Source organism: Vulpes lagopus, chromosome 5 (assembly GCF_018345385.1).
Source record: "Vulpes lagopus strain Blue_001 chromosome 5, ASM1834538v1, whole genome shotgun sequence".
Classification (NCBI taxonomy): domain Eukaryota; kingdom Metazoa; phylum Chordata; class Mammalia; order Carnivora; family Canidae; genus Vulpes; species Vulpes lagopus.
Window position 1 is genome coordinate 11,963,141 of NC_054828.1, and position 55,942 is coordinate 12,019,082.

Consider the following 55,942-nt stretch of genomic DNA (forward strand, 5'->3'; position numbering starts at 1 on the left):
CAACCACCAGTGTGTCTTCTCTGTGTTTAAGAGTCTGACTTAAATAAAAACTTGAAACATTAAAAAAGAGTCTGGAGTTCATTTTTGTTTCTTTTTTCTTTGTTCATTTGTATTGTTTCTTAAATTCCACAGATGAGTGGAATCATATGGCATTCATCTTTCTCTAACTGACTTACTTAACATCATATCCTCTAGATCTGTGCATGTTGCCGGATGTCGGTGCTCACCATTTTAACAATTTTTTTTAATTAAAAAAAATTTGTTTAAAGATCCATTCCTCCATTTGAGAGAAAGAAACAGAGCATTAGCAGAGGGAAGGGCAGAGGGAGAGAATCTCCAAGCTGACTCTTCTCTGAACACAAGGCAGAGGGCGATTGCACAACTCTAAGATCGTGACCTGAGTCGAAACCAAGAGTTATTTGGCCACTTAACCTGCTGAGCCACCCAGGCACCCCACCATTTTAACCAATTTTAAGTGTCCGGTTCAGTGCATTAGGCATATTCACACTGTTCTGTGACCATCACCACTGTCCACTTACAGAACTTTTTTGATCTTCCCAAAATGAAACTCCATCCCCACTCAACATTAGGCCCCTGTCCCCTGGTCACCCCCTGGCAACCACTGCTGTGCTGTCTTTAGGAGTTTAATTACTTTAGGGTGCCAGGTACCTCGTATGAGTAGAATCATCCAGTATTTGTACTTTGGTGACTGGCTTTTTCCCTCCAATTTTTTTATGGTGGTAAAATATGCACACCACCGCATTCCCATCATAGCCATTGTTCAGCATACACGTCAGTAGTGTTCTTTTTAAAAGTTTATTTATTAATGAGACACACAGAGGCAGAGACACAGGCAGAGGGAGAAGCAGGCTCCCTGCGGGGAGCCCGATGCAGGACTCGATCCCAGAACGCCGGGGTACACCCTGAGCCAAAGGCAGACGCTCAACCACTGAACCCCCAGGCGCCCAACACTTCAGTAACATTAAATACTTTCACAATGTTTTGTGGCCAGCACCACCATCATTGTTATTCTTTGGTTTTGGGTATTTTAAGTATAAAATTACTTTTAGTAATGTCCACAGCCACCATGGTGCTCGAATTCATGACCCTGAGACCAAGAGTCGCCAGCTCCATGGACTGAGCTGGCCAGGTGCCTCCCTTTTTTGTAAGGGAGCATAACCGTGATTTAGGTTTTCATTGCTGTTGGATCCCCTTGAAAGAGAGCCATCTCCATAAACACTGTGCTAGGGAAGGAGCCGAGCTGCCCACCTCCCACCCACCCATCATGCTCCTTTGTTTTAGACATAGTGGCTAAGGGACGCCTGTGTGACTCAGCTGTTGGGCATCTGCCTTCCCAGTGGGAAGGAGGCCTCGCTGGCTGTTTCTGTTTCTTAGAAACACTAGCTTTCCTGGAAGAGAGAAAGAGAAAGAGATCTTACATCAAGTGGAAATAGGTGGAGAGAAAACAGCCTTTTTTTTTTTTTTTTTTTTTTTGAGAAAACAGCCTTACCCTCATTCCTCTCCCACAAGGTCTGCACCCGAGCAAACAGCACTCAGCCACCAAGGATGGGCCTGCTGTGGTGTCCCTGACATCAGGGACAAGTCTAGAGACACCAGGTTAGATCCACGGTGGTGGCACGAAGACCGGGACCTGGCGGCCAAGCCGGGGAGCTAAACCCTCCCCCAGGGCCCATGGGAGCACAGTAAGGGACCGTGGACTTTGCCAGGCCGGTGCGGAGGGCTTCTCAGAGGCGGCGATGCTAGATTTGGGCTTTGATGTATGGCAGAAGCAGGTGCTCCTGCAGCGGGATCTGGGTACCAGGTGCCTAGGAGCCACATGGGTGAGGCCTTTAGTGGCTGTGAAGTGGTAGGTGTGCAGGGAGCATCTGGTAAGTTGGGGCAGGAAGGAGAATAAGGCGGGCGTGGGGGGGAGTGGGGTGGGAGGACAAGGAGGAGGGGGCTGGGCAGGAAGCCACAGGGTGGAGGGGGACGCTTGTGGTGTGGGGGGTGTGGGGTGTCAGGGGCGCGGTTGCTCCTGAGGCGGCCGGGGACTGCCCAGGGAGGGTGGGCTCCGGATGAGCCTGGGTGTCATTGGTTCACCACGAGCAGTGGGGGTTTCCGTTTCCCTTCGGGGCCCTGATCTCTTTGGGCCCAGCTGTGTGGTTCCCGCAAGACGCCCAGCGGCGACCGGGTCCCCACGGCTGAGAGCAGCTGGACGTGGTGGGCTGAGTGTGAGGAAGAGCCCTTGGTAAGCTGGGGGCTGGGGCCCGGCCCGGCGGCTCACCCTCCAAGCCACTCTATAAGGAAAGGATCCCTGTGACCTGGAGCTCCAGCCCAGGCCCTAAGCTAAGCAGGGACACATCCCGGATTGGAACCCGGGTTCGTTCCTCTGATAGGTTCCCCCCTCCTCCTGAGCCCCCAAACAGTGGAGAGGGAGGGGGACAGTGCTCAGCCCAGGTTCCAGAGGGTTCCAGACAGCCAGCCAGGCTGAGAGGGCAGAAGCAGGTCGGGGAGCTCATGCCTTTGGGGAATTGGGAGGAAGCAGAGGTGGAGGAGGGGAGGGGAGTCAGAGCCTCTGGGGCGCCCCCAGGGTGCTGCTGCCAGGCTGACCAGCAAAGGAGTTCTGTGGGGTGCAAAGGCTCTGGTGGGTTGTCTTGAGGTACCAGGATTTGGTCCTTGTGTTGCCCACATTGTCTCTGAAGGCCTGCTCAGGGCCAAGACCTGCAGGGAACCTGAGGGGGAGTGACTGCCCACGGTGGGGTGACTGTGACCTGGGGACAGAGCAGGGGGGTGGCCGGGCTTTGCTCCCCCCGTTCCCCGAATGGGCCCTCTCTTCCGTGTTCTGTGGGGCAGGAAGAGAGGAGAGGCCTGTGTGTCCCCATCAGAAAGAGGGGGGCGGAGCCTGGTTGGCTCAGATCATGATCCTAGGGTCCTTGCATGGAGCCCCACATCCTCCCTGCTCAGGGGGGAGCCTGCTTCTCCTTCTCCCTCTGTCACTAGCCCTGCTGCTTGCTCGCTGTCCTCTCTCTCAAATCATTAATAACTTCTTAAAAAAAAAAAAAAAGAGCCAGAGGGGCACCTGTGTGGCTCAGTGGTTGAGTGTCTGCCTTAGGCTCAGGTCGTGGTCCTGGGGTCCTGGGAAGGAGCCCCTCATCTTCTCCCTCTGCCTATGTCTCTGCCTCTCTGTGTCACTCATGAATAGATACTAAAAGTGAAAGAGAAGAAAGAAGAAAGAAAGAAAGAAAGAAAGAAAGAAAGAAAGAAAGAAAGAAAGAAAGAAAGAAAGAAAGAAAGAAAGAAAGAAAGAAAGAAAGAAAGAAAGAAAGAAAGAAGAAAGAAAGAAAGAAAGAAAGAAGAAAGAAAGAAAGAAAGAAAGAAAGAAAGAAAGAAAGAAAGAAAGAAAGAAAGAAAGGTGGAGGCGGGTGTTAAGGGTCTGTGGTCGCAGCAGAGGCCGGTGGACTTCATAATCTGAAAACGCCAAAGTGTAGACCTGTGGGCACCACTCTAAGGGTGTGAGCTTAGATCTGTGTGTCTCCGCCGGCAGAGACAAACCTAGAGGCCTTTGGATGGTTAAAGTCACTTTCCTCCTCAGAGCCCTGCATCGGAAGCCCTGGTGTTCCTGTGCACCCGCCCGCCCTAGGAGACTGTGTGACCCTGGGTGAGTCCCTTCCCTGGAGATTCTTTGTTCACGTCTCTTCAAAACTTGGCTTCAGTTTCTTCACGCTGATTCATAGGATCTGTCGTGTTTGGGGCCCGCTCAGCTCTTCTCTGCTCTCAGATCCTGGCTAGTACCTCCTGGCCTCTCGCTGTGCTGACTTTGTTCATGGTGCCCTTTGCAATTTTAAATTTTTAACAGGTCAGATCACTGAAACTTTCCCTTTATTGCATCCGAGATTTCCATCCTGACTAGGAACGATTCCCCAACTCAACATTATTTTTTTTTCTTTTAATATTTCTTCAGGACATTTGTAGCGTTTTCTCTCTAGCTTATATTCAGGGGAACCCGGAGGGTCAGTCAGTGGGGGAAACCGGCAGGGGAGGAGGAGGTCGGGCTCCTGAGCCTCTCAGCGCAGAGAGGGGGGCTCCAAACCCTGACCTGGTGAGGGAGGTGGGGGACGGAATCCCGGGGCGGAAGGAGCCACCTAAGCCAAGGCGTGGAGGCTGAGGTGTGATCAGAAGCAAGGCCGGGGCAGGTCGAGCCTGCGACTCTTGATCTCAGGGTGGTGAGTTCAAACCCCCCATTGGGCTTGCAGCCTCCTTAAAATAAAAATTAAAAAAGAAAAATAGAAGCCGGAAGGAAGGGTGCGTGGGGTGCCTGGACGGAGGCGATGTGCAGGTGGGGAGCAGAGAGGAACACAGGGGTGTGCGGGTGGGGGCCTGGGGCCAGGCCAAAGGGTGTGAGGCTGATTCTGGCTCCTCCTCCCTTTCCTGCCCAGGAGCAGGGGCCGAAGCCACTTGCAGGGTGATGCTGTGTGAGGATCTCGGTCCTGCTGCCTTGGAGCTTAGACAGAGCCGGTGGGGCCGGGAGGGCCCCTGTCCTGTCCAGGCCGTGCAGTCGGGTTCCCTCCTTCTCCTCCTGACGGCCTTGCCGGGAACTGAGCTATCCGCAGGCTGGCCGAGGACCCCGGGTACCAAGCAAGCAGGAGGGAGCATAGTCTGGCCTCCAAGGCCAGCTGAGGCCCAGGCCGAGGGCAGGGCCAGGCCGAGAATAGCAGAAGACAGGACGGATGGACCTCTGGCAAATGTCTGGTGTCACCCCGGGTTCTCCTCCTTCTTCTCTTGGTCCTTGGGCTTCATGGTATCATTTGGCTGCCTTGCCCCTCCCCCGTCTCCAGGGTCAAGGGACCCCCCCTAACCTGAGGTCCCCTTGTATCTTGTTGGCCGAGGCTGGGCCGGACAGCCAGCCCTTGCTGCAAAGACAACCAGTAAACTCGTCCCTGATGTCCAGGCCCAGAGGGGCAGCAGGCGGAGGGGGTGGTCAGTGGCCTTGGAGGAGTGTGGAGGTGTGTGGGACCTGGTGGGCAGGACACAGCAAGGTCAGGAGAACCAATGCGTTGTGAAGGCCAGAGCTGAGAGCAAAGAGCTGGCCATGCATGGGTGGCAGGATGCGAGCAGAGCCACAGTGGCTTGGAGACAGAGAGAGGGACCTGCTGGGAGCTGTGTGCCCCCATCGCTGGGCCTGCCCTGATCACCCAACAGCTGTGTTTCTGCTTTGCTCCTGTCCTGACACAGCGTCCACCATGGCCTTCTGGTCAGTGCCCCTCAGCCTGAAGCCACCAGGGCCACTCCTGGAGAGTACAGATTCCCTCTCTACTAACTGACTTGTTTTTACCCATATGCCCACCCACCTTCCCAATGAAACGCAGGTGCTTTTAATTTTTTGCTTTTTCTTTACGTGGTTCATCAAGATCTTTAAGTGATATTCTTACACTGGAAACAGAATAGGTGCAAGAGTCGGCTCTGGGAGACAGGAAGTCTGGATTTGAGTCCCAGCTCTGGCACTAGCCGGCTGCTTGGATAAATTATTTAACCTTTCAGAGCTTCGGTTCCTTTTCTTACAGAGTCATGGTGAGAACTAGTATATGAGTTAATTCACACAGAGCGTTTAGAACAGTGCCTGGTGCAATGCAGGTAGTCCTCAACCACTAGAGCTAATCTCTTTCCCTTGATTTTTAAATTGTGATTTTTAAATTGTGATTTTTAAATTGTGATATTTAAAAGTTCTTTCTTACCAGGACAGAGAAGAGTTTCACTTATTTTTATACTTTCTTTTACACACTTTTCCACCTTCTTCTAATAATATAACCCTAATATTATATCCTCTATTAGAAACCTTTCTAGTAAAAAAAAAAAAAAAGGAAAGAAAAACAAAGAAAAAAAAAAGAAACCCTTCTAGTGGTCGCAATTTAATTACACCTTTGTTTCTTTTTCCTTTTTTTCTTATGTCTTTATTTCTTAGCCTCTCAATTGCACTCAGGATTTTTGGACTCCACACTCTGTGAAATGAGGATATTAATCCTTCTCCTCTCTTCATGCTTCACCTCTCAGCTTCTGCTATTGTACTTTAGGTGCATGTTGATTGGCAACGGGGGCATTTAGTTCTCTTATTTAATAGTCTCTTGTGTTCTTAAAGTGAAAAAGCAAACAAGATTGTTCACATCTTTGTGTTGTTTTCAGTATTGTTTACTGTAGAGGTAACTTGTGAAATACAGTTGCACATGCTTCCTTGCACAGCTTTAGTTTTTCGTAATTTTCTAGTTGCCTTTGTTTTTGCACCTTGCCATGTTGCGTTCAACATTTCCTCAATTTCTTTACAACTGTGCATTATGTGAGGTATTAGATCAAGTCCCCTTACCCCACAGAACTATTCACTTCTTATTCCATCCTGGGCTGGTGGTTCCCTAGGCTTGCTGCATGCCCCGCTGTATTCCTTGGATTCCTTTCTCCCTATGTTCTGTTTCCTGTTTCCTGGATCCCTCACATCTTTCCATCTTGGTTATTACTGTCAACTTCCCCCATAAGCACACAAACTTTTTTTTTTCCTGCAGCTCTTCCTTAAGTGATTTTCTAAGAAAAGACTGCGAAAGGTAACTTGTCATTTCCCGTTTAGTTCCATTTATTTTTTCACATTTTCATTTCACTTTCTGGAAGTTTTCCTTAGCTTTTGCAACCTTTTCTTAGACTTCTTTAGTTTGTTGGTCACTTTTTAATACCCAAGATCTCTTTTTTGGTCCCATTAATTTTTTTTTGCCCTTTTCAGTGCATCTTGTTCTCATTTTATGAAGAAAACACCTTTCTGATCTCCCTGAGGACACTGATTCAAGGTTTAAAATTTATTTTATTTTATTTTATTTATTTATTCATGAAATTATATTGATATTACAAAATTCTTTTGATGTCATTTTTTAAATGTTTTACTTAGTCCAGCTTATTTTTGGTTGTTGTTGTTGTTGAAGTAAGGAGCCCTGCCTGTCCTAGATAGTGGATCAGTATTAGCTATTATCAATTAGGAAACACACATGTTCTTGACCTCAAGGAATTTCCAGAACATGTCTTCCCATCTTTTCTTCTGTGTTTGGTTTTATTGCTTCCGTAGCTTCTCAGATGGCAGTCTCCTTGTCTGATTATCTTCTCCTTGTGCCCCAACAGGAGGACAGGACTCTGACTTGGCTTGGGAGTGAGTTGGAGTGAGGTGAGGAACCTTCCTTAAGTAGCAGCCAGCCGAGGCCAGTGGACAAACACATGGGGTTAAGTCCATTTTGGCATTTGTGGCCATCCCAGCGGGAACCACCAGAGGCCTGGACCCTGGCTGCTCCCTGTTGCCACAGCTGGCTCACATTTGACCCCACCATTTGTTCTCTCTTCCCCAAGGCTGAAGCAACACCTCCTTCCAGCTGAGACACAGACAAGACTGTAGGGAAACTCCTCAGATCCCACTGCTGGCACCATGACCTCGGAAGGCCGTGAACTCTCCCCAGGTAGTCACCTTCTACTTTCTGGATGATGCCTGGTATTGTGAGGATGCCTCCAGCTGAGTTAACCTACAGAGGAGTCAGTCCCTTGAGAGTGTCATCGAGCCCCCAAGAGGGGTCAAGGGGAGTCCCCACCACAGGGTCTGTAGGGACACTTCCCTCCTGCCTTCTCAGGGTCTTGGCTGAGATGATCACTTTCTCTCCTTCCCCCTGCTGTCCTTCCAATGACCCAGAAGTAAGGCAAGGACAGCCCAAAGACCTAGGGGACAGCAGAAAGAGAAAGAGGGGGTCCTGAGGTAGGGTGCAAGGGGAGGTAGACCGGCAACCTTGGAGGCCTCTCCTGCCCTCTTGCCCTGGTCAAGCCTCCGGCTTGGCTCAGGATGACTGGGGGCTTTGCAACAGAGGCCATTCCCTCCAACTCTTACCCTGCTGCCAGCCTGACTGCTCTGTGAGGGTCAGTGGGACACCGACCAGGCCCCCAGTCGGGTCTTTGCCACAACCCACCTGTGTGACCTGGGTGCCTTACTTTACCTTATCTATAAATGTGGATGTTTCCTTATGTTGTTATGAGGATCAATATACTGTGTTTATGTGGTTTGGGCCAGTACCTGCTACACTGGATGTCCTCCCTAAGTATTGTTACTCTCCTCTTGACCTGGAACCTGTTACTTACCTCCTCTCTCCCAGCATTCCCCACCCTGACAGCTATATTAGGGCACTTGCCCTGTGTCCCAACTAAGCATCTGCTTATCAGTATTGAAAGCAGAGCAGGAACTGATTCTTTGATCTCAGTACCCCTGCCTAGGCCAGTTCTCAGCTCTTCCCTCCTTTATCCATAAATACATAGCTTTGAAGCTGTGGTTTCCCTCCAGCTACGCCCTGGTTTTCTCTCTCTCTTAGTGTAACAGGAAAAAGAAAAAAACTAAACAACCCTTCATTCTTTCTTTCCATCTAGAGAACGAAAGTTTTCTTGAGGATGCTATTGCGTATTTCCAGAACACCGTGAGCCCAGAAGTACTGCATCACCTATTGAACGACCATGAAGCCTGGGAGAGATTTGTGGCTGTGGCTGTGGCCTCATTGCCCAGGTAACACCTCAGGGATGCCCCACAATGGTCACCCCCATCTCTGATTGGCAGGATCCTGGGGTGGAGGTTGAGTATGTTCCCTCTCAACAATCCATAAGGAATATGTCTTCCATGATATTCACTGGCAGTGAATGGCCTCGGATTGAGAAGGGAAACCTGTAGAGGGCAGGTTATGTGACCTTGGACCTTAACATAAAGTAGAACTTTCTCTGCCTTGGTCTCTTCAACTGTTCAATTTTATCCTGAAGAAACTAAGATAATGCATGTAAATTACTTAGCATAGTGACTGACACATAGTAGGTACTCAATTAATGTTAACTTTTCAGAGGATTACTGGGAGAAGTCAGGGGCCATGGGTCTTCTTCCATGAGATGAGGGCTAAACAGGACTTCCTCTGGGACAATTCAGAAGAATACTGACACATCAGTCTGTGGAGAAACTGGAATTGGACTGAACTGGGTTGGATCCTGATTTTATCTTTGCCCAGTCCTGGGGGTCTCTGGGTCTGTATGTCTTGGAGTCTCAGATTTGCCATTTATTCAATGGAAGCTAGAATTGAATCTGATAAGATTGTGGTAAAGGTCTCAGTGTGAATTGCAAGGTCAAAGGTGAGGATCCAAAGGCAGTCATCCCGTCCAAAAGCCCAGGAGGCTTGGATCAGTACCTGCCATCCTGGTGGTCAGGATGGACAAGGGGTTCTAGGTTGGAGGACCAGGTAGGATTGGGCAGCAGAGCGGGGCCTGGGTGAAGCTCTAGGGCACAAAACTTGAGGAGGCCCTGGACCTAGCAGAGATGTTGTGAGAGGGAGAGGGGACATTTTTCCTCTTGCTTCTTTGATCTCCTCCCCCCAGGCATCCGGGGCTATAGGAAGGTGTTTCCTCTATGCTTTGCCTGGGAGTTTGGGAGTATTGACTACCAGTTGGAAGCTCTTGTCGTCTACATAGAGCAAGGCCAGGCCAGTGGGAGTTAGCGTGGTTATGTGACAGCTTCCAGCTCCAGAGGGGCATTTGCCAATTCTGTCCTCATTAAGGGATTCTGAGACTCAGAAGTGCCCACCAAAGAGGAAAGTACTTCCTCCACCAGCTTGCCCAAAGGCAGGTCTTTTCTGGCTTAGTGCTTCAGATAGAAGGTTCTCAAGATCTCTTTGTCAAGTTGCACATGGTCTTGGTGGACATGCATGCGAAGCTGTCACCAGCTAAGATGTGAATTAGGTTGGTGTCACCTATGAGGTCGGGTGTGCTGGGTGCTGGGTCGAGGGTCAGTGATGTGCACTGGAGAGACTGAGGGAACCAGGGAGCAGGTGTGCTGCTTCTCAGTCAGTTGGGGCAGTGGCTGGGCTCCAGCAGAGGACATCATGCTTGGGATGACAGAGCAGGTGCCAAGCAAAATGATCATTAAGATCCCTTCTTGCTCTGAGGGGTTGTTTTTTTTTTTTTTTCTTTAATTCCAAGTTCCCACAGTGAGCTACACTGTAAAGTCTGAGAGCACTCTCCCTACAATTGCCCTTACTTTTGGCACCAACTGGTAATTGTGGCAGTGGGGTTCCCCAAACCACCCGAGATTGGATGAGTCTCTGGAAGCACTTGTAGAGCTCACTGAGACCTGTCACTCTTGGTAATGCTGTGTCACAGGGCAGGTTACAGGTTACCTTCAGCCAAGGAAAGAGACACTTGGGGCAGAGGCCTGGAGGGTTTCCAGTGCAAAGCTTCAATTGTCCTCAGGATGCATTACTGTCCTGTATTCAGTGTGTAACAATAGCATGTGGAGCATTGCCCAGCAGGGAAGCTCTCGGTGTGAAAGTAAACAATTATCATGACACTTATTAAAATGGCAAAGAAGACTTAATTCATGTTGTAGGTGTCCAGAGAGTGTTTGTCATAGAGCAGTAAGATCTGGCTTAACTAGGACTACAGCAAGATAGTTAGGGATTTAGTCAAGGAGCAGGTTGGGGCCTGGGGATGAATAATCACTAAGAGGAGACATGAAGGTGGGGGGATTCTTACTAACCTGATCCAACAGGGTTCTTGCAAAGACTGGGCACTCCAGGCTGTTAAGGACAGAGCACAGAAGACCAACGGCAAGGCCTGGTCAGGCAGAGGGTTCAGAAGAGCCTGAGTAATGTTTGGTCATGGAGAGAGTCTTTTTCAACCCGAGGCTCAGGGTATAGACTTTTATTGGGGCTCAGTCCCGTGCTCCCTGCATGGCCACCTGGTGATCTCCAGCTCCACTTAGAGGTCATACTAACACTTTTAGTTTCTAGTTCTTCCATAGATCAGAACTGACAGCACATGACCCAACGCCCTCATCATACATCGTCTTGTCAGGCTGTCCAGTAGCCTGAGGCCCAGGCATCATCATTCTAGCAGCCTTGACATCCTAGGTAGGGCCTAGAGCTCACCTCCAGTGCCAAAGGCAAAGGGCAGGCCTCTGTGGGTAAGGTTAATCCTTCAGTACACACGAAGAGCCTCCCAACAAAGGTTTTTCTGCTCCCACCCCACTTCCCTGTGTTCATCTACTGAGTTCCCAGTCTACAAACACTGTGGCACTGACCGGCTTACCTGACCTTGACTCTAGAGGCATCTTCCTCAAATACCCACCGCGTAAGAGCATCTTCAGATGACATGGACTTATTTTTCCCCGACCTGACTGTGTCTTACGGAACATGAGCAATGGGAAGAATGTGTTTAACACTGCAGAAACAGTTCATTACATTTGTAAAATTCTTTTCCGTTCGATTTCTAGTAAACATTTTCTGTGGTTTACGTAGGATAAATCAAATCAAGCCCATTTGACAGATCAGTCTTTCTTACTCACTAGACCTTCGCTGTTTCAGGGAGGAGGCTGACACACAACATGAAGGTTTGAATGACCTGACAGGACACATGCATATGGAAGACGAAGACCTGGCTAGGGAGACTTTTTTGAATGTGTTTCCCCAGTTGAAAGTGGAGCTTGAGAACCGCATAAGAAAGCTCCGTGAGCTTGCAGATGAGGTTGACAAGGTCCATAAGCGCTGCACCATCTCCAACATGGTAGCGAGCTCCACCGGTGCTGCGTCTGGCCTCCTGGGCGTCCTTGGTCTGGGTCTGGCACCTGTAACAGCAGGGTTCAGTCTGACACTCTTGACAACTGGATCGGTGCTGGGAGTCGCAGCTACTGTGACTCACGTGTCCACCAGCCTTGTGGAATACTCAAACACATCGTCTGCAAGAGCTGAAGCCAGTGACCTGGTGTCTGGTATTGATCAAGGGGACAGAGTTGGATTGGGTCTGCAGAACACCATGCTCAAAATTCTTTCTTTAGGATCTCTCATTAAAAATCTGCAAAAAATTGCAAAGAATAATAGTGCCAAGAAGGTAGCCAAAGTCCAACCTCACCTGGTAGACAAGGCCAGGCGCCTCATGACAGGTAGGAGTGTCTCAGTTCGAAGTGGCAGTCTGGTGCAGAAAGCTTTTGGAGGTACTGCTCTGGCAATGACCAAAGGAATCCGGTTTCTGGGCATGGCTAGCTCAGGTGTGTTCCTTCTGATGGATGTGGCCAGCCTTGTAAAAGAGTCAAGGCACTTGCATGAAGGGGCAAGGGCAGAGTCAGCTGAAGTGCTGAGGCAGCACGCCCAGGAGCTGGAGAGAAAGTTGGAATTGCTCACACGGCTCTATGAGAGTCTCATGTAGGGCTGACTCCATGACCTCCAAGCAGGGACGGAGCAGGGGTGAGTGTGGGACAAAGACATAGAGGGACTTTATTATAAGGTGAGGGGGGCAAAATAACGTTTTGGGGGGGCATTCCAGAGTTTAGCATTAGATTAGTTGGGCCCAGTGACGGCGGGGTTTATTCAGTTTTTTTTTTGAGGGGGGGGTCCCAGGGAGGAAGGGACATGGGGCTGGAATGAGGAGACAGGGATGGAGAGAGTGAGGGGAATATACCAAAGAGGACACGGGGGACGTGGGGAAAGAGGGGCGCGCAGGAACAAGCAGCGAGGCCAGGAATACTCAAGCGAGAATGGTTGGAATATGCGAGAAGTGCTCCTCTGCCGACCCTCCCCGTGGTGACGCGCTGGCAGGAGTGGACCCCTTCCTACAAATCCAAAACCATGATGAGATTCTACTCCCCCTGGTCAGAATGGCCTGAACAAATCAGGACACAACAGATGCTGACAAGGATGTAGAGAATGGGAAACCCTCTGATGCTGCTGGTGGCAATGCAAGCTGGGGCAGCTGCTCTGGAAAACAATGTGGAGGTTCCTCAAAAAGTTAAAAATAGAACTACCTTATGACCCAGTAATTGCAGTGCTAGGTATTAATCCAGATGATACAAACACAGTGATTCAAAGGGCATGTGCACCCTGATATTTATTTATTTTATTTTTCAAAGATGTTACTTATTGGAGAGAGGCCATGGGGAGGGTGGGGAGGAGCTGAGAGAGGGGGCCAAGTGGACTCCTCCATGAGCAGGAAATCCAGCTCAGGGCTCAATCCCAGGACCCTGAGATTATGACCTGAGCTGAAGGCAGATGTTTAACTGACTGAGCCACCCAGGCTTCCACCCCAATATTCATAGCAGCAATGTCCACAATAGTCCAACACTGAAAAGAGGCCAGGGGTCTATCAACAGATGAGTGGATAAACACAATGGAATACTACTCAGCCATCAAAAAAGAATGAAATCTTACCATTTCAATAACATGGATGGAACTAGATGGTATTGTGCTAAGTGAAATAAGTTAATCAGAGAAAGACAAATACTACATGATTTCACTCATAAGTAGAATTTAAGATAGAAAACAGGTGAACATAGGGAAAGGGAAAGAAAAATAAGAGGAAAACAAGGAGGAGACACACCATGAGAGACCCTTAACTCTGGGAAACAAACTGAGAGTCTCTGGAGGGGAGGTGGGGGGAGGGGGAGTAACTGAGTAATGGGCATTAAGGAGGGCACGTGATGGAATGAGCACTGGGTATTATATGCCCCTGATGAGTCATGAAACTCTACCCCTGAGACAAATAATGTACTATATGCTAACTAAATTGAATTTAAATAAAAAATTATATATATAAAAAAGAATGGACTCTTTCCTGCCTCAACTCACCTTTGTCTTCCAGTCGACTGACCTTCATTAGATGATGACTTCCTCATGATGGTGGTGGTGGGGACGATGGCAGAAGGGTGGGGGAACATTTGGCAAGTTGCTGGTGCTTTTGGGGGCCAGGTGCACTGAGAGACCAATGAAATTCTAAAGGTGGTGTTGGAACCGTGGTGATCTGGGAAAAAAAAAAGCATGGGTCGGGGGGGTTAGAAAAGAGAGAGCAGATGTCAGCAGCGGGTCAAGGAACCTTGTGGTAGGTCGAGGTCAACTTGGGGCCAAGAGACACGGTGTCTCATCCTGAAGGAGGTTTTTTTTTTTTTTTAAAAATTTTTTTTTTATTTACTTATGATGGTCACAGAGAGAGGGAGAGAGAGAGGCAGAGACATAGGCAGAGGGAGAAGCAGGCTCCATGCACCGGGAGCCTGATGTGGGATTCGATCCCGTGTCTCCAGGATCGCGCCCTGGGCCAAAGGCAGGCGCTAAACCTCTGCGCTACCCAGGGATCCCCTGAAGGAGGTTCTTATAAAGGATTTTTAGGACGAATACAGGTATGCGATATCTTTAAGATCATAAAACTGAATGGGTAAGAATTTCCAGAACTAACTAAAAAGCTGCATTCGAATTAAACAAGAACTAGGAACATGGGACTAAATGAACTAAGTAGAAGAGTGTGGTTTTGTGACTTCTGTTTGAAACACTGCTAGTTCGCTCATGTTTGTGCTTCCAGAATAAGGAAACTTTCTCTTAAGTAAGATACCTATGACTTACAGAAATTTGATAAAGCATTCACTTATGAACAAATTGAAGCATTTAACTTTTCTGTCGACCTAAACCCTCTGATATTCAAAAGGTCTCAGTGAGTATTCTTTCTTCCATGACAATCATGGTCATTTGCATAAGTTCAATAAGAATCTGTTCTCTCTGTAATAGGAGAGCATTGGAAACATTGGTTATTTTACCAAGGCTTTAACTGGAATGTCATATTTGAGAGAGACGTGCATAAAACCACAAAGCCCCTTGGAACAGTTGGCCTGATACCTGTTACAGAGTTCCCAGCAGCGTCACCAGGTGAGTAAAGAATGTCGTCATCTCCTGGCAGGTACAAGAACCTCAGGATAGCTGGGGACCTGATGAAGAGCAATCTGCCCACATCTACAGGTATTGCAGGCATGCTGGAGGCGAGTGCTTGACTTGGCTCTGCCTGGAGAGGCTACTAAAAGTTCAAGCTAGAGATTCCTTATAAAATGTTCCAGAAAAACAGGTTTAATGGTCTATACAATCAATCGTTGTTCTTGCTGAGCTTATGCAAATAATGATTCCAAGTTTGTTAAAACTGGACTTGTTTTTCAAATAAATGAGTCGTGATTTGGCTACCTCTAGAAATTAGGGTAAATTCCGAGAGAAAAATGATGTTTCGATAACCCACCTTTGTGGATGTTAAATTCTACTTCTAAATGTCTTTTAATGTTGTTTGCCTAAGCCTGACAACTTGAGGTAAACTTCAGAGAAATTGCCACAGAAGCTCATAGAGACAATCTTCATGCTTTTTATTCCGTGGGAATAACAGGACCCCATGGGTATATGATCATTTAAACAACTGGAAAATAGGATTGGGTCCCCAACGACTGTATAACTCAACTAGCACCTTGACCAATTTTGTGTGGCTGGGATGACAAAATCCCTCCCTAAAAGCCAGAGCATACCCAAACTGTGGGGCTAAGTGTGGGTTTGTGGAGATAACGGATGACCCCACTTTGTGATTGGATTGGATGATGCACTTGGGGATGCCCATATCCCTTGAGACCAGCCTTCTCCCATTTGCCTTTCATTCCTTATATTAGTATCTTGTGAAAGTTGGATCTCACATAAAAGAGGGCTTCTTGATGGTATTACCCCTTAATCACGTTTATCCTAGAACCACCTCTGTTGATGTATAATTGCAAACAAAGATTTTAGCCAAGCATACAACAGGTCTCCTGGTAAAAGGAGCCTCAGAGGTCACTATGGGACAGTCCCTGAGTGGAATGACTTCACATTGGTTCCAGAGTGTCATAGAGACCAAAGGCTACCAATAGATGATGAGAGGCTGACTTCTTGAATACCAGGCTGTGCTTATAGTCATACCTGAAATAGCACTTGACACGTGTCAAACGTATGCTAAACCAGCTACCTTATGCCTGGCCCTGACTATCATAGTTCCAGAGAGCACAACTATTCAGAAGTTAGTAACCTTGTGTATTTTAGTCAACCAGAGTTTAAAGATTCCCCAACAAAGATTCTCCAACAGATAACAGTCGGTTTCCTGGTGGCAATAGTTTTGTGGAAAATGGAGTGAGAATAGCTGGGTATGTTATAGTGCTCACTCATGCTTTGTAATTGCCAAAGTCTTAAAAATTAATATCTGTACTGACTCCAAATATGCTTTCCTAGTCCTACATGCTCATGGAGCCGTTTGGAAGAAAAGGGGATTATTATCAAGCCATTATCCCCAAACAAATAAGGACTTGAAATTATTACTCTTCTTAAGGCTGTACTCCTACCTAAGGAAGTACCTGTAATTCACCTCAAAGGATATCCAAAGGAATGAGATTCTAAAGGGAATAATTCACTGTGCAGCCAAGCAGACAGCACAAAATAAACAACATTAGGTCTTTTACCACTCTTACCTCCAATAAAGTCTGTAAGTCCAGGCTATTCAGACCAGGAAATGCACAGGACTGAGTTGGTAATAATAAAGAAAAATCATTATACCCAAATATAACCAAGGAAGGTAATACAGGGTTTATACCAGGCTACTGATTTGGGTTAAAAAAAAGACCTTGGAGGCAACAAAAAAACTAAGAGAAATTGTTCCTGGATCTGGACTCCCTTGGTCCTTACAAAGTGACAGCAGACCTCTTTTATTACTTCAATTCAAAAGGTGGCCCTCCAAGCCTGAATCGCCCTTGATATCTTGACTGCAGTTAAAGGGAGGCCCAGAATTAGATGATTGTCTCCTAATGGGACCCAATGTCCTTGTGGCCCTAACTTGTGTCCATGGCTTTCCCCCATGGCTGGATAGGCCACTGTACTCGGGGTTTTGCCTGGATGCACAGATGCATTATTAAAACCATTACCAAGCCAGTCGACCTTCCAAATTTAAGACAATGGTGGACACATTCTGCGTCTCATTGGTATAACCACCTCGCATCCAACTTTGTTGCCTCTTTGGGACTGGACAGTGGTGTATGGCACACAGAAGCTCTTAGTAAGTTCATGGTCAAAGCCCTAAGTGATACTCAAAAGAGCATTTCTCCACTAAATACTGAGGTAACACAAATGCATAAAGCAGTTTTACAAAATAGAGCAGCACTACATGTTTAACTGGGTGCTCTGTGCTATCATAAAAACAAAACGCTCTGGGTATGTTCCAGATTACCACATATCTGGGTTTCTAAGCTACGTGTATACTCAAATTGGTGCTTTAAAGGATTCCTGTTTCCTTTAATGATTGGTTAAACACATAGACTAGAGAAGGACTTTTGTCAACTATCAGAGGAGTCTTCTTTGGCCTTCTTTTTCTTTGTGTTATACTAATCATGTTTTGCTGTTTTCTCCCACATCTCTCCACGTGGTGCCAAGACACCTTCGCTGCCATAATTTCAAGCCAACGGGTGATCCTTTCCACTCAGAAAGATCCACACATGTGGATTCACACATGGATTCAGCTGCCTCTGTCTTCTGTAACCCTAGTATCTATAAGAGCCCCAACTGAGCACGGTCGACCCATAGGTGGGGCCATGTCTGTGCCTCTTCTTTTTTTTTTTTAATTTTTAATTTATTTATGATAGTCACACACAAAGAGAGAGAGAGAGAGAGAGAGAGAGAGAGAGAGAGGCAGAGACACAGGCAGAGGGAGAAGCAGGCTCCATGCACCGGGAGCCCAACATGGGATTGGATCCCGGGTCTCCAGGATCGCACCCTGGGCAAAGGCAGGCGCTAAACCGCTGCGCCACTCAGGGATCCCATCTGTGCCTCTTCTAATCAGAGGAAGAAGTTAGGGAAGATGACCCTTCCACTCTCAGCAACATTAAAGATTTAAGAGTCACAAGTGTTCAGGGGGGAATGATGTGGGAATAAAGGCAGCAGAGGAATTATGAAATGTGCTTATGCCCTACAGCCCACTGACAAGTCCTTGAAACAGGCAGAGTGACCTTCCTCTAGGGACACAAGTACCTCAATATCGACATTTTGCTAAGGGCAAAAGGCAATCCTAGCCTGATCCCCAGGATCCTGTGAGTCTACTTTAACATACAAAAATTTCTTTAGAAATTTGCTTTATCTCTACCCTCAAGATACTCATTGGCAATCATCCCCCAAGCATATAACCCACCGATATACATCTGAAGGTCTCATGACTAAGGGTTTATTAGACAGTAAAAAATGACCTTCTCCCAACAGTCACTAGCCCCGTCAAGGTCCTAGAAACCTTGGTTCCCGGATTCCTTAGATATTCAAACTCTCCCTAACCCCCTCTCAACTTGAAAGTCTATAAGGGGCCATTCCTCATGACCTTAGGGCAGGTCTTCCTGCCCACCGGTCCTGTCCCTGTTCTTTAATAAAACCACCTTTTGGGATCCCTGGGTGGCGCAGCGGTTTGGCGCCTGCCTTTGGCCCAGGGCACGAGCCGGGAGACCCTGGATCGAATCCCACGTTGGGTTCCCGGTGCATTGAGCCTGCTTCTCCCTCTGCCTGTGTCTCTGCCTCTCTCTCTCTCTCTCTCTCTGTGTGACTATCATAAATTAAAAAAAAAAAAAAAAATTAAAAAAAACCCACCTTTTTGCACCAAAGACATCTGATGAATTCTTTCTTGAACATGGCCCTGAACCCTAACGTCTTTTTCTACATCACCTCACGCTGGACCCTCTGTTCTCACATCATGGGGCAGGAAGAGAAGAGGTCGGACTGAGTGTCCCCATCAGAAGGAAGAGAAGGGCCAGGGTAAGAAAGGCTGAGTCATCATAGTGAGGCGGTCTGGGCTTCATAGTCTAAAAACACCAAACTGTAGACTCATGGGGATGACGATAAGGGTGTGAGCTTAGATCTCTGTGTTTACACGTTTGGATGTAACAGCAGAGAAAAACCTAGAAGCCTTTGGATGGTTAAAGTCACATTTCTAGCCAAATACCTGCATCAGAAGGCCTGGTCTTCGCGTCTGCCCTGCCCACCCCCGGAGACTGTGTGACCCTGGGTGAGTCCCTTCCCTGGAGATTCTTTGTTTACGTCTCTTAAAATCTTGGTTTCAGTCTTTTCAATTTGATTCATAGGATCCGTCATGTTTGGTGCCCGCTCAGCTTTTGTCTCTTCTTAGAGCACCTCAGAGTTCAGGGAGGAGAACACACAAGAGAAGGACTGCAGTCAGGAGAGCACACATTCAAGGGGAGCCCAGAGAGTCAGTCGGGGGGTGCAGGGAGGAGGAGTTTGGGCCCAGGACCTCTAAGCACAGGTAAACTTTGACCAGGTGAGGAAGGGGGGGAAGGCATCCTGGCAGGGGAAGGAGCAGGTGATGGTTTCTTCCACTTTAAAGTGGGAGCCACAAGAGCACCCACCTTATGGAGCGCATGTGGCTATTCAGTGAGGGATCGCATAAGGAGCCCTGCCTGTCCTAGATAGTGGATCAGTATTAGCTATTATCAATTAGGAAACACACATGTTCTTGACCTCAAGGAATTTCCAGAACATGTCTTCCCATCTTTTCTTCTGTGTTTGGTTTTATTGCTTCCGTAGCTTCTCAGATGGCAGTCTCCTTGTCTGATTATCTTCTCCTTGTGCCCCAACAGGAGGACAGGACTCTGACTTGGCTTGGGAGTGAGTTGGAGTGAGGTGAGGAACCTTCCTTAAGTAGCAGCCAGCCGAGGCCAGTGGACAAACACATGGGGTTAAGTCCATTTTGGCATTTGTGGCCATCCCAGCGGGAACCACCAGAGGCCTGGACCCTGGCTGCTCCCTGTTGCCACAGCTGGCTCACATTTGTTCTCTCTTCCCCAAGGCTGAATCTCTTCCGCAATACTTCCTTCCAGCTGAGACACAGACAAGACTGTAGGGAAACTCCTCAGATCCCACTGCTGGCACCATGACCTCAGAAGGCCGTGAACTCTCCCCAGGTAGTCACCTTCTACTTTCTGGATGATGCCTGGTATTGCGGGGATGCCTCCAGCTGAGTTAACCTACAGAGGAGTCAGTCCCTTGAGAGTGTCATCGAGCCCCCAAGAGGGGTCAAGGGGAGTCCCCACCACAGGGTCTGTAGGGACACTTCCCTCCTGCCTTCTCAGAGTCATGACCTAGATGCCCATTTCCTCCCTCCCCTTGCTATCCTTCAAATGACCCAGAATTGAGGCCAGGATAGCACACAGGATGCGGAGGAGTGGGCGGGGGGGGGGGGGGGGGGGGGGAGGGGACAGCAGAGAAGAAAGGAGGGAGAATGGGTCCTGAAGCAGGGTGGGAGGGGAGGTAGACCAGCAAACTTGGAGGCCTCTCCTGCCCTCTTGCCCTGGTCAAGCCTCCAGCATGGCTCAGGATGAATGGGGGCTTTGCAACAGAGGCCATTCCCTCCAACTCTTACCCTGCTGCCAGCCTGACTGCTCTGTGAGGGTCAGTGGGGCACCGACCAGGCCCCCAGTCGGGTCTTTGCCACAACCCACCTGTATGACCTGGGTGCCTTACTTTACCTTATCTATAAATGTGGATGTTTCCTTATGTTGTTATGAGGATCAATATACTGTGTTTATGTGGTTCGGGCCAGTACCTGCTACACTGGATGTCCTCCCTAAGTATTGTTACTCTCCTCTTGACCTGGAACCTGTTACTTACCTCCTCTCTCCCAGCATTCCCCACCCTGACAGCTATATTAGGGCACTTGCCCTGTGTCCCTACCATAAGCACCTGTTTATCTGATATGAAAGTGGAGCAGGAAATGATTCTATTGATCTCAATACCTCTCCCTACACCAGCTCTCTCTTATCCCTCTTCCGCCAATCAGTTCATAAATACTCAGATTTAACACTGTGGGTTCCTCCAGCCAAGTCCAAGTTTCCTGTCTCCCTTAGTGAAACAGGAAAAAGAAAAAAACTATACGACCTTTCTTTTTTTTTTTCTATCCGTCTAGAGAGCAAAATTTTTATTGAGGATGCTATTGAGTATTTCCAGGACAGGGTGAGTCAAGAGGTACTGCACTTCTTGCTGATTAACCATGAAACCTGGGAGAAATTTGTGGCTGAGACCTCATTGTCCAGGTAACCCCCTACCCCCCCAGGAATGTCCCAGGATGGACACCCCAATCTCTGCACAGCAGTATCCTGGGGTTGGGGTTGAGTATGTTCCTTCTCAACATTCCATAGGGAAACATCTTCAATGACATTGGCTGAGGGCAGGTTGTACGACCTTGGGCCTTAACCTAAAGCAGGCCTAGCTCTTCCTTGATCTCTTCATCTGTTCAATTTTATCACAAGGAAACTAAGATAATGCAGGTAAAATGCTGAACATAGTGACTGATGCATAGTAGGTGCTCAATTGATGTTAACTTTTTAGAAGATTGCTGGGAAGAGACAGGGCCATGGGTCTTCTTCCTGGAGATGAGGGCTAAGCAGGAATTGCTCTGGGACATGCCAGAAACACTGACAGATCAGTCTGTGCCCTGTGGCTTCAGACTAGAGCCTTTCTCCACCCCCACCCCCACCTCCCAGTCAAAGGATTTATATGAACATGCAGGATCCTGCTGGCCCACAAGATGAAGAGGCTTGGGTTGAATTGGACTGAGATAGGTTGGATCCTGACTCTATCTCTGCCCAGTCCTAGTGGGTTCTCTGGGTCTGTATGTCTTGGAGTCTCAGATTTATTATTTGTTTAATGGAAGCTCAAATTGAATCTGATAAGATTGTGGTAAAGGTCTCAGTGTGAATTGCAAGGTCAAAGTTGAGGATCCGGGCAGCCTGGGTGGCTCAACGGTTTAGTGCTGCCTTCAGCCCAGGGTGTGATCCTGGAGTCCCAGGATCAAGTCCCACATCCGGCTCCCTGCATGGAGCCTGCTTCTCCCTCTGCTTGTGTCTTTGCCCGCCTCTCTCTCTCTTTCTCTCATAAATAAATAAATAAATAAATAAAATCTTAAAAAAAAAAAAAGAAAGAAAAACAAAGTTGAGGATCCAAGAGATGTCATCCCATCTGATGGCCCAGGAGGCTTGGACCAGGGCAGAGCTGGCTGTCAGGATGGACAAGGGGTATCTAGGTTGGAGGACCAAGTAGGGTTGGGCAGCAGGGCTGGGACTGGGTGAAGCTCTAGAGGACAAAACTCCAGGAGGCCTTGGACCAAACAGAGCTGTTGTGAGAGGGAGAAGGGACATTTCTCTTCTCTCTTCTTTGATCTCCTCCCTCCAGGCATCTGATGCCATAAGAAGGTGTTTCCTCTATGCCTTGCCTGGGAGTTGGGAGTATTGACTACCATTTGGAAGTGTCTTGTCCTCTACATAGAGCAGGGCCAGGCCAGTGGGAGTCAGTGTGGCTATGTGACAACTTCCAGCACCTGAGGGGCATTTGCCAATTCTGTCCTCATTGAGTACACCAAAGTGCCCACCAAAGAGGAAACTCAGAAGTGCCCACCAAAGAGGAAAGTACTTCCTCCACCAGCTTGCCCAAAGGTAGGTCTTTTCTGGCTTAGTGCTTCAGATAGAAGGTTCTCAAGCTCTCTTGTATCTTTAAGAGATTTTGTCAAGTTGCACATGGTCTTGGTGGACATGCATGCGAATCTGTCACCAGCTGGGGTGTGAATTAGGTTGGTGACACCTGTGAGGTCGGGGGGGTGCTGGGTCAGAGGTCTGTGATGTGAGCTGGAGAGTCTGAGGGGAACCAGGGTAGCGGGTGTGCTGCCTCTCAGTCAGTTGGGGCAGTGGCTGGGCCCCAGCAGAGGACATCATGCTTTTCAGAGACAGCAAGTGCACAACAAAATGATCATTAAGGTCCCATCTTGCTCTGAGCGTTTGTTGGTTTTCTCTCGTGAATTCCAAGTACCCACAGTGAGCTACACTGTGAATTCTGAGAGATTTCCCTAAGATTGCTCTTACTTTGAAACCAACTGGTAACTGGGGAGTGGGGTTCCCCACCACCTGAGATTGAATGATTCTTTGGGAGCACTCGTAGAGCTCACTGAGAGCTGTTACTCTCGGTAATGCTGTGTCACAGGGCAGGGTATGGGTTACCATCAACCGAAGAAAGAGACACTTGGGGCAGTGTCCTGGAGGATGTCAATGCAAAGCTTCGATTGTCTGCAGGAAGCATTACTGTCCAGTATTCAGTGTGTGACAATAGCCCATGAAGCATTGCCCACCAGCGAAGCTCAAGGTATGAAAGTAAACCATATCATGACACTTATTAACATGATAAAGAAGACTTAATTCAGTTGCAGGCATTGAGAATGTAGCAGGGGAGAGAGATCGGCTCACCTTGGAATACAATGAAGACACCTAGGGATTTATAGCCAAGGAAAAGTTCAGGGGCAGGGCATGAGCAATCACTAAGAGAAGACATGAAGGTAGGGGATTCTTTCTAACCTGATCCAACAGGGTTGTTGCTAAAACTGGGCACTACAGGCTGTCAAGGACAGAGCACAGATGACCAAGGTCAAAGCCTAGTTAAGAAGAGGGCTCAGAAGAGCCCAAATAATGTTTGGTCAGGGAAAGAGTCTTTTTCATCCTGAGCCTCAGTATACAGAGTTTGGAGGTCTCAACTAATATCTTTATCTTCTAGTTCTTCCATAGGTCATGACCCTGCACATGACCCAAAAGCCCCCATCATACATTTTCTTGTCAGGCTGTCCAGAAGCCTAAGGCCCAGGCCAAGCAAGACAGTCCTATCATCACTCTAGAACCCTTGACACCCTAGGTGCGGCCTAGAGCTCACCTCCCAGTGCCAAAGGCAAAGGGCTGGGTCTGAGACTAAGGTTAATCCTTCAGTACATATGAAGATTTTCACAACAAAGATTTTTCTGCTCCCACCCCACTTCCCTATGTTCATCTACAGAGTTCCCAGTCTACAAACACTGACACTAGCTGTACTGACCTTTCCTTTTTTTTTTTTTTTTTTAAATTTTTTTATTATTATTTATTTATGATAGTCACAGAGAGAGAGAGAGAGAGGCAGAGACACAGGCAGAGGGAGAAGCAGGCTCCATGCACCGGGAGCCCGATGTGGGATTCGATCCCGGGTCTCCAGGATCGCGCCCTGGGCCAAAGGCAGGCGCCAAACCGCTGCACCACCCAGGGATCCCTATACTGACCTTTCCTTGATGAGGAGCTATCTTCCTCAAATACCCAACACTCAAGAGCATTAACATGACTTGGACACCTTTTCTCCCTATTGACTGTGTACTATGGAACACTGCTCATGTTTAATGCATTTAAGAAGTTGCATTCAAGAAAAATTCTTTACATTTGTAAAATTCTATTCCATTTGATTTCTAGTGAAAGTTCTGTGGTTTATGTAGGACAGATGGAATCAAGCCCCTTTGACAGATCAGCTTTTCTTAATCACCTGACTTTTGCTGTTACAGGGAAGAGGCCAATGCGCTACGTGAAGGTCTGAATGACCTGGAAGGAGACATGGATATTGAAGATGAAGGCCAGGCTAGGGAGAAGTTTTTGAATGTGTTTCCCCAGGTTGAAAGTGGAGCTTGAGGGGTACATAAGAAGGCTCCATGAGTGTGCAGATGAGGTTGACCAAGTCCACGAGGGCTGCACCATCACCAATATAGCAGCCAGCTCCACTGGTGCTACGACTGGCCCTCTGGGCATTCATGGTCTGGGTCTGGTCAGGAAGTTGAAGTTGTCATAGGGAGGTCTCAGTCCGGAAGCCTTGGTAGCTGGAGTGGGGCTGGGAGCAGCATCTGCTGCTACCCAGGTGACCACCAGCATCGTGGAAGGCTCACATGAGTCGCCTGCAACTGCCGAGGCCACTCTTGATAAAGAGGAGGTAGTTGCAAAGGTTCTGCATGAAAACTGGTCCAGTATTTCTTCCTTAGCTGTTGATAGCATGAAAGTCCTGGCTCGCGCTGCAAGAGATGTTCGTAACCTCAGGCCAGGACGCTTCAGGAGTCAACCGGTAGTCAGCACCGCAGGCCTCCTGACAGCCTTAGGTATAGGTTGGGCGCAGGTGAAGAGAGTTGTTAGAGGCACTCTTCGGGCAATAGTCAGAGGAGCCCAAGCCATAGGTATGGCCAGCCTTGGTCTCTTCGTTTTGATGGAAGTGGTCAGCCTTGTGTTCAAGTCAGGGAATTTGCATGAGGAAGCAAAGACATGGTCAGCTGAAAGTATGAGGGAGGAGGCCCAGGAGCTGGCTAGAAAGTTGGAATTGCTCATAAAGATCTATGAGAGTCTGAAGTAGGGCCAGACTCCATGACTCCGAGCAGAGAGGGAGCAGGGGTGTGTGTGGGACAATGACGTGGAGGCTCTTTATTAGAGGGGAAAGGGGGGTAAAATAAAGTTTGGGGGTGGGGTGTTAAGGAGCTTAGCATTTGGCTAGTTGGGCCCAGTGAGGGTGGGGTTACTGTAGCAGCAGGGGTTCCTGGGGAGGAAGGCACATGGGACTGGAATGAGGAGAGAGGGACGGAGAGAGGGGAATGGACCAAAGAGGACACGGGGGATGTGGGGAAAGAGGGGCACGCAGGAACACGCAGCGAGGCCAGGAATACTCAAGCGAGAATGGTTGGAATCTGCGAGAAGTGCTCCTCTGCCGACCCTCCCCAGGAACGGACTCTTTCCCGCCTCAGTCGACTGACCTTCGTTAGGCGGCGACCTCCTCACGATGGTGGCAGTGGGGACGATGGTGGTGGTGGGGACGATGGCAGAAGGGCGGGGAACGTTTGGCTTGTTGCCCGGGCTCTTCGGGGCCGGGTGCGCTGAGACACCAATGAAGTTCCAATGAAATTCTCAAGGTGGTGATTGGAGTCCTGGTGATGTGGGGGGGAAAAAGAAAGAAAGAGAAGAGCGTGGGGTGGGGGGGACAGAAAAGAGAGAGCAGGTGTCAGGATATCCAGGAACCTTGTGGTAGGTGGAGGTCAACCAGCTTGGGGCCGAGACCCCGGGTGTCTGAGCCTCAGTGCCTCCCCGCTGGGGGTGGGGGCCGAGTGCTGGGGACCGGGCGGCCTCCCCACCTCGGCCTCCCCAGACTGCTTGGGGACAGGAGCATGCACCTGCACTCGCCTGGGCTCTGGAGGCCTGACCAGGGCTCCCCCACAGGGCTCCCCCCCCCAATCTGGTTATTTTCCCAAGACCCCGGCACCCTGCGGGCCCCACTGGGACACCCTGGGAAGCTTGCACCTGGCTGGTGTCGGGTTGAGCACAGGCGTGTCCCTCAGCCTGTGTCCAGAACCTGGGACTGAAGGGACACATGGCTGTCTTTTCCTGGTGGGCAGGAGGCCCGAGCCTTGTGGGCCGCAGACTTCATCCTCACTCCCTTCCTCCTGGATTGCCAAGCACCACAGGGTCACATGAGTCTCTCTTCCCTCTTTCCTTCCCAGACTCCACCCACCTGACTTTCTCTGGGTCGGTCATCCTGCCCTGTGTCTGGTCTGTCCCCAAAAGGAGGCCTGGTGAGGGGGCTCCTGGCCACCCTTGTGTGGCTGGTTGGATAAACAGTTGTCCTATGGCTTCACCGGCCAAGCCCAGCCTTTAGATCTCGGGGGAAGGCAAGAAAAGCCTCACCTAGTTTTCTTTTCTTTTTCTTTTTTTCTTTTTTTTTTTTTTTTTTAAGATTTTATGTATTTACTAGAGAGAGAGAGAGAGAGAGAGACAGGCAGAGGGAGAAGCAGGTTCCACGCAGGGAGCCCGACGTGGGACTCGATCCCAGGACTCCAGGATCACGCCCCAGGCTGCAGGCGGCGCTAAACTGCTGAGCCACTAGGGCTGCCCCTCACCTAGTTTTGTGGTCCAATTGTCACCTAGGATTCATGACCACGGATTTTCTGCCCTGGGATTAAAGAGAAGGATGCATGGGAGATGTCCCCGTCGTAAAGAATCTAACCCTTAATTTCTTTCCGCGTGCCTGTTGCTCTTCTGTGTCTGGGGAGCACAACAGGAAGTTGAAGAAAGGAGGTGGCGTGCCTTGAGGAATTCAAGGAACCAGCCTCACCCAAATCCCCCCACGTATGGGAGGGCATGTTAGGCTGAGAAGATGCAAATGACCACCTAGGACTTGGGGCCCAAGGAGTCACGTGGGGATCCCAGGGCCCCAGGTAGTGAAGCTGCAGCAGCCAGGCCTGGGCCAAGGCAGGCGTCCATCCAGAGAGAAAAGAGCCTCGTCCGTTTATTGGAGGCTCCACACAAAGCAGGTAGTAGGCTTCCGAATAACTCCTCTTTGGTAAGTGGAAAAATGCTCTGCTCCACAGCTTCTTATTTTTCTCACCATCCTTTATCCATCCCGTTAGAGGCCATAACCTCTGCTGTGTTCCATGGGAAGTAGAGAGTTCTCAGGGTGCGAGGCTTGAGGCCTTTGGATGGCGTGGGGTACTGCTAGGAGCAATAGGCCAGCCACCCCAAATTCTGTTCTTGGCATTCTCTGAATGTCATCCTGCTGCAGGGAGGGCCCTGGGTGGGGCCGACCTCTCAGATCAAAGACCGTGGGACCCAGGAACCGTCCCTCCCCCATCACAGGGATGCACAGGGGATGTGCCAGCCTCAGCCACAGGACGCTGGACCCTAGGGACTGATGGGCTCTATTGCTGAAACAACCAATGGAATGGCTGAGGGAGGCACAGGGACAGGATGAACATGGAGAGGGCATGGTTGGGAACCCCTACCCTCCTCTTGCACTGTGCACACATGAGTGCTCCCTTGGTTTCTGAACTCCAGAGAGGGCTCTTAGGAATCGAGGGTATCAATGGAATAATGTAGTATATGTTTGTATGTATTCTTCTTTTTCCCAGCATAATGCTTTTGAGATTTATTCACATTGTTGTGTGTATTGGTAGTTCATTTTTAAAAAATATTTTATTTATTCATTTGAGAGAGAGAGAGAGTGAGGGAGTGAGGGAGTGGCGGGGAGGGGCAGGGGGAGAGGGAGAAGAAGCCTCCCCACTGAGCAGGGACCCTGACGTGGGGCTCCATCTCAGGACCCTGAGATCATGACCTGAGCTGAAACCAAGAGTCCGATCTCAACTGACTAAGTCATCCAGGCGCCCTGGTAGTTCATTTTTTTAAATTGCTGAGTGATATGTATGGATATACTACATTTTGCTTATCCTGTTGACAGACACTTGGGTTGTTTCTTTTCTTTTTCTCTAATATTCCATTTTTAAGTAATCTCTACTCCCAACATGGGGCTCAAACTCATGACCCCAAGTTCAAGAGTCACATGCTCCACCCACGGAGCCAACCAGGCACCCTAGGCTGTTTCTAATATGAGGCAATTATGAACAAGACTGCTCTGTACTAGTCTTGCATGGGCATGTTTTCATTTTTCTTGGGTATGTGCTGAGAGTGGCTGTATGGTAGGTGCATACTTACCCTTTGAAGAATGTGCCAAGTAGTTTTCCAGGCCGGTTGTACATTTTATACTCACACGAATAGTTTATGAGAGTTCTGGTTGCTTTGTATCCTCACCAGTACTTAGAATTGGCCATCTTTTTCACTGTAGCCATTCCCATGGGCGTGTAGCGGTGTCCTGCTGATGGATTTTTAAAAATATTTTATTTATTTATTTGACATAGAGAGAGCACAGGCAGGGGGAGCAGTAGAGGGAGAGGGAGAAGTACAAACAGGCTCCCCACTGAGCGGAGAGCCCAACTCGGGGCTCAATCCCAGGACCCCAGGGCCATAACCTGAGCTGAAGGCAGACATTCAACCAACTGAGCCACCCAGGTGCCCCTCACTGATGTTTTAATTTGCATTGATGGTAATGATGTCAGTCATCTTATCATATGTTTATGAACCATTCCTGTATCTTCTTTTATGAAGTGTCTGTTTATCTTTATTGCCCACTTAGCCTGGATGGCTCAGTCGGTGAAGCTAAACATCTGACTCTTGGTTTGGCTCAGGTCACGATCTCAGTGGCGTTGCAACAGGCAGGGAGTCTGCTGCCCCTCCCTCTCTGCCCCTCCCCCTGCTTGTATTCTTTCTCTTTCAAGTAAATAAATAAAAATAAATCTATTGCCCTCTTTAAAAATTGAGTTGTAGTCTTATTATTGAGTTGTAAGAATTTTTAGTATGGGGCGCCTAGGTGGCTCAGTTGGTTAAGCACCTGCCAGGGCTCAGGTCATGATCTCAGGGTCCTGGAATCAAGCCTCTTGTTTGGCTTCCTGTTCAGTGGAGAGGCTGCTTCTCCCTCTTCCCCTCACCCTGCTCGTGCTCTCTCTCAAAAAAATAGAATCTTTTTTTAATTTTTATTTATTTATTTTTAATCTTTTTTTTAAAAAAAAGAATTTTTAGTATATTCTAGATATAAGTCATTTGGCAGATATGTGTGCTGAGAATATTTTCTCCTGTTCTGGAACTTGTCTTTCCCTTTCTTAATGTTTTTTGAAAATTGAAAGTTTTCGTTTTGATAAAATACAATTTATCAACTTTTTTCTTTTATGGTCCATGCTTTTTGAGTCTTATTCAAGAAATCACTGCCTAGCCACAAAGTTACAATTACTTTCTCCCATATATTCTTCTGCAGGTGTTAAGTTAGGGCTTTTGCATTTAGCTTTTTGATCCATTTCAAGTTAAGCTTTGTGTATGACGTGAGATAAAGACTGATGACCATTTGTGTCACATGCATATCCAATTGTTCCAGTACTGTTTGTTAAAGAGACTTCTCTAGTGAACTGCCTTTACTCCTCTGCCAAAAATCAATTGATCACATGTATTTGGGTCTACTTCTGGATTCTCCAATCTGTCCCATTAACTTATATGTCTGTCCTTTTGCTAATACCTCACTGTCTTGTTTTCTATAGCTTAAGCGAGTCATATGCTCAAATAATGTAAGACATCCAACTTTGTTCTTTTTTAAATTGCTTTGGCCACTCTAGATCACTTGCATTTCCATATACATTTTAGAATCAGCCTCTTGGTTTCTACCAAAAATGTGTACTAGGATTTGGATGGGTATTACATTGACTCTGCAGATCAATTTAGGGAAAACTGTTGTGGTAGCAATATTGAGTCTTCCAGTCCTTGACATGTTATATGTCTATATTCACTTAAGTCTTGTCTAATTGCTCTCAGCAATGTTCTGTAGTTTTTGGTGAAGAGCTCTCATATGATTTTTTTTAACTTATACCTAAGGATTTAATGGTTATTGGCACTATTTTATTTTTATTTTTTTAATTGGAGTTCAATTTGCCAACATATAGCATAACACCCAGTGCTCATCCGGCCAAGTGTTATTGGCACTATTGTAAATAGAATGTTTCTTTGTATTTTTTTAAGATTTTATTATCATTTTTAAAGTAATCTCTACACCCAACATGGGGTTTGACAGAGGTCAAGAGTCATACATTCTACCAACTAAGCCAGCCAGGTACTCCAATATTTTCTATTTCATATTGTGTCAATTTTAGTAAGTTGAATTCTTCTAAGTATTTTCCCACTTCATCTAAGTTGTCAAATTTGTGGCATAAAGTTTTTCATTATATTCTCTTGCTGTCCTTTTAATATCTGTAGAATCTATAATGATAAACTCATTTCATTCTCAATATTGGTAATGCACGTTCTCTTTCTCTTATTTCTGATCAGTCTAGCTAGGAGTTCATTAATTCTGGTGCTTTTTTTTTTTTAAGAACTAACTTTTGAGGGTACCTGGGTAGCTCAGCCAGCTAAGCATCCAACTCTTGATTTCAGCTCAGATCGTGATCGCAGGGTCATGAGATTGAGCCCCACACTGGGCTCCACGCTGGGCATGGAACCTGCTTAAGATTCTCTTGTTCCAAAAAAAACCAAAAACACAAACAAACAAACAAAAAAAAGATTCTCTTGTTCCCTCCTCGCCTCCCAGGTCACACATGCGCGTGCACACACACTCCTGCTCTCTCTATAAAAGGGAAAGAAGAAAACAAATAAAGAACTAGCTTTTGGTTTTGTTAATTTTCTCTGTGTTGGTCTTCTTTCTATTTTATTGATTTGTGCTCCCATCTTCATCATCTCCCTTCTGCTTATTTTGAGTTTAATTTTCTTTCTTTTTCTAGCTTCTTGATCTATTATTCTAGGTTTTGATCTAGAACCTTAGGTCTAGAACTTGAAACTTTTGATTTTAGACTTTTCTTCTTTTCTAATATACACATTTAAAGCTGTTGCATTAGTCTTCTGTTACCTCTAACAAGTTAACAGAAACTTGATGGCTTAACACAGCAAATGTATTTTTTACAGTTCCAGAGATCAGAAGTCTGAAATCAGTTTTGCCAGGTTAACATCAAGGTATAAGCAGGACTGATTCTTTTGGGAGGCTTTAGACGTGAATCTGTTTTCTTATCTTTTCTAGCTTCTAGAAGCACCTACATTCCTTGCCTCATGACCCTTTCCTTGCATGACTTCAACCTCTTGCTTTAATCAACATATTTCCTGCTTTCTCTTCTGTAGACAAATCTCCTCCTTCCTCTTATAAGGGCACTTGTGATTACATTTTGTGCCCATTCAGATAATCCAAATCAATCTTTATTTAAAAAAAAAAAGATTTTATTTATTTATTCATGAGAGACACAGAGAGAAAGAGAGGCAGAGATACAGGTAGAGGGAGAAGCAGGCTCCTCACAGGGAGCCCGATGTGGGACTCGATCCCCAGTCTCCAGGATCAGGCCCTAGGCTGAAGGCGGCACTAAACCACTGAGCCACCCGGGCTGCCACAAACCAATCTTTTTATTCAGGATCCTTACCTTAATCACATTGGCAAAGTCCATTTTGTCATATGAGGCAATAGTCACAGTTCCAGGGATTAGGACATGGACATATTTGGGCGGGCCATTACTGAGCCCATCATCACTATAAATATTCCCCTAAACACTACTTTTGGAACATCCCACCAATTTTTATACACCAACTCTTCATTTTAATTCAGTTCAATTGGATGTTTTTTGTTTCCCTTGAGAATTCTTCTTTGACCTATGGATTATTTAGAAGTTAATCTTTTTATTTCCAAATATTTGGGATTCTCCTAGATATCTTATTCTTATTGATTTTGAATATAATTCAGTTGTGGTTAGAGAACATTGTCTGCATGATTTAAATCCCTTAAATGTATTGATACTCACTTAATGGACCAGAAAATGGTCTACTTTGGTGACTATACCATGTGCTCCAGAAAAGAATATGTAATCAGCAGTTGTTGTGTGCAGTGTTCTGTATATATCACTGTATATATCAAAATAATTAATAGTGTTGTTCAGATTCTCTATGACTATTGATTTTTTATTTACTTGTCTACCAACTGTTAAGAAAGAGGATGTTAAATTTTCTAACTGCCAGTTGGAACTTTCTCTCTCTCCTTTATTTCTAATTTTTGCATCATATATTTTGAAGTTCTTTTATAGATGCATACAAAAATTTTTATTATCATGTCTTCCAAATGAATTGACCCTTTCATCATTATGAGATGCCCCTTGTTATGTCTGGTGATATACTTTGTCTTGAAATCTATGTCATCTGATATTAAGATAGCCATTCCTGCTTTCTAATGGTGACAGTCTGCATGGTATGTATTTTACCATCCATTTACTTTCAACCTCTTTGTGTCTTTACATTTATTATTTACATATATTTGTTTATAACCTGTAAATTACAAACAGCACGTGGTTGCATGTTGCTTTCCCATCTATTCTGATAATCTATGCCTTTTATTGGAGTATTTAGTTTATTAACATTTAGTGTAGTTATTCATATGTTCGGACTTAAGTCTACTGTTTTCCCCTTCTTTGGCTTTCTCCTTTAACAATTTGCTGGCACTCTCCAGCATTCATGGTTGTCCTGGGTTTTGTTCTCTGGTTTTAATTTTTCCAGGAAGATGGAAGGCTTTCTATCAGAGTTTTAGTCACTTTGAGTTGTGCCACAATTACATCTGCTTTCAAGGGAAAGCTGCAAAAATGGAGAACTCACTCTTATTCATCACTTAATCCATTATGACCCCTCTCAAAATCTTCCTAGTTTTGTTCGCTCTGCTGAGCCCTGAAGTAGTTGTTTTGTATTCTGTCCAGAGTATATGGTTGTTATCTGCTGGAGAGTCCATTTGTTAGGAACTTAATTGAAGTTTTATTTTTGAGCTTTAGGTCCTTTGAGGACTTGCTGTGTGATGTTGAGCAAACCACTACCCCTGAGCTTGCCTCAATTTCCCTCTGTACATAAGGGAGGTAATTTTGTCTTTACACAAAAGTATATGATAGGGATGCCTGGATGGTTCAGCGGTTTAGTATCTGCCTTTGGCCCAGGGTGTGATCCTGGAGTCCCGGGATCGAGTCCCATATCGGGCTCCCTGCATGGAGCTTGCTTCTCTCTCTGCCTGTGTCTCTGCCTCTCTATGTCTCTCATGAATAAATAAAATTATTTTTTTAAAGTATATTATAAAAAAAAGTAAGTTTCAAACTGCGTTGTGCTCTTCTGATATAATAATATTCATCTCTCTTCTGTCTCTTCACAGACTATTAAGGGTCCAGGGTACCCCATGATGTTTATCCTGGTAAAACAAACTCTTATAGTGAGAGTGAACCTGGGCCTCTGTATTCTAGCTCCACTCCTACTCACTTCCTCTTGGAGATAAATCAGAATAATTAAGACTATCTTTGGGGTCAGACATGGATTTTTACTTCTCTCTGTGTCTCTGAGGTCTTGGGTAATTTGTTCTCCTCTCTGAGCTTTGATTTCTTCATTGAGAAAATGTGGAGTGGATGTGAGACTTAAATTCAAAATTGCTCGTAAAGACCTTAGCATGCGAAGCCTTCAAGAGCTGACTGCTGTTCTCCACAACCAGAAGCAAGATTTGCTTTCCTTCCTGAGGGCCTTCCAAGTTACTGTGATACTTACCACTCCTGGCTCCCCCTGTTTCCAGGTAAGGATATGCAGTCAAGCAGAGAAAATGCAGAAAATCCAGGCTCTGTGTCCATCCAAACATCGTGGGCACCAACTTATGCTTTTTGATTTCCACTTTTATTCCAAAACTATTCACCTCTGCCTACTCAAGTCTAGACCTTGCGTAGGACACTGAGGACATAGATGCATGAGGGAAAACCATAGTCTAGTCACCAGAGTCCAGCAGAAGGAGACAGACAAGGAAAGAGGCATGAGGCTAGATTACAGCAACCACAGGTACCAGGGAAGCACTGACTGGTGACAGTCAACTCTGCCACGGAGGACTCAAGAAAGTTTTTCCAAGCAGGTTAGGCTTTGGAGGATGGCCTAGGTCTTTCCAGGTGATGGAATCAAGTGTCCTGGTAGAAGGAATGTTCTAAACTAACACCCGGAGGCATGCAGGTAGGTAGATGGCATTCAGTATGACAATCAGGACAGCTGTCTCTGCTCTGACACCATACATGTTGCAAGATCCTAAACCACAGCTAATTGGGCTCATGCAAAAGCTAGGTTGAGAAAGACCCCTCAAAACCTGTGTGGCTTTGTAGCTGGAACACTAGCCCAAACCATAGTCATCCTGATGAAAATCCCTCCTCAATTAAACCTCTGTCATCACGTGTACCTGTCACCACAACTAGTCAATGCTTGGCGGCCTCGAGCCCAGGAGTTTCTGATCCTTCCTTCAAGGAGTAAGTCCTGAGGAACTGTTGCTTGTAATAGAGACTATTTTCATCCAAATGAAAGTCAGATCCGGGCACCTGGGTGGCTCAGTCAGTTGAGTGTCTGACTTTTGATTTTGGCTCAGGTCATGATCTCAGGGTCGTGAGACTGAGCTCTGCGTCCAGCTCCATGCTGAACATGGCACCTTATGATTCTCTCTCCCTCTGCACCCCCTCCACTCCCACACATGCTCTAGAGCTCTTTCTCTGGAAAAAAAAAAAAAGAAAGAAGGAAAGAAAGAAAGAAAGAAAGAAAGAAAGAAAGAAAGAAAGAAAGAAAGAAAGAAAGAAAGAAAGAAAGAAAAAGAGAATCAGATCCAAGTGTAACTTTCTTCATTAACCCATCATTGCAATATGGTGGGAAATGACTTCACAGCTTCCTCATTGGCACTCACAGCTTCGTACAAGAGTTAACGTCATGGAAAGCTCGGAGGTTCTTGCAGGTGCTACCCCAGCCACGACCCTCACAGAAGAGGGCAGCTGGAAGCTCTTCAGGTCTGGGGGCGATGGGAGGAGAAAAAGTGTGTGTGTCCTGCGGATTGTCAGCATTTGCCAAGGTTTTCTGTTGGATTGTGGGAAAACCTGCCCCAGATTTGTTTCAAAATGGTAACGTGCTAGAAAAAGCTGGTATACAGATATCCTCCTACTAGAGGTACTTGAGTAAAAACAAAGCAACAACAGAAGTCGGGTACTGTATTCACCGAGCCCCCTGTACTCCAGGCCGCATGCCCAGAGCTGGCGTGCCTTGCGTGTGCGGCTGCAGCAGGAGTGGTGGGAGGTGCACCCAGAGTGGAGAGAAGGAACTCTGGCCGCACAGCCAGTTAGGCCCGCGACCCGAGCGACCAGAGGAGGCCCCAGCAGGTCTGGACATGGGCTTCCTCGGAGTTGGCCAGCCGAGGGGAGAGACTGAGGGTGGGGTCGGCCAACTTCTTCCATGCGATCTGTTTCCTTATCAGGTATATTTTGGATACGGGCGGGGGGTATGGTTATAACTCAGTAAACCAGGTCTTCAGATTGGGGACTGGAATCTCCATGGATGATAACAGCCACACCTCCCTGGTCAGTGATCCTGAGGGCGTGGGGTCAGGGAGAGGAGGAGCTTCCCGAAATAACCCTTTGCAAACCAGATTATTGCCCCTGTTGACAAATGGAGAAACTGAGGCATGGGAAGTTTAGGTACCTGGTGCAAGGTAGGAGAGCCTGGATTCAAATCTGAATTTGAATCTGATTGCTCTTTCCATGCCCCCATACTCCTGGAGGGGGTAGTGCTGTACATGGGAGCCCGGACCACCTGCGTGGCCAGGTGACCCAAGAAGGCAGCAGCTGTGGGCATGTGTTTCCTCTGGGCATTGGTATCCGTGGTAAGAGTGGATCCTAATTTACCTACTTGCTCCTGACACGTGTACTGCTACTGAGTTTCCTTGATGTTCTTTTATACATTGGAGGTAGTGCTGGGTAACAGCCAGCTCCTGAAGGAGGACGGGCCTGTTGGGAAACCGCCCTGCCTGGAACCTTGGTTTTGCCTTCCCTGGCCCCGGATGAGGGCCAGAATTCCACTGGCAAGGAGAGGTCTGCTCCCCTTGATGCAAGGAAGGTGTGTCAGCCACGGAGAACAAAGAAGGCTGCTTCCCCAGCCACTCGGGTCAGCGTATACACGTAGCCACGCCAGCTCGCTGGGCAAACGGGAAGCCCCCAGAAGTTTTCTCACTGAAGCCAACGGGTCTGACAGGCCTGAATCTGTCCACTGAAGGCCACAAAGGAATCTGTGAGCAGCTTGGTCAGGGGCAAGGTGTGAATTCACACGAGCAATGGGAAGAGTTTGTTTGCTGTTTGGAAGAGCTTTGGGCCAGTGGGTCTCTTCGCCCCGGGGTTGGCCAGCATTACCTGCCGATCCGACCTTAGGGGAATCTTATACTGGGACCTTGACTCAGTCTGGGGAATCAAGGGTTGAGGAGGAGGGGGAAGGAAGTGGAAGTGAGCGTGCTCAGGCCACTGCCCTGGCCTGTGGCTGGGAGGGAGACAAAGGAGGGCCTGAAGCCATCCCTCTGAGAGAGGGCCTGCGCTGGCTGCCCTGTGCCCCAGCTTCTGCTGAATCTTCTGGCAAGGGCTGCCGCGCACATGCGTGAGATTTGGGGCATTAGGGGCACAAGACACCATGAGCAGCCTCCAAAGGGACGGGAGGTGGCACTGTCCGCATAGGCACGGCTGCTGTTGGAGCTACAACCCCCGGGGACCTCAGAGGACAATGAGGGCTGAGCTCCTGACTTTGAAGTCAGCAGTGACAGGAGAGGCACAGCCAGAGCAGGGAGGGGCCGATGGCTGGCACGGGAGGGGGGGGCAGGAAAAGAGCACACTGGAGACACTGGCTGCCTGGGGGCTCCCCCAAACTATTAAAAGCATAGGCCCTGGGCTCCAATGGGGCGGGAGGGGTGGAGCTGAAGATACTGCTTTGTGCCTGTTTTGCCCGTGAACTGGGGGCCAGGGAAGCAGGCTCTCCACGGCCTCAGCACCCAAGTCGAGAGCCCGGGACTCCCACCAACTAGCGGGGCTGGCGGGGTGGCCTGCAGAACAGAATGGGTCGCGTCTGTCCAGGTCGCGTGCAGCTGAGAAAGGCACTCCCCTGGCCTCAGCCCTGCATGAGGGCCTAGGGTCCTAGGATCACAGCCCTCTGCCTCCTGCATCACCCCCTCCCCCACCCAGCGGCCACCCCTCTGCGCAGGCAGCGATGCTGCACCCTCCGGTTCCCTCCCTTCCGGACACACGGCAGATTGATTCTTCTGTCCTCCTGGCAGTGCAGGTGCGAATGTGTGACGAGTTCTGACCAATGAGCTCTGATGGAAATAACGTGTGTCATTTCTGAGCCATGGCATTTACTGTTGCTGTAAGAACTGTTTGCTCTCCCATGACGAGCAGCAGTGTTCAGAGGCCGGCTGGGGCGGGGTGGGGGGTGGATCACAGGAGCAGAGCTGCACCTGCCTCAGATGGCCATGTGGTATGAGCAAGAAGTAAACGCTGGAGGGCTGGAGGGCTGGGGGGCTCAGGCGTTAAGGGCTTGATCTCAGGGTTTGTGAGTTCAAGCCCTCTGGCTCCGCACTGGGCATGGAGCCTACTTAAAAAAAAAAAAAAGTATACTCTATTGTTGTAAACCCGCAAGGTTTGGGGGTTGTTGCTATAGGATCAGCTCCACTATCCAGGCTGATATGGCAAAGCCCCCTGGGAATCACAGTGCTATCTGTAGAGCACCATGAAAAGTGCATATCTTTAATATCTTACGTAAGCTAGAATTACAATTAGCAACACTGACTATCACCTGGTGAGCACTTACTACAACTCAGGTATTACTGCCAGGTTCTTTGGCAAATGTTTTCTCCTGAATTCCCACCATAGCCCTAGAATTCGGTATTGTTGGCCTGTTGAGTATAATTAGTCTCATCGTAGAGACCCAGAGACTCAGATTCTTGACTGGAGATCAAGACCATAGGTAGTAAGTGGGAGAATTGAGATGAAATGCAGGGTCCTTTGACGTAACGCTCGGGCTTTCCACTGTATATAGGTGGACTGTATATAAAGTATATATATAATGCAGATTAAGTCTATCAAGAAAAAACCCATGCATTTTATTTTATTATTTTTTTTAACCCATGCATTTTAAAAAGAAATGATCTCTTAACAGGAAAAACATGAACATCTGCCTTTTTACTAAATTGGACATGAAAGATGATGGCTGAACAAAGCCTCTGGCTCTCTGGTGAGTTGTCTGACAAGGGGATCTCCATTTGTTTTCTCCTCTAATTGGGCTCCTCACCAGATAAGTGGTGGCAGGCACCAAAGCTTGAAGACAAATTTTAAGAGGACAATTTTGTTCATCATTTAAAATGTTTCCACTGCAAGTTAGATAATAGCTGGCAGTTTGCATTTTTGCAGGGATGCAGTCTGAGATATTTTCACCTGGGACTGGCTTAGGGAAGAGAAGACCCAAGCATCCCACTTGCTCCTGTGGTCCTGCCTGCCTCCGACGTCCTTCCTCTCACCCGTGACCTGCTAATGCTTGAGGACTCAGCTCCTCTCTGCCTTACAGGATTACCCTACTTGTCCTCACAGGCCGAGCTCCATCCTCCACACTCTGACACATGGAAGTGACCTGGGCATGTGAGGTGGGGCCTGAGACTCTAGACTCCTCAAAGGCAGAAGCATGTTTCATTCTCTTTTTTTTAAAAATTAAACCTTTTATTTTAGAGTTGTACAAAATAATATAAAGATAGCTCATGGACTTTTTTTTTTTTTTTTTTTTGAGTGGGAGAGAGACAAGACACCCAGCATGGAGTCCAGTCTCACAAACCTGAGATCATGACCTGAGCCCAAATTAAGAGTCTGATGCTTAACCGACTGAGCTACCCAAGTGCCCCAACTTGGTAAATAAATAAAACACTTATTTATTATTAAAGATTATGTATTTGCCAGAGAGTCAGCAGGGGAAGGGGCAGAGAAAGTCTTCAACAGGCTTCGTGCTGAGTGTGGAACCCAGTGTAGGGATTGATCTCACGACCCTGTGCCCAAACCAAGAGTCAGCTGGTTAACCGACTGGCCACCCAGGCATCCCAGTGGTTAGTTAACCATTTAAATGTTATAGATGCAAACACACTCACGCATTTAGCACACAACCAGCCAGGTTTCTACTTTGAGGTTAGAGTCTGCCAGTTGTAGTTTATTGTAGCAAATGCGGCCTCTTTCCCTGGTCTTCAACATCATCACAAGCAGGATGTTGACATTGCTACAGTCAAGATAGAACCCTTCCATTGCTGCTATAAACATTGGGGTGCAGGTGTCCTGCCGTTTCACTGCATCTGTATCTTTCGGGTAAGTCCCCATCTGTGCAATTGCTGGGTGGTAGGGCAGGTCTATTTTTAACTCTTTGAGGAACCTCCCCACAGTTTTCCCCAGTGGCTGCACCAGGTCACATTCCTACAGACAGTGCAGGAGGGTTCCCCTTTCTCCACATCCTCTCCAACATTTGTTGCTTCTTGTTTTGTTAATTTTCCTCATTCTCACTGGTGTGAGGTGGTATCTCACAGTGGTTTTGATTTGTATTTCCTGATGGCAAGTGATGGGGAGCATTTTCTCATGTGTCTGCAGGGAGCCCTCCAATTGCTCTGATAGCCACGCCCACTTCCCCGCCCACCTCCGCCCCTCCTTCACCTGGACTTGCTGATCTAGTCTTTCATTTCCAGAATGTTGTTCTTGCAAATCCTTTGTATAAACGGGATCGCACAGTAGGACACTTTGGGAGATTGCCTTTTCACATTCCGAAAGGTTCTCAGGAAAGTTGTTCAGTTGGCTCATTAGTATCTGTTGTCTGCCCCTTTGCCTGCAGAGCGGATTCCAGGAGTGGGTTACCAGTTCCTTTACCGTTTACCTGTTGAAAACCTCCTTCATTTTTTAAGCACCAGCACCTCATGGACAGGTATTTGCACGCAAAGGGGATCCTGAAGAGCAGCATTAGCAGTGATTAGGAGTGTGAGCTCTGGACTTGGACTCCAAGCTCCACAACTCATTATCCATGTAGGTTTTAGCAAATGACTTAACCTCTGTCTGCCTCAATTTTTCATCTGTAAAATGGGAATGATGGCAGTGCCCATCTCATATAGTTATTATGAAAACTAAATGAATCAACCCTTCTTAGGTGCTTAGCCCAAAGCCTGGCTGATGGTAAGAACTCAACTAAGGATTAAGAAGGGGTGCCTGGGTGGCTGAGTCCATTAAGTGTCTGCCTTTGGCTCAGGTCCTGATCTTAGGGTCCTAAAATGGAACACCACATCCCTGCTCAGTGGAGAGTCTGCCTCTCTCTCTCCCTCTCCTGCTCCCCACATGCTGTCTCTCAAATAAATAAATAAATAAATATCTTAAAAATTAATAATATAGCATCATTAATAATAGACAGTCAGTGAACTGAAATGAAAAATCTGGAATAAGAAAATTCAAATTTGCAAAATGTTCAAACTGGGGGGTGTGTGACTCACTCTAAAAGAATTAAATTCCTTCTCCCTAGAGCTTTTACATAGTTTTTCTCTGAGTATCAAGCTTCAAGTACTTATAGTACTTCAAGTACTATCAAGTATCCACCCTCATTGGAAACCAAGAAGAACCCCCTGGTGATGCTGTGTCCTTCCCCCTGGTGATGCTGTGCAGCCCACAGCCTCTCCCTGGGACAAAGGTGAATTGACTCACTCAAACAATATATATCGAGTTTTTACTGCATGCATGCCAGGCACTGATCTAGGTGCCAGGGCTGCTGCTGTGAACAAAACAGACAAGACTGGTGCTCCCAGCAGGTAATAACATAAAAAAGGAAGCTCTTCCCTACTTCGCCCCCATAGAAAAGGAAAGGAAAGTCCTGCAGCGGGGAGCCCTGGGGGGATGTGGGTACCCTCTGCTGTAGCTTTAAAAAAATAAGCTGATCTTCTTGGCTTAATGTGGTGTGAGTCTGCTTGCAGGCAGGGGATGCACTCAATAAACCATCTAGTCTTCCCACCCCCACCCCCACCCCCATATACTCCCAGCTTCTCAGTGTGATTGGGAGACAAGCATGCTGAGTGCAGTCACAAAGGGCAATGGGACCTGGGCTCCCAGTGGCTCCTACTGGAAGTGAGGACTTGCAGGAGCCAGCTTTGCTCTCATCATCCCCCCCACCTCCCCAGCCCAGTGACTGATGGGGGAGCTGTGTTCTGGCTGCAGAGCCACGGTTTTCTCCAAGAGCCGCTAACTGGCCCATGACCTTGGCCTCATTAGCTTGGCGCTCTCCACCTGAGCTGCCTGGATCGGGGCCAGCCAGGGAAACTAGCTCAGGCCCACAGGCCCCTGGGAGAGGTGTCAGGCAAAAATAGACCAGAGAAAGCCAGAGAATCCTTGAGCAGGAGGGCCTGTGGAGGTCACTGGCTTCAGGGTCATCCTCGCTCTACAGATGGAGGCTGAGGTCAGGCAGGGGAAGGGGCCTGGCCAGGATCCTGCCACAATTCACACAGAGCAGAGATGAGGATGGACATCATCTGACTCCCAAAGTCATGTCCTTCCCTCTCCTGTGCCTCCCATCAGGCTGTGGTCAGGCCTGAAAAGAACAGACATGAAGAATGATAGAGTACATGCCACATTGTACACCTGAAAATAATATAGTGCTGTATAGTGACTGGAATTTTAAAAAATACAGATTATGAAACAATTCATCATAGAGCATTTGTTGTTTCTATTTTAAAAATACACACACATGCATATAGAATTTTAAAATGGCCTGAGGGGCGCCTGAGTGGCACAGTTGGTTAAATGTCTGACTCTTGATTTTGGCTTGGTCATGATCTCAGGGGCATGAGACTGAGCTCCCTGTTGGGTTCTGCACTGGGTGTGTAGCCTGCTCAAGATTCTCTCTGTCTCTTTCTCTCCAAACAGAAATATGGTGTGACTTTTTCAAACAGATAAAGAATACATTAAGAAATAATGTCACTTAGCAAGTGGAGACCCTGGAACTTCACTGTCTGGATTTGAATCCCAGCTCCACTCCTGATTTGCTGTGTGTCCTTCAGCAGGTTACTCAAACTCTCTGCGCCTTGCTTCATTTACCTGTAAAGTGGGGACAGCAATAGAGCTTGCTTGTGGTGAGGCGATGATGTGGAGCCCATCCATGAAAAGCACTGAGACCCAAGGCCACTGCAGAATCACTCGCCCCGCATCCATGTTGATAGGGAATGTCAATCGTGCAGAAAGAGGAGAAAAGAAAAGTAAAGGCCGGCTCTGCTGGGCCCTTTCCCCAAAAGGAACGTGTGCTACTGGAGGCCACCCACGCATACACCAGCACACGTGTACATGTGCTGAGCAATGTGCTTTCAAGTATGACATGTTAGCATCCTCCTTTACACAGCTCCTGATCTCGCCTTTTCCAATTAGCAGCATATCTGGACCATATATTTTTTTTAAACTTTATTTATTCATGAGAGACACGCAGAGAGAGGCAGAGACACAGGCAGAGGGAGAAGCAGGCTCCACGCAGGGAACCCGACATGGGACTCGATCCTGGGTCTCCAGGATCAGGCCCTGGGCTGAAGGCGGCGCCAAACCACTGAGCCACTGGGGCTGCCCTGGACCATATTTTTTAATCAGTTGGTTCACATGGATCCTCTTCCTTTGAATGACTACGTGCTGTTCCAACCTATGGATGGGCCATGATGTATCTAAGCAGACCCCAAGATAGATGGTCACAACACACAAGAGTGGCTCAGCATCGCAGAAATGGATGGAGCCACAGGAGATAAATTGTCATGGGCTTGATTATCAGCTCTGTAGCTGCATGCAAATGATGAATTTCCGTTGTGTACTGAGCACCAACTGTTTGCGTCATTATCCTCAGGCCTCACAATAACCTGCTTGGGTAGATTGTGATTAGAATCCCCTTTGCAAAAAAAAAGGAATCCCCTTTGCAGGATGGCCCAGGGGTACTGTTGGTCCCCAGGTCATCCTACCAACCGGGCAGCACTAATGCTCATGCAGGCAGTGTGGTTCTTGTGCCACATGCAGTGAGCTGTCTGGGCTTGCTTCTGCAGGAAGTGATAGGCCCCCTCCCACTTGTGTGTCTCTGACTCCTCATCAGGCACTTCTCTATGCTCCACACTGCAGCCTAGGGGAGCTCAGGCCCAGGGCAAGGGGGGTCAGTGGGAGGGGGCGGGTGCTTTGTTGAGGCTGAGAGCCTATAAGTCCAGGCAGTGCTCAGCTGGAGGAGGAACAGGCAAGAGAGGGCTGGGGTCTCCGCTCAGACCAGTGTTGTCCCCTCTGACTCCTGGCTCCCTCTGGAGAGAAGTTTAATTCCTCAACTGCCTTGAGTGTCTAGGGCCACTACAGGATCACCCTGGTTACTGACACCACAACCCCTCCTGCGTGGGTCTTCCATTCTTTACTAAAGTCTTCCTCCCTCCCTGTACCTTCATCTAAAGACTGCCTCTGGCTACTGTGTGTGGTCAGAAGGTGTCAACATTAGACTTTGCACCAGGACCACTTATGAGTTTTCCCTCTCCTCATTGCTGGAGCCCTGTGCTGGAAGCTGCCCTGGGTTGGTGTCTCCAGCATGAGTCTATTTTCCAGCAGGTCTGTAAACAAGGGTGAGGAGACAAAGGAAAAAACAATGAGAACAAAAGGGGCACCTGGGTGGCTCAGTTGGCTGGGAATCTGACTCTTAATTTTGGCTCAGGTCATGATCTCAGGGTCACACAGGGTCTGTCTCTTTCTCCCTCTGCCCTCTTCCCCCCACCATGCACACCAGCTCTCTCTCTCTCTCTCTCAAATTAAGAAATAAAAAAAATTTTTAAAGTGAGAACGGATCCCTACCTCACACCATAATAAAATCAATTCCAGATGTAAATATGAACAGCAAAACATCAAGACTTTTAAGACAAAAAAAAGGATAGTATCTCTATGACCTTGGGGTAGGGAAAGATTTCTTTCTTTCCTTCTTTTTTTTTTAAGATTTTTATTTTTATTTATTCATGATATTCAGAGAGAGAGAGAGAGAGAGAGAGAGGGAGGAGCCAGAGACACAGGCAGAGGGAGAAGCAGGCTCCATGCTGGGAGCCCAGCACGGGACTCGATCCCAGATCCCAGGACCACACCCTGGACCAAAGGCAGGCACCAAACCGCTGAGCCACCCAGGGATCCCCTCTTTCCTTATTTTTGTTGATTTATCTGAAAGAGAGAATGTGTATGTGTGAGAGTGTGAGGAGAGGCAGAGGGAAAGGAATAGAGACAATCTCAAGCTGACTCCCCTCTGAGCACAGAGCCCAACATCTGGCTCCATCTTACAACCCTGAGGTCATGACCTGAGCCAAAATCAAAAGTTGGGTGCTTAACCAATTGAGTCACTGAGGTGCTCCAGGGAAGGATTTCTTAAAAAATAAAAGACACAAACCATTCAAGAAAGAAGATTCATAAATTTCACTATATTAAAACTCCTCAAGGAGCACCTAGGTGGCTCAGTCGGTTAAGCATCTGTCTTCAGCTCCAGTCATGACCCCAGGGTCCTGAAGTGAAGCCCCACATCAGGGCCCCTGCTCAGCGGAGAGTCTCCTTCTCCATCTCCCTCTGTCCCTCCCCCCTGCTCATGCTCTCTTTCAAATATAGAAATAAAAATCTTTCAAAAAAGAATTCTTCAAAGGTACCACTAAAGGAGTGAAAAAACAAAACAAAACAAAACAAAAAAACCTTTACAACCTAGATGAAGATATTTTCAACACATATGTTACATAGGATTATCATCGAGACTGTAGGGGGGATTATTCAAACCATTAAGGAAAAAACAACCTAATGGAAAGACAGACATAAGGCATGAACAGGAATTCCGAGACAATGGCCAACAAACACCATTAGAAAGTGGGAAATACGCATTAAAACCATGACATGACCCTGCTCTGCCTCCCTCCCGGCTGTGGTTCAGGACCAAGAGATGGATTCACTGCAGAGTTTCGGCACCGGCTGGCTGGCCTCCTAGCTGGCCCACACCCCACCGCCTTCCCGGCATGTCACGCCCGCCCTGAGCAGCTGCCAACCACTCAGGCCTTTATCCCACTCCTGCTCTTTGCTGCCCGGACTTAGATTTCCTGGTTTCCTAAGTCATCTCTTGTTTTTTCCCCCTAAGTTTCCATTTGGAAAAACTGTTCAAGCTTGCAGAAAAGTTGAAAGAAGTGTGCTGTAAATTCATGTGCGCCATTACCCGAGAATCATCATTGGTTAACATTTTGTCGCTCCTCATTACTAGTTGCATTATTACCATTAATATTTTTGCTGATCCATTTGAGGATAAGGCACAGGCATTTTGACCCTTTGACTCTCCCTGCTTCCTCCAGGTCCACCACACCTTTGCTCTCAGGAAGCAGAAGGCCAGGAGGACCACAGAAGGCAGATCGAAGGCGGCACAATCTTTTTGGCTTCCTATCGGGCATGAAACCTGAGCGCTCACTGAGACTTCGCTCCTTAAAGTAGCTGTAGCCTTCATCTTACAATTGAGCACAAAATGCCTGCACGTTCATTGAGCATCTTTGCAAGATGCAGGGAAATAAGTGATTGCCTCTGGGACGAGATGCCAAGGAGCTGGGAGCAGGCTGAGAGAGAAGTTTGTTTTTCAGTTTATACACTTCTGACTTTTGTGACATGGACTTTTATTACTTGGTCCAAAAACCCTCCACATTTCGTGATTGACCTAAGCAAGATTATTCGGTACCAGGAGGCAAAGACAGGACTCAAACCCAGATCTGCAACCATGAGCCTGAGTTTGTTCCCTGCATTACAAGATGTTACATAAATCCAACGTTTTAACCTAAATCGATCCACCTGGGCACTGCTGGGACATAAAAGAGGTAGCAGAAATCCAAGGGAAGGCACAGACGCCTGCACCTGCCATACTGAAGTGACATTCTCGGATGCCTGCTGGGATTTGAGCTGCTTTCAAAGGCAGCAAAATTCTAAGGTTGGAGCACGGTGGCACTGCTCTGGGGACTTCCTGAGCTAGTGGGATGGACACAGTCCCTGCAGCAAAACAATCTGGGTCCTCACGCTGTGACCTTGGAGAGGTCATCCAGCCCCTCTGAACTTTGATTCCTTCATCAGGAAAATGGTGGAAGATAATATTCCCCATTGTGTGGCTCAGCATTGTTGTTACTGTAGCAAACTCCTGAAAGGTGAGGTGTCCGATCACAGCCAACGTGCTGGGGGGCGGCAGCAGGTGGCTGGCTCTCTCTATCCACAGCAGAACACGATGACACCTGCCAGCGAGGTGGAGCATGTGACCTCAGGTGGTCCTTCCTTCCTTGTACAGTGGGTGGGCTGAGCAGGGTGCTGTCCCAGCCCCGGCGCTCTAGGATTCAGGGTGCAGGCCTTCTCACATGGGCACCTCTTATGGACCCCGACGTTGTCCTCAGTGGCATGCCCAGGGAGAGGAGAGGCAATGGCCGCACAAGAGGACCCCAGGGATGGTTCCAGAGCTGGCAGCTGACTCTGTCCCTCCCCGGTCCCCTCCCTGCTCCCGACTGGAGGCCGTGCAATCCGTGTCTGCCTCCTCCACATCTGTTGCAGGAATATTGGTAACGGAACTGGACCCTAAAAACACCCCCCCAGGCAGTAAAATCCCAGGGCAAAATAATTTCCCAACCTGGCAGGAAGCTACCTGCCTGGGCCCGGGTGGGTCCAGTCTGCATCCAGAGACAGGTTCACGGGCTCTCCAACACATATGGGCCCTGGCCCCAATCCCCTTCCCTCTGGGCCTGTCCTACCTCTCCTCCCTGCTGAACCTTTGCTCGGACTCTCAGGCACCGGGGAGGGGGGCGCTTCTGTTGGCTTCCAGCCCCCCTCCTGCTAGGGACCTCAGCCCCCCTCCCTCTACCGCCGCCTTTCCAGGGGCCTCCTCCTAAGATCCCACTTTCTGCTCTGAGAGCTGAGGGCTGCACTGTCCCCGTGATGCTACTTCTCTCAACAGCCCTGCGAGGTGAGTGGTACCGTGTCCCCATTTCACAGCAGGGGGATCCGAAACCTAGAGAAGTCCTGCCAGGGTCACAGAGAGAGGAAGCTGTGGAGCCGTGGTTCCGGCGCTGGTCAACAGCACCAGTCTTTGTCCTGTAGTACGGTCCTAGCTTCTTGTCCCCCACAGAGCCCCAGGAGCCCCTGCTTCACGCATGCTCTGGATTAGAGGCATGACACGTACGTGTGGCTCCCTCGTCAGTGGCGAGATCCTCAAGAACAGAGACCAGGTGGCATTCACCTTGGCCTCCCCAGGGCCAGGCAAGGACGGGGGGACACGGGGTGGCAGGGAAGCTAGCTGAAGGGACATTCCAGTGTGATCAGAAGGGACTGGGGCAGGGAAGCTTCTAGGTCCCCAAGGCCATCCTTCACAGGGTCCTTGCCCCACAGCCAGGAGGGGAAGAAGACCGAGGTATGCTCTAGGGGCTGGCTCCAGCGGGCCGCAGGTCCCTGTTTGTTTCCAGCAACATCTCTGTGAAAACACAAGTGTTCTGCAGTGTTTAGAGGCGAGGTGGGCCCTTGCCTTAATCTCTACCATCCTGCCTCCCTCCTCCCCTCTCATCTACCCTAACAGCCAGGTAACTGGGGGGGGAAAAAAAAAAGATGTAAAGCATCTTAAAATTTTCTGATGAAAACGGGTGGAGGTCACTCCTACATCATGGAAAATAAAAGTTCTCCTGGTTTCCTGTTCCCTTCCCTCTGCTCCTCCCCTCCTGCCTGGTCTCCGTTCCAAACTTGGATTGTTTGGAGAGGGCTGGGCAGCTGCAGGGGCAGCAATTTTTGGACTTGAATGGGTGGAGGAGGAAATCCTTCCCTTGTGGAACCCAAACCAAGAATATTACTTGACTTTGTCCAGAGGACAAACAGTAGATATATTAATAGAAACAACATGTTTTATAACTGCAGAGAGTCAGTTAACAAATATGGCTGAAGCACTGACTGGCATTTTGTACCAACCATCAGGACCTCAGGCTCTAGTTATTTGTGTCTGGAGTCAGGTGGCTCTAGTGTTCAAGTGCCTCTGCTCTGCCATTACTTGGCTGTGTGACCTTGAGCAAGTCACTTAACCTCTCTAAGCATCAGACTCATCATCTGTAAAAGGTCAAAAGTGATGATCCTCTTGAACCCAACTCCGAATATTGCTACCTGGATCTGCTGGAGTGTGAAAGGCCCACCCAGATAGCCTTCGCAAACTCTACAACTACCTATATGTCTCACGTCACATATGACCCCTCTGTGCGTGCCCTGCCTTCCAAATTCATTTCCACTTGCTATCTCCCATTAACTCCAATCCTTTGTTTTTTTAAGATTTTATTTATTCATGAGAGACACACAGAGAGAGGCAGAGACATAGAGAGAGAAGCGGGCTCCCTGTGAGGAGCCCAATGTGGGACTCGATCCCAGGACCCTGGGATCATGACCTGAGCTGAAGCCAGATGCTCAACTGCTGAGCCACCCAGGTGCCCTCCATTAACTCCAATCCTAATCCTGTAGTTCTGCTCTGTTGTTCTCTCCCATCCTGAGTACATCCCACAAATATTTCAATCTCTGGGCATTTACCAGTTGGCAAAGGTTCAGAGCAGTGCCCCAGAAATTCATTACGGTTAAGAGCAAGACCGCCAAGGTAGAAGCCTAGCTCTAGCTATCAGCTGCTGTGAGCCTCCAAGCAAGCTACTCCCCTCTCTGTGCCTTGCTTTCCCCATCTGAAAGAATGGGATGAATAATAGCTCTCATTCCAGAGGACAAGCTACGAGAAGGGAGTTCATTGATCCACACGAAGGGTTTCCACCGCTGCCTGGCACATGGCGGGGTCTTGATAAGCCCTCCACCTCCTTGGCTCTGATTATACCGATCAGGAGACTGAGTCCAGAACACCCAGGCAAGTGCAGAAGCTGGGGGGAAGGGGGGTGGGGGAGGGGAAGGAGGCTGAAAGGCAGATGGAGGGGAGACTGAGAGGAGAAACTCCAGCAGACTGAGTTTGGAGCAGGTGTTTCGAGCAGCTCAGATGGGGAAGGGGAGGCTGGCAGCAGCGGAGACCCTATCATGTGTGAAAGGAGAGAGACAGAGCTGGTAAAGATCAGCCAATACTGACCCGTTACTTAGACGATATGGCCCTGGCTACGCAGGGTTCCGAATCTAGGCAGGAGCTGGTGCGAGGTTGCAGTGCCACAGCAAAATGGTTTGCTGCTGCTCGGGGCACTCCCCCGGGCCGGGCCGTGCGCCCTTAAAGGTCAAGGCGGCGGCATCCGGGCAGTCATCAGAGGGAGAAGTCAGAGGTGGGCAAGGTCCCTGGGCTCCAGCTGCAGCGCATGGAGGTCCGAGGGGAGAGAGTTCCCGAGAAGGGTCAGAGCTCGGCCCCCTGCTTTCTGCACTACAAACCTTGCTCTTGGCTTCATTTTCCTGTTGATTGAAAGTGACTCTGGGTCTGGGCTCTGGCATGTTTATAAATGTCTTTATTTTCCCCTTTCATATAAGTGATTTTTAGCTAGGCACAGGATTCTAAGTTCCAAATACTTTCCCACAGAACTGAGAAGGGATAGTCCCATGGTCCTTCAGCCCTCGTGTGGCTGATGGGATTTATGGCCCTATTGAAACTTTGTTTTCTCTTCTTTCTCTTCTCTTCTCTCTTCCAGTCTTCTCCCCTCTCCTCTTCTCCTTTCCTTTCCTTTCTTTTCTTTCTTTTTTGAGAGAGAGACAGAGAAAAGTGGAGGGGCAGAAGGAGAGGGAGAGAATCTTAAGCAAGCTCCATGCCCAGCATAGAACACAACACGGGACTCGATCTCATGACCCTGAGATTGTGACCTGAGCTGGAATCACAAGTTGGATGCTCAACCACCCAGGGACCCCCAAATTTGTTTCTTTTTTTTTAATTTAATTTTTTTTTAATTTTTATTTATTTATGATAGTCACAGAGAGAGAGAGAGAGAGGGGCAGAGACACAGGCAGAGGGAGAAGCAGGCTCCATGCACCGGGAGCCTGATGTGAGATTCGATCCGGGGTCTCCAGGATCACGCCCTGGGCCAAAGGCAGGCGCTAAACCGCTGCGCCACCCAGGGATCCCCCAAATTTGTTTCTTTGTAGGTAATCTGCTTTTTACCTCTAAAAGCTTTTAGAACTTTCCCTTGGTGTTTGCAGATTTCATCAGCATGAGTTGCTGTTCACTCATGGACCATCCAATCTGAAGATTTATGAGTTTTTTCCAGCCTGAGGAGTTTTTCCTCTTATTATTTCTTGGATTATTTCTTCCTTTGAATTATTTCTGTTCTTTAAGTCAGGTATGGGAGTCTCTGGATCTATTGTCCATGTGACAACTTTTTTCATAATTCCCATACCGTCCTAGTTCTTTACCCTTCTATGCTCATTATGTTCTCCAGTCCCTCTCCCCATTCCTTTTTCATAACTGCCTGTTTCTCAGGCTTAGTTTGGGTTCTCCAATAAGAAAAACCCTTAAAAAAAAGGGATTTGAGGAAAAGTGGCTTATTTGGGGGATGATATCAGAAACTACCTGAAGGGGAGTGGGAAGGTGTGATGGGGAAGGGAAAGCAGCCAATGAGAGGTGTGCCAGTGAGCTCTGGAAGGCCATGTGAACATGCATCTCAGAGCTACTCCACCCAAGGGGTGAAGGAGCTGGCGTATTTATACCGACACCCATTGGTCATTGGTTGAGGGCTGCTTCTAGTAGAGCGGGTGTTAATTCCTCAGCACTTCAAGCATGCCACACAAAGATATCTATGGAGGCTAAGAGAGGAAAAAATTCTCAGGCAAATAAATGTAGGTATGGTGAACCAAAATAGAAAGATGAAGGGACATGGACAGGGCATCGACTACGTCTTGTTTCATGGGTGCATTATTCATCTCATTTTCCTCCGAGGACATTTAACAACTTCTATTAAACTTCTTGCTGTTTCCTTGAATGTTGGTCCCTCTTCTGCAGAGCCTGGTGCTTCCCTTTAATAATTTTACTTTTACTGATTTCAGGAAAATTTGTTGCATGACTGGGGCTAATGGTGAGGAAGAGAAAAAGTATGGGGGTCTGTTCTAGAAGCTATCTTTTGGGAGTAGGGGGCCTCAGATTGTTCCTAACTTCTACTGCTATCTGGGGCTCTTCCCTGTCTCTTGCTTTCCCACCCAAGTCCTGGACACATTGCTCTGGCCTGGGGCCTAGTGCCTTTGCTGCCTGCTGCTGGGCAAAGGACAGGGTCCACTGTCTGCCATTCTAGATGTCTGTTTTCAAACAACCACCCTGATGATGACCTCAAGACCTCATCCTGCTCCTCAAATCCATTGTCCATGACTTGAACTCCCACGACTTACAGCCTTCCTCTTCGGCACATGTTTTGGGCTGTGGTTCCCCACCCCTCCGCCCAAATCAATTCTATATATTCTCTGTCCTTCTGAGATTCTTCAACATCAGTAGGTGGTCCACTCAGTTTTCTTTTTCTTTTCTTTTTATTTTTTAAGATTTTATTTATTTATTCATGACAGAGAGAGAGAGGCAGAGACACAGGGAGAGAAGCAGGCTCCATGCAGGGAGCCTGATGTGGCACTGGATCCCGGGTCTCCAGGATCACACTCTGGGCCAAAGGCGGCACGAAACAGCTGGGCCACCGGGGCTGCCTCCACTCAGTTTTCGAGTTCTGTTATGAGTCTACTCTTCTTAAATATTTCTTTTCTGTCATTGCTAGGGATTGATGATGAAAGTAGCAGTAAAAACATGTGCACAGTCTACTACATTGATCCAACCCCCAAGAAAGATAATTTTTCAAACTATTGCTGAATGTTTTAAGATCAACTCCACCACCTTCTGGCTTCTGAGGCTGAGTTGTTAAAATGCCTTTCACTTCTACCTTGCTCTTTTGGGGACATTCACACTTGAAACCCAGCCATTATGCTCTGAGGAAGACAAATTTGTCCACATGGAGAGGCCGTGTGCAGCTCAGCTGACATCCCAGCTGCCAGGCGGCATCAGCTGCCCCACACGTGAGTGAAGCCATATCTAGATGATTCCAGACCTTACCAGCCAAGTCACTCCCAGCTTTTGAATCTTCCCAGCTGAGGTCCCAAACATGGTAGGATAGAAGCAAGCAGTCCCAGCTGTGTCCTGTCCAAGTTCCTGACCCCTAGTATCCATAAAGATTATAAAATGGTTGTTTCACATTTCCAAACTTCAAGTTAGACAACCCCAAATAATCAATGGGACACAAGCCATGAGGGCTCAGCTGCACGAGAACCATTCTCATATTGTTATCCTTCCCTGGAACACCATTGATTTTCTTTCTTACCTGGATAATTCCTCCTCATTCTTCAAGAATTAGCTCAAGCTCCATCTCCATAAAGCCTTTCTTGATCAGTCCAACCCCTACAGATCTAATTCCCCCTTGGTGGCTAGCGAACCTCATTCCAGTTCTCTAGAGAGAGGTAGCATGGTGTAGTGCAAATGTGGAAATCTAGTGTTGACATCAGAAACATTTAGAGGTCTATTCCCAGTACTACCATTTACCCGCTGTATAATCTTGGGAAGGTTGCTTCATCAACAGCATTGTTGAAAAGATTAAATGTGATGACGTGCATTACCCCTCTTGACAATCACAGATTGTCAACAATCAGGCAGCCAACAACTACTTATTGAACGCTGTTGTGTCTAGTTCTGTATAACATTCCATCCCCAAACCCCAGTGCCTTGAACTCTTTGAGACTTGGGTTTAGTCAGGGCTAAGTAGGACAGCCCATGTCTGCTCTCAATGCACAGGGTGACTCAGCTGGGGCTGGAAGATCCATTTCCAAGATGTCTTAGTCACATGGTTAATAAGTTTGTGTAGGCTGTTGCCTGGGGCACCTACTAGTTCTTCTACGTGTGGGCATCTCCATAGGGCTACTTGAGTTTCCTTCTAACAGAAAAGCTGAGTTTCAAGAGTGTGTGTTCCAAGAAACACAACATGGAAACAGATGGTCTCTTAAGATTTGGGTGCAGAAATGAGCACAGTACAACTTCTGCTGTCTTCCACTGGTCAAAGTGGTCACAAAGCCCACCCAACCCAAGGAAGAGGAACATAGACCCCACCCCACCCCTCAGTAGAAGGAATATACAAGAAATTGTGGCATCGTTTAATGTGCCACAAATATCTAAGTAGCAGATGCTGTTGCATGCTCTGCAATTATAGAATAGTACAAGACAGAGATGTGGCCACTCCCATGGAATCTATACTCCACATTACTATTTGTTTTGTATATGTACGTGTATCTGGTGTCTTGCGCTAGCCTGAAAATATCTTCCAAAGCAAGGTTTTGTCTTCTTTATATTTCCACCCTTGACACTTGACGCACTGATCGTCATGTTGTTAATGAGCAGGAAATATTGCCGAATTAAATCCACCATATGGAATCTGATCATGACAAAACAGTTTGTAAATTGCAAACCACAATTCAAATATGGGACCATCATTCATTCAGACATGCAATGATTACTTACTCCGTACCAGCCGCTATCCTAGCCCTTACCAATACAGAGATAATGTGACAGGGGTCCTGCCTTCAAGCACCTCCCCTCCCCACCAAGGCCCTCTCTGGCCGACCAACCAGCAAGTAGATACTAAGGCAGTTGTAAACTACCTGCTGGAGCATTGAAGGCACACCCAACAGACACAGCAGAGAGCCCTCAGCAAAGGATAGAAGACTTGTTTTAAAGCATTTAGGGAAATCTCTAATCATTAGCTGACCCCTTGTAGCTACTAGGCTAACTAGCTAGCAGACACTTCAGTGGCTGCACATAACACAGAATATAGACAGAATTAGGCCAGGAGGGTCACTAAACAAACAACAGCAAATGCAACAATCCAGCAACAACAAATATGGGGCTCAAACTCATTACCCCGAGATCAAGAGTTGCATGCTTCTCAGCCTGAGCCAGCCAGGTGCCCCAACAAAACAGTTATGAGACTTGCAAACCAACCAATCAACCAACCAACAGGAAAGTCTCACCCCTACTAGGAAAAAAGGCAGGAAATAGAAACTTTCCCTGGGGAATCCTGGATGTTGGAGTTACTGTCAGTTTTAAATCAGCTATTATAAATATGCTCAAAGCTCTAAGGAAAACCATGCCTAAAGATTAAAGGGAACTGTGAGGATGCTATCTCACAGTATCCACTGAAGAGATAGAAACTATATTTATAAGAGGTGCCTGGCTGGCTCAGTCAGAGCAGCAGGTGACTCTTGATCTCAGAGTCATGAGTTTGAGCCCCATGTTTGGTATAGCAATTATAAATAAATTTTTAAAAAGAAATTATATTTTTAAAAGAACTAAATAGAAATTATGGAGTTGAAAAGTATAATAACTGAAATGAAAATTTCACTAGAGGTGCCCAAGAGCAGATTTGAGTAAGGAGTGCACCAGGAAAGGTAAATAGAAGAGACAGTTTATATGTGTTTTTTTGTTACACTTTTTTCTTCTCCTGTCTGATTTAAAAGATAACTGCATAAAGCAATATCTAGAAAACTGTGCTGACAGACTTATAATGCATAAAGATGTAGTTCGTATGACCATTTTAGCACAAAGGAGGAGAAAGAACAGAGTCACGCCAGAGCAGTTTTGTATACTATTAAAATTCAGTTAATACTAATCTGAGCTAGATTGTTTTAAGTTAGGATGTTAATTACAATCCTCAGAGCAACTCTCACCCCAAATCTTGAAAAATATACCCCCCAAAAAATCCTGACAAATAAATTGAAATGGTATACCAGAAAATGGCCAACATGCACGTGGAAAGATGCAGAGTGTCACTACACATTAGGGAAATGCAAATCAAGACCACGAGGAGATAATACTTCATTAAAAAAGATGAACAATAACAAGCATTGGTGAAGATGAGAAATTGGAACCCTCTTATGTTATTGGTGGGAATGTAAAATGATATGGCTGGTTTAGCAAGCAGTTTGGCAGTTGTTCAAAAACTCAAATGGGCGGTTTCCCATATGACTCAGCAATTCTAGATGTAAACCCAAGAGAAACAAAAACATATGTGCACACAAAAACTTGTACGTCAATATGCACGACACCATTATCCTCAGCAGCCAAAAGATGGAAACAACTGAACTGTCCATCAACTGATGAATGAATAAATAAAATATGGTCTACCTTTATGATGGAATAGTATTTTGCCTTAAAAAGCAATGAAATCCTGGGGTGCCTGGATGGCTCAGTTGGTCAAGTGTCTAACTCTTGGTTTCAGCTCAAGTCATGATCTCAGGGTCGTGAGATCAAGCCCTGCGTAGGGTTTGGTGCTGGGCATGGAGCCTGCTTGAGATTCTCTCTCTCCTTCACCCTCTGCCCTGCCCCCACCCTGCTCCTGTGCACTCTGTGGTCCCTCTCTTAAGAAAAAAAAGCAACAAGATCCTGATAAAGCTGCAACATGGATGAAATGGATGAACCTGGAAGACATTATGTTAAGTGAATTAAGCCAGACACAAAAGTACACACATATATACATAATATTATAATATATATAATTCGACTTGTATGGAACATATAACAATATTTATTGTATGATGCCACTTATATGGGGTCCATGGAATAGCCAAGTGCGTAGATCAGAAACTAGAACTGTGCTCACCAGGGGCTGGGGGAGGAGTGGGAGCTATCCTTTAAGAGGAAGAGAATTTCAATATAGGATGATGAAAACATCCTGGAGGTAGGTGGTGGTGATGGTTGCACAACGGTGTAAATGTGCTTAATGCCACTGGCCTGCACATTCAAAAATGGTTAAAATGGTAAGTCCTGTGCACATTTTACCATCGTAAATGTACACATCATAAAAAAAATAAAAAGTTTTAAAAACTACACAAAAAAAAAGAAGGAATGAAGCACTGACTGGCATCTGCTCCAACACAGATGAACCTGAAAAACATGATGCTAAGTGGAAGAAGCCAGGCTTAGAAGATCATGTCATGTCATTCAATGAGTGTATGTGGAACAGCCAGAGGAGGCGGATTGTAC

At 47.5% G+C, this 55,942-nt stretch overlaps 2 protein-coding genes and 2 long non-coding RNA genes across 13 annotated transcripts; all 4 read left to right on the top strand.

The window, feature by feature from the left end:
- Window positions 1–1,536: 1,536 nt before the first annotated feature.
- On the top strand, window positions 1,537–13,605 carry LOC121490456 (apolipoprotein L2-like). 10 transcript variants are annotated; one of them, XM_041754154.1, is made up of 8 exons: window positions 1,537–1,889; window positions 3,593–3,658; window positions 6,549–6,587; window positions 6,761–6,824; window positions 7,150–7,192; window positions 7,372–7,478; window positions 8,428–8,560; window positions 11,394–13,605. In XM_041754154.1, exons 6-8 carry the CDS (start codon window positions 7,448–7,450, stop codon window positions 12,229–12,231), a joined length of 1,002 nt encoding a protein of 333 aa, XP_041610088.1. In that variant the 5' UTR covers window positions 1,537–1,889; window positions 3,593–3,658; window positions 6,549–6,587; window positions 6,761–6,824; window positions 7,150–7,192; window positions 7,372–7,447; the 3' UTR covers window positions 12,232–13,605. The 10 variants fall into 10 exon arrangements, with proteins under 10 accessions (XP_041610088.1, XP_041610089.1, XP_041610085.1 ...); XM_041754156.1 differs by lacking the exon at window positions 1,537–1,889 and adding an exon at window positions 2,031–2,248; XM_041754155.1 differs by lacking the exon at window positions 6,549–6,587.
- A 5,154-nt stretch (window positions 13,606–18,759) lies between these two features.
- On the top strand, window positions 18,760–19,745 carry LOC121490569. The gene is made up of 3 exons (XR_005987715.1): window positions 18,760–18,873; window positions 19,463–19,505; window positions 19,672–19,745. It is a non-coding gene; the product is annotated as an uncharacterized LOC121490569 (long non-coding RNA).
- Window positions 19,746–19,755: 10 nt separating this feature from the next.
- Window positions 19,756–25,049, top strand: LOC121491730 (apolipoprotein L3-like). The gene is made up of 4 exons (XM_041756929.1): window positions 19,756–19,786; window positions 20,788–20,914; window positions 24,220–24,325; window positions 24,501–25,049. The coding sequence occupies exons 1-4, from the start codon at window positions 19,756–19,758 to the stop codon at window positions 25,047–25,049; spliced, it is 813 nt and encodes a 270-aa protein (XP_041612863.1).
- Window positions 25,050–36,907: 11,858 nt separating this feature from the next.
- Window positions 36,908–38,575, top strand: LOC121490598. The gene is made up of 3 exons (XR_005987729.1): window positions 36,908–37,210; window positions 38,087–38,161; window positions 38,338–38,575. It is a non-coding gene; the product is annotated as an uncharacterized LOC121490598 (long non-coding RNA).
- The last annotated feature ends 17,367 nt before the right edge of the window (window positions 38,576–55,942 follow it).

Excerpts from the sequence above, each read along its gene's own strand:
- LOC121491730 (XM_041756929.1), top strand. The coding sequence starts at position 19,756 with ATGACCTCAGAAGGCCGTGAACTCTCCCCAG. Across the intron at positions 19,787-20,787 it reads AGGCCGTGAACTCTCCCCAG|AGAGCAAAATTTTTATTGAG; the intron begins GTAGTCACCTTC and ends CTATCCGTCTAG. Across the intron at positions 20,915-24,219 it reads GCTGAGACCTCATTGTCCAG|GGAAGAGGCCAATGCGCTAC; the intron begins GTAACCCCCTAC and ends TTGCTGTTACAG.
- LOC121490456 (XM_041754154.1), top strand. The coding sequence starts at position 7,448 with ATGACCTCGGAAGGCCGTGAACTCTCCCCAG. Across the intron at positions 7,479-8,427 it reads AGGCCGTGAACTCTCCCCAG|AGAACGAAAGTTTTCTTGAG; the intron begins GTAGTCACCTTC and ends CTTTCCATCTAG. Across the intron at positions 8,561-11,393 it reads GCTGTGGCCTCATTGCCCAG|GGAGGAGGCTGACACACAAC; the intron begins GTAACACCTCAG and ends TCGCTGTTTCAG.